At 30.9% G+C, this 72,089-nt stretch overlaps 1 protein-coding gene across 1 annotated transcript; it reads left to right on the top strand.

Moving 5' to 3' along the window:
* Positions 1-51,662: 51,662 nt before the first annotated feature.
* Osi24 (Protein) lies at positions 51,663-66,156 on the top strand. Its single transcript, XM_068769290.1, has 9 exons — positions 51,663-51,758; positions 52,539-52,650; positions 52,699-53,058; positions 53,143-53,262; positions 55,315-55,522; positions 60,738-60,825; positions 63,638-63,737; positions 65,460-65,610; positions 65,946-66,156. Exons 1-9 carry the CDS (start codon positions 51,663-51,665, stop codon positions 66,154-66,156), a joined length of 1,446 nt encoding a protein of 481 aa, XP_068625391.1.
* Positions 66,157-72,089: the final 5,933 nt, after the last annotated feature.

Below are 72,089 nucleotides of genomic sequence, written 5' to 3'. Positions count from 1 at the left end.
AGTTTTAAAAGAATAAAAAGGTATCTTACCTATTTCAACTGTTAAAATAATAATCATAATTGTTTGTAGTTAATTAAATAGAAATAGTAAAAATTGTTATTAATTGTAAATTTATAATTCTAACCGATATACTTCACACATTTTTACTACGGATTTACCATTCGAGTTAGATTTATTCGTAATGAATAGTATTACCTCGGGAATAGTATATCGCTTTTATGCAAAGAAAAATCGCTTTGAAATACACTCAACTCTCGCAACATACATAAAGAAACACACGATTTAGCTTTCAAGTAGTACTGAAACATTCAAACCTTGCTACTTTTGAAACACAAGCATTTTCTTTTAAATGTATTAACCAAAGTTTAAAAAATTTACGAATAAAATTGATTTAAAATTTAAACATCTTAAAATACACTATAAAATAACGATAAGTTTCCAGACTTCTCCTGCCTTCGCGATATAATAATGTTAATAATGTTAAACATTACATACGAATATAATAATGTTAAACATATTGGATTTTTACAATAATATAAAAACTAGTTTCGTTTCCAAGTCAAATATACTTTTTTTTAGTTACATACTATTTTTGAAGAATAATTATATAAGATATACACAAGTTTTATCTAAAAACTGCGTTAATTTTGTTTTTTTAGAATACTATTATATAATTACTAATAATATTTTGAATCCGCAAGAAAGTTATTCAACCGGTTATTTTCGATTTTTTTATTTAAAATTTTGCACACGATAGCGTACACGTACAATAATATATTACATTATTACAATAAAATTAAAATTATTCTTTTCGAAATATTTGCATATAAAATGTGTTGAGAAAAGTCTCTTACGTATATTTTTAAATCGATAAACGCTTTTAATTTGGTTTTTTAAATTGAGACCTTAGATTTATTTAATATTACTTATTAAAATAAACTGAAGCATTCACGTTAGACCGTTTCGTATTGCTGAATACTACAGCCACAATGCAAATTTGAATTCGGATGCCGTTAGTAATATAGTCGCTGCTGCCGCATGTTGGTTGATTTTACGGAACAAATACATGCACCGGTGGTAACTCAACTCCACCCGCATAACGTGTTTGATCACGGACACTCTGGTGGTAACTGACTTCCACCCAGTAAAAGATAAAACTTATTTCTTAAGGGCCATGTATCTTTGTATTCGTTGCAAAATGTAGGACAGTAATTAAAAATATAATCGGTAACAAAAATGTATTTTTTTTTATTAATCTGCGGTAATACTACAGGACCTTTATAACGTTAAATTATAAAGAAATAAAATCAAGTTTTTATATTATTTTTTAGCATATAAAGTGACAAACATCCAAAAGTTTAAATTACTTAAATGTAGTAAAATCGAAAAATACATTTTTTAATTACTATCAAAGTTTTAAAATACGTTTTTATTGGAAAAAAAATCTACATTATTATTAAACCAAAAATAAACTGTTTTTGTATATTAATTCAAAACCATGTAGAATTGAAAAACCATAGTTTAGAAATTCTTCTAAAACTAGAAGTCGTACTAAAACGAGCCTTTATTGAACATCCATCGAAATTATCGATCTAGCTTGTTAAAAATTAGCAACCGCTGTTATTTCAAAATCGTGTAAAATTCATCATTATAATTTATACCACTGCTTTGTAAGCCTGACCTTTATATTTCCAATAAGTCGAGATGTAAATCGTCTGCATCCAGTGCTTTTCGATGACTCGGTCTTCGAAATGTAATGCAATAGTTAAATAGTAAGGAATAAATGAGAAGAAAAATAAAAAAGAACGTCAAAATTAATAATGAAATTAATTGTAATTAAAATGAAAATAAATAAAAGACCGAAATAAATGGAATGGTAAGTATTACTATAAGGATATTGTAAATAAAGATTATTTTATTCTTTTATATATACGACGGAAGGTATTTTTAAATATAAATTAACAATCTATATAATATTTATGTGGGAATATTTAAGTTTATAGTTCATTATTTTGTAATAGATTAGTTAGATTTATTTTTATGAGAGTGGTATCCCTACGACTGTCATAAAACGATGTACGTCGGAGGAGGTCTATGTGCGGATGTGATGAAGAAAATAAAGCATTTTCCGTTGTTAAAGATTGTGTTGTGCCTCAAATTGAACCCCATTCCTACATATATTTTATATACTAATAAATAAAAACCTATTTCCTCCTAAAAAGAAGAACAGGGTAATCTGTCCAAAGGTGGATGACTTGTAAAGTTTTTTTTCTCACGGCTTCTCACTTCTGCCAATAATTGGCGGAGGATTTTTATTATATAAGGTTAATAATGTTTCGTTTCAATTTTTCTTTACATTATTACTTATTCTAACACTTTTTTTCCTTATCTGACTGTTTCTTCACTCTACATTCTTTTGATGCCGCTCCGGTTTTTTAGTATTTAAAAACCTGATTCGTATCCGGTTATCATTTTTCTTCTGCATTCGATTCTCCCTGTCATTCTGCTTTTTTGGTGCCAGTTGCTAGACTTGCTATGTCATACGTTTCGCTTAGTTTATCGCAATTCAATGGTACCTGAAATTATAAAATATGAACTTTTTCTCCGCGTGGCCGTCAGGCTGGCTAACAGGTCCCGTCATTCGGTTAAATCTGCTAAGTTTGTAATACCTTTGTACTGCTCTTTAGCGGTAAAAACCAACGTTGGTAGTCGGTTAAAAAAAGATTCACCTATCGCAGACAATAAACTTTATAAATATGCCCTTTTAGTTTATAGTTCAAATTGTTTTTGTTCATTTCCCCATAATTAAAACAAAAATTTGCATCTCAATATAAACGAACAACGCCAAGGGTATGTCGATAACGACTGCATTTGCATCGATATGCACTCCTCGTCTAATTTGCATAAACTTCATTAAGAAAGTTTGTTCAGCGCCCTTAGCATAATACAAGTGGTTTTAAAATATAGAGCGAAAAGACGTTTTCAACTATACAAAGAGAGTACAGATGTTTACCCTAATAACGAATACCTCTAAATTCATTTATGTACTATTTATAATAAAATAGAATTTTTATGTGTTTTGTTATTAAAAAAGTTGGAAAATTATAAAACAAATAGATGACCATGTTAATCGGTGCAATACGCCGGAACCAGTCCCTTTGAAAATCATTGAGTTAAACGTATGAATGTATTATTATATGACGTATAATTATATGAACGTAGAATGAATGATGACTACAATGCATAGATTGTAAACTGTTAAATCAGTTAATGTTTGACATACTCGGGTAACTTTGAAATAGAATTCTAAAATCATTTTGGATGAGGGCCGAAACGGAGATTTTCTTTACCACAGGGGAATACTCTTGCCCAGTTACTCCATCTAGCGTTTAGCTTTGTGACCTTGCCTGAGCCTTGTCATGTCCAAATCCTAGATTGAAAGAGCCATAGTTACTGTAGAGTTCTAGACTAAACAAGTTCATTGCTCTATCACATCTAACAGCTTTGGCCGTGACAAAAATAACATAAATGCTACTAAAGAAGGTTAATACCTCGTTATCCAATATAAGTAATGCAAGAACTCTCTCGATCTATAATCCCAACCTTTGTTGTCTCTAACTAAAGTTCAAACCGAGGATAATTAGTTGAAAACAGAGCGTCTTAACTTCACAAACGTAATCACAGAGATGTTGGAGAAATTTGCTTATCAATTTACTGTTTAAGGAATTAATTAGAAGGCAGTTCCAGTTCATTTGACGTGTTCAGCGTAGGACTCATAAGGTACCACAGGTACGATTCTTGCCGGTCTTATCGGAAATTTATGGTGAAAGCCTTTACATAGTGTACTGCAGTAGATGAACAGCTTAAATGATGATGATGACAAGACTAATTTTGTGCTAAAATCAGCTGAAAAAAGAAATGTTTATTGTAAGCAATTACGCTAAAATTTTATTCCACTTTAGAAGTTTTATATTATAAATTATTTTTGGAATTAAACAAGAATGTTTTTTTAGGAAAGATAATGTTTTTTGTTTTCACTAATTGGGAACTAATGTTTAATGATTTTTTTATATATTACTTTAAAATTAGCTCAAAAATTATCTCAACTTATTTAAATGTTAAATTTTAATTAAGGTAGTAATTTTTCCGTGTTAAATCACTCAAGGATGTCACAATTGCCTTTCTTACAAGTAATACATTTTATGTATCATATGTATTGTGTTAAAACATCGAGAACTCTCGACTTAAAGCAAATAAATATTATTTATACACAGTTGATTCAAGAGAATACTCTATAATTGCCTTTATAGTTTGCTTGGTTCAGTTTTTTATTTTATTTATAACGAGCTTCAGTACTTCAAAGAAGACGTTGCCTAGTGTACTGTTACTCGAGGAAAATTCTTTGAAAATAAAACATTAGCGAAATAATCCGTTTATTCGCCCACACAATGCTTACTCTATAATAGACGGAATCAGAATGCCAGGCATTTTTTATTAAAGTAAACATTAGTTTTTTTTTCATTTTTATGTGTAGGTGTTATTTATATAATTAAATGATACTGAGTAAACAAATTAACGTTCTGGCGTTATTGTGGATATAGCCTGGAAATTTTTTTATTGCGGTCTTAGGTCGATAAGTTTTTGGCGATGAAGCTTCATGCCATATATTTAAAACTAGTTTAACGAGATCAGACGTGATTGCACAAATATCAGTAATATTCTGCGTGGGAGACATTCTTCACCGCTGATAATGACATCAAACCCTTAACTGAGGTCTTAACTGGAACTGCATTATCATCCTCCCTACAGTACCAACCTCAGCGGTGGCTGTTAGAGAACCCCGGAATCGACCCTCAAAGAGGATTGGGCCCTCTGATTCTCACAGTAAATTTTGGACTTGTTTAGATTGATGTTGGTGCCCGAAGGCTTTAACAATTTCGTCGGTAATGAGTTCACGGAACGAAAGGGTCAAAGAATTTATAAAAATAAAAATGTTTTTGACAGTCGTACTCCAGTTACACTATGACATTCACACGTACCAAACCGTTCTTCCTGTGTAGAGGCGAATAGTGTTGATGTTATGTATGAGGCTTGGGAAGGCAGCGTGGGCCTCTCGGCGGATCTAGGAGGGATTAAGATTCTACACCCGGTTCGCCAACTCTGGTCAGGAAGCAAGCGGCCGCCCCCTAAAACTGATATTGTTTAAGTGTGTAGCGTCTTGTCTTGTTGTGTACAACGCGGTGTCCTGTGCTGAAAGTCGCAGGTGAAGTGGTTGTACAGTAGATTTACAGAACGGAACGATGTATAAATTGTCAATGTGACCTTTTGAAAAAAAAAAATACTCTCTGTTATTTCATGCATAGTTTAATTTTTGGTATCCTTAAAACTTCAAGTATGATCTCTCGTAAAAGCATTGTTATGTGAACCTTCGTAAAAATACCTGTCGAAAATATTCCAGTTCGTTTATCGTATTTTAAAACTCAATTAATCTCTTAAATATCGTCTGTCTGCTGTAAAAATGTAAATGTCGTTCTGTCTGAGGCATGCAATATAATATTATATCTTTACTGTGATCGTACAATTTTACACTAGTTTGTCTGGTAATCGGTCAAGAGCGTTCACCTGTTTGACCCAGAACATTACTCTGGAAACTCGAACGAAATTCGTATTTATTTTTACAATAATTAAGAAGAGCTAGTAATAGGCGTATCATAAAATTATTTAACAGCCAGTCATGACTAAATGTACCTCTTAATAAGGAATACTTTTTTAAATAAATAAATTATGTTTTACATTACATTTTTATTTAACCACTTTAAGCGGATTATTTAGGAAAATTAAAGTTGGCTGATTTTTGGAGGTAAATTATGCATTTTTCTTACAAAAATCAATATTAAAGATTTAAATTATAAAAATATTAGGGTCTTTAAACAATTTACTATAAAAGATGAAGCCTTGAGAATATTTATATATAATCAAATTTAGCCTGCCTAATTATTTGTTCTTTTAGTTACTTTTTAGTTACTCTCAGTATTAAAATAAGAGTAGCTTAAACTAGTTGCATACCAATTTATTAGGTACAATTTAATTTCAAGAAGACCACGGACCGGCAAGCGCAGCTATGGATATGCAAGTCGACAGACTTACAGATATTGTTAAAGTAGTTGGAAGACGCTGATCGCTTCCAACCAGCGCTAATGTAAATCTTAAGGCGAGGCCTTGAGCATCCAATGGTTGAAATGGTGATGACGATATCATCATCGTCATTTTTGTGTAATTTTTGTATTTTATTTGACTAGTATTTAAATTATTCTAGGAGAAAGTGAAACACTGTCGACTTTATCATTCGTAGTAATGGATGCGCAAGCGCGTTGTAAGAAAGAGACGAAGTATTCATCGCCTTAGAAACCACTCGACTGTACATAGCACCCATTTCACTTGTAGGATCAACGTATTCGAACGACAGCAGTGCTCGTCTTGGTTTTCTTTATAATAAATAAAATTAACGAAGTCATTTTGCATGTCCCCACGCGAGTCGCTTATGACTTTTTGTGTGGGTAAAAGTTGTATGGTGGGAGTTGTACGTGTCAAGTCGCGGCCGTGACAGTGGCAAATGAACCACTCTTCGAATTAAATCTCTTTTTGTTACGCTCAAAACAATATAGAAGAAAACATCGAAACAAATCAGTGAGATGTGCCAAACAGTGATGTCGAATGTTTATTAGAATTTCGTGCGTTGCCAGTGAATTGTATCTCGAGTTTGCAGTTGGAAAGAAATTGAAAAAACTCGACTTGCGGATTTCTCTTTCCTCGATACCTATCGGATATTTCGGTGAGAGTCTCGGAATGGGTTCCGGTGGTGTTTTTATGTTGTGAGTAATGCTTTCATATTTCATATATGTTTCATTTATCGTACACACCTATTCATTTAAATCATTAACATTCTTTTACATTGCTATAACGTCAACTAACATATAGTTTCAAATGATGCATTATAATCTAAATTGTGAAAGTGTGTGTATATCGTATTTAAAACTTTTTACATACTCGTATAATAAAATTCGCAGTGAAAGATTTCCTTGAAATTTATTTGAAAAATTAAAAGCTGGTAGCTGACATCAGAGCTGTTTATTACAAATTAAAGCTCATATCAAAAGAATCACAATATAGAAAAGGTAGACATATACACAATTATGAATGCTTTAAAAGGATATAGCTTATTTGCTGTAAATTTATGTTTGGAACCCCGTTACCATAACTAAGAATTTAGAATTTAAATCTACGGATTACTACATATTTAAATTATTATTATTTACTATCTGTCCCTGCAGATTTTGTACTGCCGGAAGAAAAAATAAATAAATACATCATTTTAATATACTTTTTCATTTATCTTCAATTGGATTAAATATAAGAAAGTTTATTTGTAACCGATATGAAAATAAGGACCGATGCAGCTGTGAAAAAATATATTGCAGCGCTTGTACCAACAGACACACGAATTTCAATGTCAATGTGTTTCGTATTTTTTTTTAAATTTCTGCGTAATTTTTTTTACTTAAATTCCTGTACAAAGTGTTAGGATAGAAGACTTAAGATAAATAAAAACGGTAAATATATAGTCAACTCTTGTGAATGAGTATGTGCAAAATAGTTTTTATTTATTAACTGAAAATTTAACCTTAATCACATGTGAGTATTGGTTTTAAACGATTTACGAAAGTTACATATTTATTACTAACAACATAATTGGCACGTAACTTGTCATAAAGAACTCAATGAAACTCAAAGAAGGTAACGACCATCACGCTTGAACTTGGCCGCAGTTTAACGACCGCGGTTTAGAAACGAACATATGGTCTGTTAACCTTTCTACGCACACTTGCCTTGATGTTGGTAATTGCTCACTACTTAAATTACTTTATTTATGTCATTGTTTGTTCGTTGATTCCTTTTTACTAATAACTATAATAATACATCTTTTATTTGTTGAAACACAGGTATATCTCGGTATCAAATTACACATTATATATTGAAATTATAATTATTCATTTACAACGAAAAATCTTTATACGTTGACTTACATTTCAATTATGAATTATTCGTAATACATACACAGAGCGTAATATTTAATAACGGTAATATTTTTAATGTTAATCCGCGAGGCAATATTATAGTAGACATTATTATATTTCGAATTATCAGTATTTCAGTTATACTTTTGTATATATTAATTTGATAAACATTACCAATGGTAGAAGCCAGAATTGTTTTTTTTATTACAAATTACTAGGTTTCTGTTTTCACTCAACCAGAATATTTGAAGGTCATATAAGTCATATTATTAATTAATTCAAAATAACAACCGGCCAATTTAGTTTATGTATAGGATTTGTAACCGCAAGTCATTTTTAAGGTTTCCATTGGTTTTAAGGTTTTTCGTAATTTTGGGGCGCAAAATATGTTCTGCTGTACACGCTGGCGGCCGGACGACGTCTGTCCACCTTTTTCTTTGACTTTAAGGCTCTGAGGGCGCTTAACCTAACATCTCTTTCAAGGTACTAATACTCGAAGGCTACCTAAGAAGTCTCGACTCGGGCCGAGCTCCTAGATCGCGTCGGTGGAAGATGGAATGCTTAGGCTCAAAGTTCCTTTTGCGGGGACTTCGTCTTGGGCTGTCACTTGTCGATAATACCCGTTTAGCATTTCGTCTCTAGGGCGACCGAGAGGGCCGAATCTCGCCTCGGTTAGTAGCTATTATCTGTTAGATAGTTCGGAAAGCAATAGAGCAGGGAGAAGTGGTGGAAGAAACTCCAGCAACGCCTCTGTCTAGAATGACAATACCTTAAGGCTATGTTAGGCACTTTCGTTCTTCTACGAAACTCCTCATCCGGTATTGATAGCTCGTAGAGCAACTTCGGGCTGACTAATGAAACTCAAGATTATAAACGATGAATTTATTTTGAACATATAGTCTTTTAATTATTAATAACAATTTACTAAAGTCAGATTGTGATACACAGTGCAGGTTTCGCTAAACACCACTCATATTGGCGGAAAAATATTTTTACCCACGAAAATATGAACACAGTTCCCCGATTTATGATGCGTGTGTAAAAGTGAAATACGGCTAACGGAATTTGATTCCGTATATCAATCTCTCAGATGTTGGGCGTTAGTCACAGGCGGATACGTTAGTTATAAGATTTAGGAGAGAAATCTTTAGAGAAACGCCAATGTGTGCGGTGCTCAAAGTCTATTGACGTAAAACTTTGCGAGTTTCGATAATATATTCATTTTCTAATTTGTTAGACTATCTTCGGTTGGTTTCTAACCATAATATGATCGTTACTACATCGTTAGGTTTACTATTAAATATATACATATACAAATAACTAACGTTAACGTATGTTATATTATTTTTTTACACTGTTTATTATTTGTATGGACCTATATCGTTGTTTTTTGTTATTTTTTTTTTGCTTATAAATAGAATACCACCTACATGGCTATCAATGTGATTATTGCCTAACACCTACCTGACCTAAGACTATGTTGAGGATAAAGATGATTGAAAATAAGTTGTTCTAATTGAAAAAAAAATTGTTAATACAATCATTAAAAAAATTAGTAATTCCATTGCGTTTCTTGCTAGTTCTATTCAATAGGCGTATTATAAACTAGCATAGATTTAATTTTAAGCTGACATTTATAGATGATTGTTCGTCTTTTGAGAAGGTAACTAGCTCTAAATAATGTCTGTATATTTAATTGATTTCGTTAACTTTTGTTACGTGTCATTCTTTTAAGAAACTCTTTAATATGCAGAAACGTCAAGAAATTTATTTTAGTAAAAATGTCTAAAGAAATTTCTATTTATTTTAGTTTTCTCTTCTATTTTATATAATTAAAATTATACAAGTGAAAATCGAAAAGGAATTTAATGAATATTAATATAATATCATCAATTTGAATTATGTAAATCTGTGCGAATATTGTATAATTTTTTTTTTTAATGTAACTCTGCCAGTCGCTATTGTTTTGAAATTTATGATGCCTTAAAATGAACTTATCACTCTCTACAAAAACACATTTATTTATTTATATACTCCTTTTAACATGCAATAGCGGACTAGCTTGACATATCACACGTATGTACCGCTCATGTTCCTAAGAGGCGATCGTAGTGTACATAAATAAAATTTAAAACATAATATATACACCATGTACTTTTACCGATAATTTAAAAAAAAGACACAATTATTAAGAAGACATAATTCAGATGCATAAATTACCAAAATAACATATAATTCAAGTGCAGACACATCCATTACGTCAAGTTTATTCCAAAGAAGAACGCGCGTACATAGCTGATATACCACAGCACACAGTGAAGAAATTTAAAAACAAAAAAACTACGGAAAGCTAGCAAATGCAATTGATAGTTTAGCTGTATTCCTTGTAATATTATGTACGGAAGCAAGATCAACAGAAAGCAACTTAAGGCCAGCTAAAGTTTCTCTCTGTAATTTATGTAAATACAGTGTTAGTGTGCTAATTCTTCTCACCTTAAGTAGAAATCGAGAATACATACAAACTTAGTTTTAAATACCGGCATAATAACGTAAATTGTGCGAAAAATTGTTTTACCAAAAACTTCAAATTTGTTTAATACTAAAAGATGTGGATTTTTTAAGACATGCATCGAACAAAATATTTAACAGCCGTTCAAAGTCCAACAGGTCTAGTTGGAATCGAGGTCGGCACGTATATCGTAGGGTTCGCCAATACCTGATCATACTAGATAGAAGCGTTGTTGAAGTTTCTTCCGCCATTTCTTCCCCGAGCGCTCTTTCCGAAGAGGTAGTAATGATAGCCTACCAAGTAGAGAACCCTCTCGTTTGCCCTTGAGTCGGAATGCTAAACCCAACTAAAACCTAAGTCCTCCCACAAGGGGACTTCACACTCTTCAGCCTGGTCACACCATGGAACATACAACTGAGCGATCTAAGAGCTCAGCGGTTACCTAACCAGATAAAATTGTAGTATGTATTGACCCTAGTTTAAGCTTCCCAGTGAGCCGTCTAGCTTTGTTACCTTAAGAGGAGTTTTCACTTAAAGGGAAAGCTTGAGGTCAAATATTACGAGCATAGCCGTACACTTACATTGTATCACTTGGTTCTCAAGGAAAAGAATGTTTTCAAAAACGTCACAAATTCTCAAATTTCAGCCGTAGCGTTTAAAACTACCGAGCATACGCGACAATCAAAAGGATAGATTTTGAGATCTCTTATCTCTAGGTTACGTTAGATCGATCTGTTGTGATATATCCTATTTAAAATGTTAAACAAACCTTAAAGCCAATTTCAAATATCTTTGAGGAAAACAAATAAAACATTATATATTCATGAGTTACTAAAATATACTAAATTACAAACACTAACCGAAATATTCTTCCAACCGTATTACAGAACGTTAGTTTTTTTGCTAAATCTTAACTTAACCGTTAACTTAAAAGTAAGTCACATATAAGTAAACTCACAACACTAAATGAAGCTACAGGCATTATTGAAATTTACAATAATACACAGAAAGCTGCGGACTTTAATCTTTAAAATTGATTTTAAAATTAAAGATTTCATTTAAGTTTAAAATGAATTTATTTTTAAATTCTATCAATTTCTTATTCTTCTGTCAATTACACAGGGTATCTGGTGACAGACAGATGGTTTCAAACTTGAATAGTAATATTTGACATATACTTTTAATAATAGCGTTTAACTATAAAAAAATGCGGATTTATTAGAGTATGTGATCCAAATTTCTTCCGTCGAAATGCATAATTGTTCAAACCGAAACCTTGTGTTCTGCGCTATCCGCTGCAGTAAAGTTGTTTCAATTGAGCTTATTTTGTTCAAAGTTTGTTGTTTTGTTCGAATAATGTTATCGTAAACTCTCTTGTTGAGGTAGAGTATAAACTGATCAGTATTTGGGGTAAGCAATGGTATAATTTATAATAAATAAGCAATCTTTATGGTCGTTACATTCATACGAGATATAAAACTGCTTAAATAAACATTATACATGATAATGCAATTTCTTGCAGCATTTTTAAAGTAGCTATACTTTGCTATGTTTATAAAGCAATTAGTATAGCTTAGTGGTTGAGCAAGGCGACTTATGATCGTGGGTCTCGAATTCGACGAAAGAGAAATACATGTAAGCGATATTATTAACATGATAAAACTGTAAATAAATCATTGATTCTTGTTCTGTCAAAAATTATTATCTTGTCGCAGTACATTAAAAAAACGTATTTTAGAATAATCATTTTAATTATTCATTTATATACTAGGTAGTCCATATTACATGTCACATTAAAAATATGATTATATTTAAATTATAACTCTTTATAGTAAATGGTGATATCCTTTGGTAATCGACGCTAAATGTTTAAAAGCTATTGAAAACACCAACCACAGAGCAAATTAAAAACTGGCATCATTTACTTCGCGGTTTGTATGAGAAAATTATACAGTTGTGTTTTGTGTTTTTACTATTTTTCTCTCCATTTTCATTTAATCTATATAAACCTTGCCTAACAAAAATATAAAAAATATACATATATGTCGACCCGTTAAATTTAGCACTTATCAATTATATATAAAAATACACTTATATTTACATTTTATTTTACAAATTTAATTAGTCGTTTATAAAGTATATCAAGGAGCAGACATCTATAAACATATAGAAAGCGTATAACCTTTTCTTTTATTGACTTCTCTACATATTTATATTTCTATTAGAAATCACTAGAGATGATTTTGTCAAAAATCTCGATGCATATAAAACGAGATAATTTGAATATTGTATTTTTGACAAGATAGATTACAATTGTCATTAATTATAGAACTTAAGATTCAGCAGATATATGTTAACCAGCGTAATGAACAACAATAAATATTTAATTCATTTTCCAATACGTTCTTCATTTGTTTAAATACATTTAATACTAAGTAAACGTGTAAATCCTTACTATACACTCCCATATAATGATTCAGAATTATCATATAAAAATTTTGAAAATATATACTAAAAGAACTTGTTACAATATATTAAGAAATGTAAAGGTTTTTTAAGTCATGTGGATATTATTTTGAAAAGAAATATTTAGAAAACTCTACCTATTCTTAAGATTTTTTTACTCAGCGGAGAAACTTATACGACTAAATAATTTAACTTATACCATTCAACAAATATAAAATAAAAACACAAATTAGTAAAATAGTGTAGTTTCTAGTAAGTTCTGATTCCCGCACAATCCATTGTCAATAAAAAATTTCTTATCGTTTTAATTTTTTTTTAAATTGCGAAAAAATAAACTTAAAATTCCACGTCTTTTGAAGGAAACACGGAATTTGCATTTGCACATTTTTTTGTAAATTCTATATTTGTTTTTACATACATAATAAAAATAACATATGTTCTGTTGAAACATTGATTTATGATAATATCACTGAAACACCAAACTAAAGTTGAAACTCGTTAATATTTCAGTTTTGAAACGGTTAAAACTTTTTGGCTATCACAATGCTGCTATGATTTTCGTTTACTTTCTCATATAAATTTACAATAACAAGCTATATTTTTGGGTGGTTAGTACCCCTGTTTTTATGATTATTTATGAAAATACACATTTATAACCTTTATATAACTTGTTATATGAATGAAGTGTGTTTGTGAAAGCCTATACATTTCAAGATTTAGTTTAAAATTTTATTACCTGTGGATAATCTTGCAAAAAATCAAACGGCTAACACCGACATCAAAGATTCTTCGTAAATAAAATTGAACGATATGAAAATAACTAAAAGGTACACATACATGTATATATTTCGTAAGTCACAATACTAACGACTTCAGTAAATATGCCAAGAATTCATTGTATTAATTTTATTCTACCAATACAAAGTAGTAAATATTGTCAAAGTCACCTTTAAAAATGTAAAGAAATAAATTCTTAAATCGTGTGCCAAAGTTCTTACAATTTAACAAGTAAGCACTTGATATAAGCGGCTCCAGGTATAAAAGCTAGCCAAGCGGCTGTCCCACTTGGCACCGGTTCCGAGGGATTAGCATTTTTCCTCCGTTTCCCCATTCCGAAGCTGCGCCTCCGATGTTTGCTACTTTCTACAAATATCGTTAATATGATTCCTCATCGTCCGGCTGTATTCATCGACATGATTAACATAGAATATTATAATATACACATGAAAGTATTACTTCGAAGCTTAAAGAATTATTTATGTATATATTTATTTGAAAAACTACCTGCCGTTAAACATACATAATGCATACATTATACAAAGCAATAGTGTAGTCAAATTTTAGTCAATTAATCACGTCTTCACGTACATAAAATATATATTAGCATCGAAGTATTTTTATTGTAAATTTAAAATCCTTGCCTAAAATTAATACCTATATTTATTTATAACTTTATTATTTCATCAAGATGGCGACTAATGAAAAGGTGTGTTTGTTTAGGATAGTTCAGGGAGGTTCGTGGGGGATTATTGTATGTGAAAGAATAATTATTACTTAAATTTCAATTAATAATCAATATTTGATATTGAGAATAGTGTAAAATTGTGCCTCACTCGTTAACCCACGGGGTGTTTCTGCGCATAAGAAGGAAAGGAACTAAAAACAGTAAATTGACCGCAAAGTACCCACTCCACTTAAAAATGTAATATAGAAATATTACAATAACAATGTAAAAACACAATTATCGGTGTTACCACATACGATTTTATACTACATGTATCATGTATCATGTAACATCTGTATTTTAATAGATAGTTTATCTGTACATACTTATACGAATAAAGAATAAATATGTAACTACGTACGTAAAATGAACTGACTATTTTTAAAATAATTTATTATTATTTAAGATTTTTAAGAAAATAAAATAAATCTTAACTATGAAATAGAATTTTAACAATAAATAATTTTCTAGTAATCAAAAAATGTATCGTATAATCCTAAACTAAATAAAAAGTATTCTCTGATATCATTATATCATCCTATATCATATTTCCTTAAGTATAAATTACAAAATGACACATTTAATTTAAAATATTATATATTGTATATATTTATATCATAAATTTACTTTTTAACTATCATTTGTTAAATACATTTAATTATTCTCACGTTTGTATTCCTATCAATAATATTTGGCGAAATTTAATTTTTTTGATTTCCAACCTCTACATTAGGAGACATTGAAAAATAATGCGGGTTTTGTAAACCTTTTAAAAGTAGAAAAAGATTTGACTCCTCTAATTGACATACATAACTCAAAGACGAAAATATTTGCAATAAAAGAGTTGCTATGTAAATATATTGTATATTTGGAATTTGATAAATTTTACAATTTTATATCATTATCTTCAATAGCATTCGATAAAAATGTTTTATTATATTTAGAAAATTTTCTTCCAAAAAATTATATAAAAAACAACATTGATTTATGAGTTTATTAAAAGCTTATTTAAAAAAATCGTGTAAACGTATTTATGAAGTATAAAATGTGAATACAAAACTATCATCATTTCCATGATTATAATTTGTCGACCTCGGAACGTGAATCCATTTTTTTTAATTTATGCCCACTCCAATTTCTTTTAATTTATTAAATTGACAGATAAACATTCGAAACTAATAATGTGTTGATAGGTCCACAGAGGACAATTGAGAGCATAAAACGGTGCAATTACGCGCTAATGGTTCACTATGGAATGATAACATTTAGGGTTTACTTTTCGACGGCGTTTTAAAGTTATTTATAATGAAATTGTTATATATCTTATACAAACAACAAGGTCAAAGTTTATTACATTTTGCCATCAATATCATAAATTTCATGAAAGACTTCCTTGGTTTATGACCTCTTGTAAGAAGGGAGAACAATGATTTATACATATAACACATATATATTAATATATACATACAACCTGTATAAAATATAAAACAAAACAACACACGTCAAATTGTACTTCTATTCTCTAATTAAACGTACAAATATAAATACCACGTTACATCAGCGATTGGACATATAGACGTATGCAATATAAGTGGCAGGAATACATATGCCAGAATTATAATTTATTTATAAATACTGATAATAAAACAGCGGATTTATAATAAATATTCTATACCTGAAAAAGTTCATTCGTTCACTAATTTTCACGTAATAATATTATGTAACATATATTTGAAAAGGATTGTGTTATAATAACAAAATAATTATTAGATTTAGTAAAATATTATCGGTTTATGTAAATTTTTAAATCAAATGTACTACTAATTAAAAAAAATTACATATGGCACATATACCAAAGCATATTTATTATATATTTATATTCTATTTTATAATTTCATCGTCATATTAGCCCAATGACACCAACTGCAAGGCCTGGGCCTCCCCCAAAGGTATCTATGAGGGGATATTCCATAATCGCCACGTTTGGCAGGCTGGTTCGCGATAGCAGTGTATGGTTATGGTACAGATAGGACCTATGGAAACTTGTTTGTGAGCAGTGGCAATCCAATCGAACAGAATCGAACCCGTGACCTACAATCGCAAGTCTCAGTCCTTTACCGTAGAACTACCACTGCTATTTTGTAATTTATATTTATGGATATAAGATACATTATAGAATACTTTAATTTAAGATTGAGATTATAGAACACAACATTTTAAATTTATAAAAAATATACGTATACTGTTTATGGTTTATATCCTGATTCAATGTTTGGATTTACTTTGATTTATCAAAAAGCATACGGTCTAATGGCATAAAGACTAACTAACTAATAAAAATTAAATATAGCTAAGATTTTATAGTTTCGTTACAGTGATATTACTAAAAAAGCCGTCATAGAAGATTCATGCCTAGCCCAACAAAGAAATTGTTCTACAGACCTAGCCCTATCAATATGTTATTTGTTCTTATATGAAACCTACATTCACGGCCGCAACCCAGATTTCTGACCGCAATCTTCGACTTCATGTTTAATCCATAAATCTGATATCTATTCCCGTTAAACGGAACGTTTGATGTTTTAGCGCGAAAGTTACGTACTTTAGTGTTTTATACTTTAGTTTGTACACAGTCCTATTCAACCACTTTTTCACCGTCATCATTTAAGTCACAGGTCATTCGATTTTGGCATCCCTGTAAATTTCCTTTAGGTCCTAAACCTGGTATTTATATTTATGGTCGTATAAAGTGTTTGTGAATACTCGCCACATTTGAGAGATGGTACTGCCATCGTTCAGGAATATTTTTCCCTTAGCAGGCTCTTACAGCAACTTCGGGAGATCTTCTCCCGAGTGTGGTTTTAAAAGACAATATTGAATAGGTTTCTTATAGTGTGCTATTGTAGATCACGTCATCTCATAATATCAGACGAGACAGAGGTCAAATGCTTGACCTTTAAATAAAAAAATACTACTGATTTACTGATTCATAAATATTAAAAAATTTATATTATGAACTCCGATATAATAATATAAGAATTATTATATAGTAAACATAAGACGCTTATTAAACAAAAACCTACTTTACTTTTAGAGTTGTCATAAAGCGTGGGAACGAATTGTTCTACTACTGTATTAAGGATATGTTGTAACCGCAAAAAAACCGGTCTTTGTTTTGGACTCTCTCTCTCAGATGAAGGTACATTCCTAACACTCGTCACTTTGAATTTAAAGGCGCTATTGTATAGGGAGTTTAATCTGATTCTAGTTTCGATGGAATTTGAATTTTCTGGCATTTTTCCCATGGCGCTCGATAATAAGAGTATAACAATATTTATAACTAAACAGATTACAAAGTATCTATGTTATGTATATACCTTAAAAATCATATTTATTGCACTCATCTTTGTGGCGAATCAAACTATTACAGCCAAGTCAAAATCTGGGACTATGAACACTATCTTATTCGCTAACTTATGTTTGGAACAATTAGATGCTTAGAATCTTAACGATATGTAAACAAAATTAAAAAAAAAAACCATCTAGTTCTCTTTCTAATTCGCAATTAATATATCAATGACCTATTTTATATAAAACAGAACTCTAGCCACTCTACCAAATCTAGAGTCTTGTAAATTTCATTATTGAAAAAATAACATTGAAAATAGTTACCAGGTCTGAGTAGTGTGGTTAATTCCTTATTAATTAACAAATAAAACTTAACGTTATTTGTATTGTTTAAACACAACAAAAGTATTTAGACACAGTATCAATTTCCTCTTTTTATCTCGAGGAGAAATTCTACATGAAACTACATTTCTTCAAGATATGCCAACTTGCCCGGCTAGCGCCCACAGTTTTCTTTTGACACCTTCAATCAAAACTATGGAAACGCTTTCACACGATCGTTTGTCCATGCACGCTTTATGTGATCACGGGTAGAGCGAGAGTTCACGAAGCGTTATAATGCAAGCAGAAAAAACAGGACCTTTTTATATAACAATAATTTTTAATAAGAATCAAATATGAAGCAAACAACAAAAGATACGATTGAGTCGGCAATTCGCTTATCTACCTTTTAAATGGGATGTGATAATCGTTTATTTAAATCTTTTTCGTCTCAGCATTTTAGATTGTCTCCATTCGTAAAATTTTAAATGTATAAAACAACAAAAATATTTTACTTTTATCACCTCTTCTTTTTTATAAAGCTACTAATACAGAGTATATTTGACCGTAGAAAACTATGAGGCCATTTATACTGCATTAAATACTTAGTGGGTTTTCACAGTAATAATCTGATTAATTAATTTTTGGGACTATCACAAATATAATTCCGATGATTCACTTTCAATACAATACAGTTTCGGGAAATCTTTTTGTATTCACCTACAAGCTTAACATCTTCCTGGAAAATCCGGACGATTTAGCGATTCAAGGGATAACTCCCCTGTCGTCAGTATGTTGTTATTTATGCCAACTACAACAAGACTTACAACATTCATCCACTCTCAATAATAACTTTTTATACAATCATCATCATTTCAGTCATAGGACTTCCAATGCTAGAGATCATAGTCCTTCCCCGTCGATTACTAATTTGTACTGGTAAGAAGCGGTCTATTTCAGTGTCTTCAGGTCGGAAGACGTTTATTATTTACTAGCTGTTTAAAGGAACGTGTCTACCCTTCTCTAATCAATTTTCTATAAATACGCGATTTTTCAATGCGGGTACATTTCAATGTTAATACATATAAAATCTCACGTATGCATTTACCATAGTAAACTTAAACGCAACCCGACCAATTAAATTTAGGTTGTGTTTGCCTTTTCTATGTATTGTTAACACAGTAATCAACCAATGCTTTATTTAAGTTCAACTAAAGCTAATCTCTCTCATAGCTGAATACCCGACAGGCCAATGAATACTGACAAATTCATTACGACGAACGCGCACGGTGCGGTGAAAGGCGAAATTCGACAATGAAGCGATGTAATCGGAATGTGGAAGATGAAAGTGAAACCGATGGAGAGTCAAACACGCGACGTTCGTCGTCTATAAAAATGTCAGTAGTTTATGGTGATAAATTATTTTCGTCTCAAGGTATTCAGTATATCACATTCTTTAATATGACATATAAATATAGTTTTGAGATGGAATATTACCAGAGAATACTTATTAATTTATGTATGAAACGTGATCTCTGACTTCAGGCCTCACTGGAGAGCTTACAGTTGCTCAATGAGCCATGGAACTGTGTTTTTTTGACCCTCCCTTTTCTTTGCAGTACAGAAATCTCTTCGTTATTAAGTTATTCCCAGCTTATATTACATATCTTATTTTATACAATATCAATACAGTTTTAACTTAAATAGAGCAAATATTAAAAACGATTGAATATTACTAAATCAGAATTAAAATTATATTGTTTATTATATTTCATTGATAATAGTTACAAACCACTTTCTAGTAAAATCATTGATTTTTATTTTAAGACCACAATATAAAAAATTCCATTATTAACCGTTATTTATGTTTCTTCTTCATTAATTCCATCACAACCTGCTAAGCTATAATAGAATATAGTAGCAAAACTGTACATAGGCTTGAGAATGTGTGTAAAAGTAAACGTTATATTACTTATCGAAGTCAGGGCAAATCGACTCGTATGAAGTAGATTTTGAGGTTAATAAACCTGATCCAATATAAATAAAGACGTACAGAAACCGGTAGATTGTCGACGATGCGTACACTAGACCTTAACTTGTCGCTAAATTAATGGAATAATGAACTTTTAACGAATCGATTTTGATGTAATTAGATATTGGAATCAGGTGTTATATTATTTAATAAGATCAGGCGTTAATTTGCGGAAGTCCATCCTAAGTAACAAAAGGACCAATATTTAGCCACTTCCGCACATGCAGTGGTAGTCGTGCAACAAAGTGCACCGCCTGTCAGCCCGCTGATAAATGCGCATGCGGCAAACAATGCGAATTACACAACTGCCACCGTTAAATCACTCAACACGTATTTCACCCCTCCACGGAGCATCTTCAGGAGTCATGTTACACCGATTAGTGACTCTGTGTTTGGAACTATCAGCGGGCTGGCGGGCAGTGCAATATGTTGCACGACTACCACTGCATGTGCGGAAGTGGCTAAATATTGGTCCTTTTCTTACTTAGTAACACTAATATTTATTCGAAAATCCAGATAAATCCTATTGATAAGTTCATAATAATTTTGTTTCTAATCGTATGTGGTGAAAAGTTTAGGTCAATCAAGAGCGAAGTTTAGCTCATCATTATATCATTATGGAACGTGTTTCTGAAGCAGTTTTGATGTCCGTTTCTTTCAAAATAAATGAACTTTTGAGTAAGGGTAAATTTAAAAAAAAATTGCTCGGTGAAAGTGAACCACAATATATTGCAAGGGATCCTCCTTAAACCTGTTAATGTGATTCGGTACCTTTACAGCTAATCCAAGAAAGAAGTTTCTAAAATATTTTCTTTACGCCTTATGACAGTTCAAAAGCAAAAGTACTGGTCATTAGAGAAATACACATGACTGCTGTTGTATTTGAAAAATACACATGAACATTAGGGTGTAAGAATTGGTCTTCCGCGATCTAATTTATCGAAATAATTATTTATTTATTAAGATTCTACTTAATACCTTTAACCGCTAAAACAAAGTTACAACAATGTAAAATAATGTTAAGTACGCAAACAATTTCAAAGACAGTAAATGTAAAACCAGCCGGATGTGGTGTGTTAACACAAAATATTAAGTAACGCAACCTTACATATATATTTACATAGGTAACGATAAAAAGTTAAAACTTACATCCTCCATTCCAAAATCAAAATCTTTTAAAAATTTGTGATACTTCTTCTCGCGTCATAATCCACATTGCTGAAGGTCTAGATCTTCATTATCCTGGGCCACCTGTTCCGGTCTTGGCTTCGTGGATAGCATGAAGATTGGTGTCTAGATACGAGCGGTCGGTCTAACAACTAAGGACACTATGATCTCTCAAACATTTGTCCTCGATTTTTACAGCAACCAGCCATAACAATTATTTAAAAATTTTTTGCACCTTCAGCTCCCAAATTACGTAGTCAGTTCCTTAATATTATCACTAACACAAAAACATATTATTCAAGAATAAAAATGAATTACATTTTATGCTTTCTATAGAAAAAAATTGTTTTAACATTATTTAAGTAGGTAAGAAATAAATCAATAAATTATGGCGCTCAGATTAAGTTGTGTTTATTTTCTATGATGGATTGGATGCTTAAAGAAAACCAAGTAGTAGTAATTACTTCACATCGTTGTTGTTACTCGCAAACAATTTTGAATCGATTTTAGGTACATTAAAAAATTAAAAATCGACCAAAAATTTTGTATGTCGCACTAATACGAGTTAAAATAAATCCTCAAACATTAGAGCCCAAACGTTAGAACATCAGTTATTTAAGCGATAAAGGCACGAATCGAAGGAAATTATATTAAAAGTACATTACGAAATTATATGTTTAAAATTCTTAATAATATAGGAGATACTATCAATATCTCTTATGTAATATTATGATAAAAAAGTAATGTGAATTTGTGTGCAAAATGTAAATTATTTATTTATTCAGACAAATTAATTTCATCTTCTTCAAAGTTAGATAAAAAGTACTTTTCTAGCCCTTTTTCAGTGCTCGACACAAGCGGAATAATCTTTTTTCGGTACAACCTTCAAAACTCGATTTGATTTTTATCTTCTCAATCGTGTCAATACAGCGTCCTCGCGTTGGCCTTTTGAGTTTGCCGAATAGCCAGAAATTGTACGGAGCCAAATCAAGTGAATACTCTTGTTGTGGAACGATACGAACAGAGTTTTTTCTAAAAAAAATGTGCTACTTTGGCACCTATCTAGACTTTGACGCGTTTGACCAAACCTTTTGACACACAGACGCTTGGTAAATATTAAAAACAATCCTACCAACCAAGGAAAAAAATATCTGCCTTCCTAATGTCTGGGAGTTTAAATGATATATGATATGAAATTTCACTTCACTTTTTCATCACAGAGTATAACATTAATAAAAAAAATGATAAGTAATGAATAACACATTTTATAATTTACATTATATAATTACATTTAGAAGCACAACGAAGATGTGCCTATAAAAATTTGTTAATAGAGAATTCTAGTTGAGCGAGTTTTTAAAATGTATTTACATGTAATTGATGTTTGAATGACTTTATTACATAGCACTTGATTGCGACTGTAATATACCTGCGGGTGCAAACTAAGTTGATAAAAATAAAGATTATTTTCGAGTAATTTCTCATTTATTTATTTTTATATATAAGTAATTAATAATGTTTAATATGAAGACATTTTTATGATTTCATACTCTTTAAAGGTCTTTTCAATGTATCTAACAGATATATATTGTTTTTTTTTTTCATATTAATTTCATGATAATCTATATTATTTTTTCATTGGTGATATAAAGAGAAAAATGTTCATAATAATTAATTATATATTTATAGAATCATAACATAATCTGTATTAAATGACGTACACTTTTCCTTAAATGAATTTCAATGCTATAATTCTTAAATCTTGAAGAATGAAAGTCAAATGGATGTAATACCCGCCAATACTAAGAACCTGGGCTTTCACGAGAAATAAATAAATTCACTTTAAAAATACCTCTTCGGCAAGATAAGCAGGGAATTGGAAAGTTCATTTTAAGTTGGCTCAGTAAGAAACCTGATCTGTGAGCGAAATGCCCCAACGTTGTGAGCCACAGAGCGTTCACTAATGAGTCTGGCCCAGATTCTCGGTCATATGCTATATTCTTGATAGGCTTAACACATTATAGCTTCTAAAGTTGACAGTTGATCATACATGCTCACTGAATAACGCTTCGAAACTAACGGCGCCATGATTAAACTCGAGTAAAACAACCTCAGTCATAAATTCTTCATAGACTACTGAACACGCTTTGAAAATTAAGAACGAATCCCCGTGTCCTTTAGCATTATCATAAAATAATTTCAAAAATTTACCAAAAAAAAAAATCTACTACAGTTTAAAAGATTTTGAAATGATATTACAGCTCGAAAATGAATCACTTTTACTTTATTTCGGCAGTGACAGTCTTAACAAAAATAAAACATACATGGGTTTGTTACACACACTTTTTTGGATAGCCTTCGAACTTTGAACCCTCGTAAATTTGTTTTGAAGATTAAAAGAGTTGAAAGATGTCACGATAGAAGTAGCCAATTTGATTCTCATCTTTAATAAGCTACTCTATTGCATTCTTCTCTTGTCTTACAAGAGTGCTTACTTCGTATATTCAAAAAGTAAAATAAAGTAAAAAATTACTAAAAAAGTGTACTACTACAGGAGGTGTGGAAACCATTGGTTGTATCAACTGATGAGGAAGTTAAAAGCCTTCAAGTTCAATTTAAAGAAACATATACCGAAATTTTCATCGTAGAGATCGTGTCAATTTCATGCATATAATCCAATTAAGAATTTAATTGCAATAAAATATCTATATAATTATTGTAATTTTCAATAAACACTGTATAATAATAACCTTGTTAACCTTGACGAGCTTTATAACTACATGAATAAATATTAAAAATAATACACAAACAGTTTAAACAAAACAAAGCGTTTTAAACGAAAACAATTATGCTAATGACTGTACTTTCCCATATTTACATATTGCCTTGTTTTCTTAATAATACGCAGTAATGACAATGTGTGTTGGCTGTTGTCTACAAAACAAAAAACTCCCACAACATACCGCAGTTCAAATAACAATTAAGGAACAAGATCTCCATAATATTATATATTCTACCTTTTTTTATTTAGTTTACCTCCTTTATTTTGTTCTGTAAATATATTACATTTATAACAGGCTACAGGAACAACTAGTGAACCGACCTGTAATTTATTATGACGTTAAATCGGGTAAAATAAAGAGAAATCAGGATAACGATGTTTTTTTTGACACTGACAAGTTCTGTGTATCCGCTGGCATTTATCGCTTCACTGGGTATAAAATGCCAGAGCAATGATGACGTTTATCACAGGGCTCTTTACAATAATTAAAAATCGATGACAGCTTCCGGAGCCGCAGCTTCTATAATGAAAGCTCTCCGAGTAACTACGTGGTCATAAGGCACATCACACGACCTTTATCACAATTTTAATTGTTCCACTCTCCGTAGAATTTCACACGCATAAACTCAAGAGCGATTCGCAAATAGCCTTACTTGATCCTTCCATAAATAAGCTAGGATACATCTGAAACTTTCGTTGGTCGCAGGTTCAATTCTCGGAACACAATCTAATTTAATTCACACTTTATGCTTTAATTTTATAACTGCTGCCCACGAACAACTTTCCAGAGGATAGGCAGCAGTATCTTCAGCGTACCATAATACCAAACTGCGGTCGCCAACCTTCGTGCCAAGTATGGCAATTATGGTATAGCACCCACATATATCTTTGACAGAAGCCTAGGCCTCGCAGTGGGCGTTTGTGAGCTAGGAGGACAAGTGTTACCTCATCATGATCTGATACAACATCACACGTACCGCTCAATGTTCCTAAGAGGCGATCGCTGTAAACATAAATTAAATTTAAACATATTATATATCATGTACTTTATAAATCTTTATACCAATCATTTAATTAAAAATACACGTAATTAATAGGAGTACATAATTCACACATATAGAATACTAAATAATATAAAATTTGTGTGAAGAATAACATTTTCTTCCAACTGAAATCTATTGTTATGAATATTCCAATAGATTAAGATGGTGTAACTAAAAATAACTTTTTTAACTGGTTTATTTATACTATACAGTAAAAACTTTTATCTCGTAAAACTACAGCAACTTTGAAAATGCTGAAGTAAAGGTTGCGCTAAAGTTGCTACTTTGAAATTGAATTGCACTTAACTATACCATGCGACGCTCGACGACTCGCAAGCAAAATACCGAATCGCTCCTCGCTCCATCTGTTACCGCTCACCCGGAATATAAATGTAATCGGTACATTTATTAACAGCGAAAAAATTTTCGCTTCGTAAAAATGGGGATTCTACACTGCATATTCAAAATTAATTTTAAATGGACTGACAAAATGTTTCCATATTAGTTCATTTATTTTTAATTTGTTTAACTTTTTCTGTTTTTTTTTTAGTATAAAATAATATTAAATGAGAATCATATTAAATATATAAAATATAAACCGGCATTTATTTTTTATCATCGTTTATTTATTTCAAAAGAGTTTACGCAAAAGAGAATTCATAAAGAAAAAAAGCTATTTGTTTTAAAAATATATACCTCTGTTACACTTAAATTTGTATATATTTATGTATCATTATTGCGTCTATTAGAAAGACACCGGATACAGGCCATGTCCAATTCGTCCTTGTGGACATTTATGGTGGAGGCATATGTCCAGCTGTGGACGTCCACGCAGAAATGATTGGAGATGTTAGAATCAATATTTCTCTAAGTAAAATACCACGTTAACGAAACTATTGTACAAAATATCTACTATTTTTATATGTCATGAAATGACGAGGCATGCTGGACGTTGTCAGGCGGTCACTATTAGAAGATGTCAAAAAGCTGTTTAAACATAACTTTAAAAGTTTACTGAGAAAATTATTATGGCGAACATGTGCTCGGCGACGATCTGTTAAATAAAAGTAGCGTTATATGAAGCGAAATAACTTCACACTTTCACTCCGTTGCACGCTAATGCAATTTCCTTTTCTTTTATAATTCCTTCTCACTTCCAACAAGATTTTGTGAAGGCGAAACGTCGATCATTAATACGTAGTTGTGTAGAATTAACCTAGGTGACGTATTTGTAATATTTTTAGTTTTTATTTATTCAAGTGGACATTTATAATGGACACGTATGAAAGTCAGTACAGAATCTTTGAGGTTACGACGAAAATGTATTCTAGACTCTACTAGTTGCTATTTTCAAGATCTTTGAAACATGTAGTATAAATAGAAAAAACGGTACCCTGGGAAACAAATATAGCCAAAGATCATACAATTGAGGTGAATATGTACAATGACCTAGTGAATGAAATAACAAGTAATAAATTCATTATTAATTTGTCTGCTATTGGAGCGAGAAATATAACAGCCAAATCTTTCTATAACCTGCAGAAGGATTTAAGTCTACCAGCAACGAACATACTCATTACTTTAACGGACTTCTAGAGAAGTATTGGTAGGATTATTTAAAATTTGGTTACGTGAAGAGTCTTTCTCTTCAACACGATGGATTCTGTTAATTATTAAGATAAAAAACAATCTTCATTTTATTTGTTATTAATAACAAAAAATTTTAAATATAACAATTACCTCCATTAAAAACCTCTTGAAATATAGCATCGTGGTATGTCACGACTGATAGGAATTAGGAAATCACGAATATTTCATATTAGTATTCATAGAATACTCTGCTTTCCCTATGATTTTTGTCTACATATATGACGATGTTATATAAAGAAGATGGGACTGTCAGTAATTGAAAGTTACCGTATTTATACACGTCTATAGCTTTTTAAACATAGGCTAAACGCTTCTGCGTACTTTTAATAATCAACAATGAGAAAAAACGTTTCATTAATAAAAACCAAAACGTACATGAAGTCCTTGTTGATAATAGAGTAAACTACATACTTTAAGTGAAGTAAGCGAAATAAGAACCCATATAATCAGGAATGTAGACGAGGACAGAAAGGCGACGTGTGAAAGAAGATCAGACCGTAAAGACGGAAAGATTTTGTGAAAGATGTGAGGAAAAGAGGTAAAGAATTTGTGGGGAAAGAAAGGAAAAAGAGCAATAAAAATAAAATGAAAAAAATTACTTACACCCGCATTGTAACGTCCCTGCTCCAAACAAAACAGTAGGAACAAAACAAAATGTAATGACTATTCAAATTTTGTTTTAGTATAGACTGTCTGAAAAGCTTATTAGTACACAAAACAATGTATTTTTATTAATATTTAAGTGTCAGAAGTTTATGTGTAAGAACTCAGAAATATGACAACACAAAGTCTGTCGGGATACAACAATATATAGAATTGATTGTAAGCTAAAAGATTTTTATTTGTTTATTAAGTGGTACCTAAACAGAATATGTCTCTTTGTTGTTGTATATTAACAATCTCTACAAGAAATGTATCAACATTTGAAGAAATATTAAAAGATATTCTTTTACAATAAAAGTTGATGTACATTTAATAATTTAATAATTATTTTGGTACTTTTTATATTCAAAGGACAAAATACTACGAAAAAGTGACGGGAGTAACAAGTTGGAAAGTAAGCAATATTAATAAAACATAATATCTTGGAATTTTTATCGGTTTTTGATGTTCAATACGATACTTTTTCTCCACAATTTTTCTGAGAATGGCCCGAAAGAAATTTTATGCGTGGGAAGTCATAAATGTAATCTAGTATTATTATTCTATAAGGCTGTGGAGGAATATCGAAATTTTTAATAACAATGAAAAGCTCTACCGTATAAACATGAGTCATTGTAACTTAGCCGTAGGACGTAGACGTGCTGATTATAGGCCTCCTCGATAGGCTTCCAATAGGACTGGTTGGAAGGAGCATACGTGCATCGTCTGACGACTATAACTATGTCGTCTTTTCGCCTTACAGACGAGCATCTTTTGCTGCGCTTACTGGTCTGTTCTCTTTACTCCTAGATTTAAAGACCCAAGAGGTCATCTAGTCTACGCGCTATGTAACCCGTCCACTACTATAACTTCCCATTCTTTCGAATCTTTCCACAGACACAGTTGTGGATCGACTCATAGTGAGAAAAGTCTCAACTAACATTAGTTTACTAAACATGAATATATTCAATAAAGTAGAACATTTATGCATCCAAATCGTTTGCTACAAAACAAAACAACTTAAGTTCGTAAAACAAACACTATGAAAGAAGAAAGAACGATTTGCGTAAGAAATATATTCTTTAAAAGCTCTTCAACTCGCGTTCTACAAAAATGACGTAAGAAATACACATTTTGTAACACCGAAACATGGGATTCGGATATGATCCATTTATGTAACTGTCTTTATACGTTAGAATACTTTGATTTGCCTTTTTATATTTTGTACGAAAATATAGGTGAAAAGTTGACGCAAAATCCCTTTGAATATATTTTTTGACATAGTCGAACATAATATGAAAAGATATTTGGTACAGCATCAAAGACAAAAGGCTTTTTTGCTAAATATACTTTTTAATAGTTTTGTTATTATGAACTTAATTTTTTATTTTTTAACTATGTTAAAGTTTTACATGCTTAGTCATATTTAGTGCAAGTAGCTGGTTATAACTTACGGTATAATATGTTTTTGACTATCCAATTTGCTTATAACGTATTTTAATAAATCGATTATTTTTTCTGCATTTGTAAGTACAACTTGGTAAATTTTTGACAACAGCTACCCTATTTAAGTTAATGTTAGAATTTTGACACCCGGTTTCGTCTAAACGGCAAATAAATCTATTTAATTCCAAAAAAATATTGCATAGCGAGCTCAAAAAATTTATAACGATAATCTTGAAAAAGTGGATAAATTATTTACCTTCAGGGACCAGCGTAGCTTTCATCTCAAAACTGTCACAATGTCTCAGTTGATATTACTTCCAACATTTTTCATACGAGACTTGTAAATCCACGAGGAATAGAACAAACGATACCCTGTATTACATCAAGATACTGTAATTCAATTTGTGAGGTAAAACTTCGGGCATAAGGACCTTTTTCCATTGAAATGTACTGTAATATAATTACTTTGTTTGTTCGTAGTATTTCGTTATTCTTTAATATAGCGCTCTTTCCATTATGGTTTTGTATACAAGTGAATGAAATAAATAAAAATAGTGTCCGGTGAAAAATGTAAAAAAGTTAAAGATGCGCTTACACGCGACTACAATCTAAAATGTATTAGATTAATAACTAATAAGTCTGTTTTGAATATATATTTTTAAATCGTTTTCGTAGTTAGCGAATAAAGCCGTGATATATTTGTTCTTTCAGCGACGGTAAGAGCAAGCCGCCCAATGGGTGAGCCGTCAAAATAGTTAAGATCGCGAAAAGTCGCTAGATGTGGGCAGCGCTAGACCGGTCACTGTGACGACTTTTAGGGAAGGCTTTTGTCTTACTTGGTTACTTACAACTGATATGATCATTATGATATCATCATGTCTGTTTTTCCGATGTTCTTATCACCGCGATTCGAAAAATACACTAATATTAAATATGAATCAATCCAAGAGACATAATATATTTTTCATTAATCAACATTGTATAATACTTTCGTATATTAAACTTGATATATATTTAGTTTTAACAATTATATTATTTTATTTGTTTGTTATGGTTATCTTTTATATAATTATTACAGAAGGGCGTACGTAAAACGAATAACAATTATGAAGATTAATTTAAATATTTTACGACTAATTAATAAGATAAAGGAACAAATATTTATTAAGGCATTCTTCCTGTAAAAGCTACGAAAAATTAATTATTATGATTGTATCCCATTTTTATAATCTTGTCCTTCTTACGGCATTTAACTTATTTTTTTATGCGGATCAATACGGATACAAATTTGAAGTCAATATAAAAATTTAATTGGAATTTCATGTATCAACTTCATGTACTTATAATTTATGTTAATTGCTTTTTGTGTAATGCACGAAAATCAATGCAAAGTTCAATACTTGCAGACTTAAGTCATGGCGGCCTCATATCACCATGAATCATTTTCTTCATCATCACCGGTTGAAAACGGCCTGCATCGAGCGTTTTGACACAACAAGTTCGTTTGTCCAACTTTTGGATGGGTGCTCTACGATATAATATCCGGTCCGCTTTCGTCATTTTTTTAATATCAGTTGTAGTTATTACTAGCTTGGTTTACTTCGACTAGTGTAGTTGTCATAATTATTCATTTTTGTCTAAATTTACTACATTACATTAAAAGGCACTATCTTTTTCTATTAAATGAAATCTTCTTTAACCATTGGTATATACAGGTTACTGGGTTTGAGGTAGCGATACTTTGAATATCTGGAAGCCTTAACTTATTTATATTAACAAAGCTTCAGAACTCCCTCGAAACTCTTGGTCTGGGATGTTAAGCAATCCACCGTATTGTACTCCCACGACTTTTCTTTACAGAGCTTACGGATTCCCTTAAGTGACTTAATATGGAAAGAAACTTTTTCGATTGTCACTTTGGGGCCGTTTAAAAATACGTCATCTGAAATTTTACTTATCTTAACACCTTTCCCCCTTCGTAACAATCTCTCGGAACCTCCTGAAAATATTTCTTCACAAATTTCTTTATTAATAATAACGTAACTTAAACAAATATTTATGTAATACTTCTGAAACGAAAAAGTATATGTATCGTTATTGTTCATATGTCTTCCGTGAGAGAATGTATTTTTGAACAACCACTTTTATAAGAACTAAATTTTTTGGATAGACCAATAATTAGATTAACTTTATCTACAACTAGTCATTAGTATTAATAAAAATATTTAATCTGCTTTAATAATTATTATGAATGAATCTATTTATGTGTATATGTAATTATAAATATATAGTACATATGTGTGTGTATATATATATATATATATATTTATATATATATATAAGTATGATTAACTAAATTATTCGATTCTGCGATCTTTTAAAATTCACACTTTGCCTATTCAATATATGGGATAACCATAATACTACACTGCTATCGTCAACCTATCTGCCAAGCGTTGCGGATATTCTATATCCCCTCATGGATATTTTTGGGTGAGGCCTATACCTTGCAGTGGCCGTCTATAGGCTGAAACGTCGATTTACCCACAGCTAATATACAGGCGTCCTAGCCAGGCAAAAGACATTTCCTGCGTCTCTTCAAACAACAAAGATGATTTCTGTTTAATATTTAATGAAAATAATTCTTCGTTAATTGGTAATTATTCTTGCTTTGCTCTGATATCTTTTTAATAATTTAACATCTCGGAAAAGGTTTCATTAATTTCTTAAGGGTTTATCTAAAGGATTATCAATTTGTAATTATCTCAAATGGAATTATATATTTCAACATTGATGTTACATAACTGCTATTTAAAATTATTACTTGCGATCTAGTTTTAATCTAATATATAAAATTCTCGTGTCACGGTATTCGAACTTGAACTCCTCTGAAACGGCTTGACCGATTTTAACCAAATTTTATATGCGTATTCAGTAGGTCTGAGAATCGGCTACTATCTATTTTTCATACCCGATGAGTGATAAGGGTTGTTCACCCTTAAAATTTTTTTTTTATTTTTTTGACGAAATTTTTTGTTTTTATTTTTTTATGATACGACATACAAAAATACATACAACCCTAAATTTTCACCCCTCTACGATCAACCCTTATTTTTTAATTGTAAATTAAAAACATTATTTTTTGCAAAACAACGTTTGCGCGTTCAGCTAGTTTCTTTATAAAATTATAAATTCATTGGAAAAGCTTTTGCTACTGGCATGTTAACTTGTTTTTATCGTCTATAAGCAAAGCATTTGACTTATGTCTGGCCTGTTGTTAAGCGCTGACAAGATGTTCGATGCTATATGCTTGCTTTGAAGAAAGCTATTCGCTCTTTACTTATACATTCCCAAGTTATAGTCAGTTAGAAACATCGACGCCGGCAGGTTGTTACATATATTACCTTGGCTGCTCGCAACATAAAATTAGTATTAAAATGTTTATTGCGCGTTGAAGGAATTTCAACCGTTAATGTAACAACGCACACCTTAGTAATAAAAGTAATTAGTACATTATAATTGTAATTAAAATACTTGAATTAAATTTAAAATAAAATTATCTAATAAACAAGTTAATATATTTGTATATATGTTAACAATTGCAAAGTCAAAATGCGATATGTTAGTATAAAGTGTTTAAAAAAACAATTCGTCTACAATAAAACTTTATATCGGACTCTGGATACAGGCTCTTCCAAATCGGTACTATTTGAAATCTATAAAGAGGCTTATGTTCAGCAGCGAACGTCTTTAGGCTGAAACTATGATGATATTTTATTTACAGTATTTTTATACTACTGTTGTTGCTTAATTCTTCCTTGTTCTTTGTTAATTTTAATTGCTACTCACCTATTTATGTTAATTAGAGATGTTATGTAAAACTTATAATTCTATTACCTTAAGTTTTCAAGTACATTTTTTTCTACAATATTCAAATGCAATAAGAGATACGCAAATTAAATTATAAAAATTAAAATTTACAGCCGTGATTTGTGCAGTGGTAGACCACCGGTAGAGCACTGAGAGTTTCGATCATAGGTCGCGGGTTTGATACCCATGATACAGTGCACTTTATGCATTAATTATATGGGTTTACCACTGCTCACAAACAAGTTTCCAAAAGATGGGTAGAAATGTTCTCTGCGTACGACTAATAATAATATAGTTTTATTACCATTACTGGCATCGTTTAGTGAAAGTAGATCCCATGTTGAACATTTACAGCAATGATGTGAATCACGGAACAAAAGATCGTACTCTGATGTTATACGAACAAAAAGAGAGGAAGCTATGTATCTTCCGGGTATTTGAATACGCATAATTATCCTACAGATGATGATAATGATGATGAACTTGTTCAGATGTATAAAAAGAACGTTTTTCTCGTATCTTTGAGTCAATAATACGGTAATTTCATAAAAAGCAAACATAAATAAATAAACCAAACATAAATAAATGTATTGTATATGTTTTATATAAAATTAAAATAATTATGATGCCTACATTAAAAGGAAATATTTAAAACATAGTAGCCAACAAAACCTAGTTTTTAATTATTATTATTGCTTGAATAGTTAGAAGAATTTAGTGTATATTACATAATAATATTACATTATAAGTATGATTCTACAGCAATGTTAACTTAGATAAATAAAGAGAAATTTTTAAAACCCATAACCATCTACCCGGTTATTTGTATTATCTTAACAGAATAGAACTGCTCCCACGAGAATACTTAATTTACGAATAAAAGGCAAACCAAGAGGAAGCGATTAAATTGTTATATCCTTTTTAATCTATTTCGTACCTGTTTAGATAAGTAATTAACAAAGTCCTAGTTATAAAAATTTTAAGCCTTTAAAATGAGGTTCTGCGTTTTGAAAATACCCTAGATTCAGCACAAATTTCTTGACAGTAAAAGAACTATAAAATAAAAAAAATCAGCGTCTTATTACAACCTACTTACAACATGTACGGTGTGACGTTTATAGTACATATATATATATATATATATATATATATATATATATATAATTATAATATAAGTGTACATATATATGTATATATGTACATATAACTTATTACTACCTAACTTATTACTTATACGTATTTTATGTATATATATATATTTATCATGGAACGCTTAATAACTGGGAAGGAAGTAAAAACCAGATTAATTGGTTGGAATTAGCCATGGACAAAATTGGTTGTCGAAGTCAAACGGACCCCATCCTAACTTTCGTATGAAACATGTTGAAGTAATTTTCTGAATGTTTCATTTTTCTTTGTCGATTGTCAATTCAACCGAGCGGGACGCCTTTGTGCGACGACACATGCCAAACTTGCGCAGGGTAATTGATTGCCAGTGCCGTGCACAGCTATATGTGTGCTTTACGGGAGATATTAGACTTTATATATATATATATATACACAGATGACGAAAATGTGTATAAACGATACTGTGATGCTTGGCTTGAATGATGCGCGATGCCAGTTCATGCTCGCAATCGAGAAGCCAGGTACGCTGCCTCGCCTTTTAAGTCAGGTTTTATTATAATAGGTCTATCCGCATGTCGTAAAGAACATTAAAAGGGTATCGGGTTTGGTTTCAATACAAACCCGAGAAGAGCAGCAACTTGAAGTGGTCTTGCAATTTAAAACATAGAAGGTTGAACATAGGTTTCACCCGTAGATTTCCAATGGGACTCACAAGAAGCGGCCCAATTCCAGCGCGAGATATTAACAAGGTCGTCTCTCCCCACCTTGTGTGTGTATAAATATAACATTGTTTTATTTGATATTAATTTTAGCTGCGAATATAACGTACAAATTCAAAATATTAAATAACGTTTTTAATATCAATATGAATGACCGATAACCATAAAATTCGATAAGTTTTATAAAGATAAATATTTACATAAAAACATAACTTGGATCAATAATAAATTTACCTAAATACAAAAAGTATCGTTAAATATTATATACATATATATTTGTTATCAATGAAAATTTTCTGCATCATCTATTATTTTCGAAACGCTTTAAACAATGTATTTTAATGATGGTGGTTTTAACAAAACGATACTTCATCTCACAAAGGAACCGCAATATTGAATATATTTAAAATCAAATTTCTTGACCTCCGAAACACTCTTTGTTATTGAATCGCGCCATTAATTAAAATTTCAAATGTATTTTTATTAAACAACAAACTAAATACAGATTGTAAAAGTAATAAACGAAATAAACTAAAGATTAATTTTGGTCCCACCGTAAATAGCAAAAGTGTAACAAAACTCTACCATTTATTTCCCACAGAGCACATTTGGGCAGGGACAATAAGTCCATATTACATTGTATTATACAATCGCAGTTGGTTATTCTGTTATTTTATTATTTTAAGTTTTAGGGATGGCGGTTGGTTCAAACTTTTCATATAAACAGACGCGATCCTTTAATTTTAATTTTATATTCTTTATTGTAAACGTTATGAAACATTTAAATAGTTTCACAATAATATACAAAAAAGTATAATGGGCGGTCTTATCACACAAGGCAATCTCATAAGGTAGAAGTACTAATAATGGTTAGTTGAGGTGTACAAAACATATGTAAGCATACATACTTATTTACCTTTACTGGAATTACGCTTTTCAACGCGACGCGTATATAAACATATTTAGATTTATTTATTTGTCACTACGTACAATGCGATTAAAATAAGAATAGGACGGGCTCTCGGCTAACTTCACTCATATAAGTACGGTCAGCATTAAATATATAAAATAAAAAAATAATAATAATTGTTTTTGTTGATTGTTTAATTTGTTCTACAATGAGCAAAAGAGGTAGTGTTTTACATCGGCGAGCTCGAGAGATTATCAGCAATGTTGATAAGTACTTCGAGGAAGAGAAAAAACGTGCCATTATGTTGTTGGACCAGTAAAAACAAGCAAGAATTGTACCAGGGCCAGATGGCAATATTCATATATCGCGTGATGTATTTGGAAGTTTCATTAAGCATTTGGAAACTGTTTCGAAAGGTAACCGAGCGAGTGACTTTAGCCACTGGTATTATTTTTTAACATTGCTTTTTTGCACACTATACCAAGTTCCCGTTGTGACGTCACAACATGGCGCTAGGCCGGTCCTATTCTTATTTTAATCGCATTGTATACTGATCGAAGAGAAAGCCAGTATATAAGTATAAATTAAAATATCTCTATCTAAGTAGTTAAGAATTAAATACACATCATTATACTGCTTGCTTTGTTTAAAAATATGCAATGTATTTATTACCATAAAGTATATTTTATCATGAATCCATGTCAGTATAATAAATATTTCTTTAACCCAGACCCCCCACAAGGTTACGGTGTTAAGTCAATAACGGCACACTCTCACAAAACTCTCACAAATCTCATGACAACACTTGTTAATTGACGGAAGACGTTAAACAAAGACAATATGGAAACGTAAGTCGCAGATAAACATTCACATTTTCCTATTTATAAAAAAATTACAAACACTTTAAATTAATTATTTTGTGTTTATCTTTTTCTAAAAATTAATTGTAGAGAATGTCTGATTAGAAATGAAACAATAAATAATGAATGATTAAGGCAATAAATAGAAAACAATAAATTATTAAATGAAAGCTTATTTTTTAATTCTAATATTATGTTATACAGAATTATAAATTGTTTTTTTATTCATTTATGGTTCAAAATGGAATGAGCGATATTCAGGTGAAATTTTAAATAATACATTTATAATATATATTGAGATTTTTTAAAAGTTATGTTCTTGAAATTAAAATCACTTTCATTTTTGTCTTTATCACTTGTAAATCATCCTTGAATATTGAATTTATATACAAAACGTATGAGACACGTGTGAAATATAACAATCTTTGCATAACAGAATTACCTGATAAGTTTTTATATACAAAATCCTCCATCATTACATAGATACATTCATGTATACGTTTAAATGTACAAGCACATATATGCTTTTAACGGTTGAAGGTAAATTACCAGGATGGACTATGGCGAGGAAAATAAAAGTCCTGGTGTAAACGAAGTTATATGCTACATATATACCGGAACTATTTACACAGACACTATTTACAATGCAATGACAGCGGCCATCTCAACATCATTTCAGCCCACAGATGCCAAAAATATAGATCTCCCCCGAAGATATCTATGGCGGGTATATACCACAAACGCCACGCAGAGGACACCGTTGCCCATCCTTTGGAAACTTATTTATTAGTTGTGGTAATTCAATTAACGCTTATAGTGTGAATTAGATAAGATTGTATCCTAGGAACCAAACGTGCTACGATCGCAAGTTTGTCTTCTATCGCTGGGCTACCATCTCACTGATGACGTCAATATTCATATCGACGCTCGAATTTGAATTCGATTGCGCAAGAATCACTTAACTCGAAAACTTTCGTGGTCGTAGTGGCCAGTAATACAGAGTGATATATCGCCTTATATACATATATACACATACTTACAAACACTATTATATTTACACTTCCATACATAATTTTACTTATGTAATTATTAAATTTCCCTCTTCCTTGTTTGTGAACTACTGTCGCTGCATATCAAACTGCAATTGCAATAAGAATATTAAAAAATAGAAAGCATATTTTCCTATATAAGGCGAACGATATATACAATCTTACGCAATTGGTCAATGAAACAATCTGCGTGATCTGCATGTCTAAATGATTACTGATTTAGAAGGCAAAGACACGGCACAAAGAAAGTGACAATAACGTGGTCGGCGCACGCGACTAAAATGTTTAAATTCATTGACACCGACCATCACTTTTATCGACCGTCTAAATCACAAGCTGACGCGATTTAGTTTTATAACTTTTTTTTTCTAAAGATACTTCAGTGCTAACTACTGTGTAATATGTATAATGAATCAATTTCGGTATTATCCCGACATAGTAAAATCAAGTAAATGCACGAACCTATCAAGAACAATTAGACATCCAATAGTAAACAGAAAATATCATGCGCTATTATGTTTATACCATAGCAGTTAGGGGAATATTTTGATAAATTTAGTCGAATCTGTCTGGCTTCTCCATAGATTTCCAGAAGAACCTATCAGAAGCGTCCTGCATCCAACGGCTCCGCAGTCTTTTCTCTAGAACTTCAAGGCCTCAACGGCTATAAATTCTGAGCCATTTGTGCCTAGCCCACCGCTAGCTATGTCATTAATTTTTGATCATTTACAAATCTCTTCATTTATGATTCAATCTCGTAAGTAAATCCCGTGCATAACTCTCCCAGTGGCTTGTTGAGCGACTGTTGGCTAGCGACCACATTTCATGATTTAAGTCACCACTGATAACTTATATCGGATATTCGTACTATAACACTGAGGTATATTGTACTAGAGAATATTATTTGTGCGTGATGAAAATTAATTTCCCCTTATCAAAAAAAATAAAAACATCATGAATATTTTCCTTAAATTTCTTATAAAGCAAAGTTTCTATCTATAACTTGCACCACTCATTAACTCTGCGAAAGTACGTAATCACAATATATATTCTAAAATAAATCTCGACAATGTAATAACATGTAGATTACGATTCCTTTTTATATCAAGTGAAAGTGTTAATGCATTTTATTGGATTGAAGTTAATGAACTCGCACGTCTATTAGACAAATACTATCACTTTTACAAGAACATTTAGTGATGAAAGACGCTATTATATAGAATATAAATTAAACTGTATTTGCACAGTCATTGCTAAAAAAAATCAATATCTGTCTCTTACCGTCACTGCATTGTTTCTTTGTTTTTCGACGCTCTTTTGTTGTTTTAGTTTTAAAGTCGCATTGATCGATAAATCTCTGTACTAATGCGTCGTTTGGTATAATAGCCATGACATACATATTTTTAATCGGATAGCTCGTGGATATAACAAACTTAGAAAAAATATATTAGACTTGAGTGAAGTCGCACACGCCTGGTCCATTTTTGATTTCTAAGATCTACTCTATAGATTTTTACTAACAAATAGGTTTTGTCGTGACATATCTCTTCGTCATCATCATCATCATCTCAGCTGATAAACGCTTACTGAAAGGTATAGACTTCACTCAAAGATCTTTACAATGACCTGGCTTGCGCTGCCCATATCGAGATACGTCGCATGACTTAGACTATGTCCTCAGTCCTTCTAATGGAGGGCTTACCTATGCAATAATTTCATAAGTTTTGCTTTCAAAGGACATAACTAGTTTCTACAACGCAGAGTCCAGTGCGTTTTACATGTGCATCAATTAATTTTCTTCAACTTTAGTTTGCACTTAAATTGTTACAAAAATGTGATAAAACTCAAAAACTACAGATATAAGTTTTGTTTATTTATTAACTTCACTATACTGTGCATTAAACCCAAATTCGACTTCCGAACATTACTAAACAATTGACGACTACATGTGTTTGATTTAAAATTAAAATAATCTAGATTCATTATGCTGATAATATATTTATTAACACTGTAACGAAAAGGATCATAATGCTTTGTACCCAAATAGTGCTTCCTGTATTAACAAAAAAAAACAAACATGTCTCTTTTTGATGACATAAAAACTGTAAACCCAAAATGCAAATTTAAATTTAATAAATGTAAATAAATATTGTTAGGTTATTTCGTAAAAAAATTGATATTTTATTAAAAAGCACGAATATCAACTAAAAAACATACTGGGTGATTGCTTACAGGTGTAAGGTGAAGTGGTGTAAACAAAGCATAGCTCATAGGCATTCAATTAACATATGGTACACTCTATCCCGTAAACAACGGTTTCTAGAAATTATAAATATATGATAATCATATAGCAAGTATAAGCGTTTCCAAAATTCGGATTATTGCGTATTTAAATTTATTATTTTTTGCTATCCCTACCTACAAAACTTTATGCTAGAAGTTATTGAGCTGGTTTTTCCATTTGGCTCCCGTTTTTTGGACACGCTTCTTTTAAATAACATTTATGACAGTTTTTTGTTTATTTTGCATTCTTTTTCTCTTATCCATCTCAATATCTTCTTATCTCCTTTCTTGCGTCCTTCATAATTTCTTTCACTCTCGCGGCTTTTATTTACATTTCATTTATACATCGCCTCCCATACTTTGCCATATTTCTCCTATTTTGCATTTTTAATTTCCATGTTAGTTAATTTAGTTAGTTATTAGATTGCTGCATCTATTGTATAGAAAAAAAAAATTGTTTCATAGTGATTACTTTTTACCTCTGATCGGAAATAATTATTAGATTTAAAGTTTTTTGCTGATAAATGAGGTTTAAATTCAAATTTTATGTTTTATAAGGTATTCATAAACATTTTATCTCCAGATTAAACGTGATTATATGTGTATTAAAACGTAATGTTCAGGCGTCATAATTTACAATTTTATAACTGTTGAAGCCATAAAAATGTTTTACGTTTATCTGTTATTTTTAAACTTATAATGTTATTATTAATGAGAGCGTAAACTAATTATAAATTTATTTAATTACGTTTTACAGATATTAGTTTTCTGATATGGTTTTAGGTAAATAATTTGTATAAATTGAATTTTTAGCCATTTTAATTATCTTTTGTTTTTTATTTTATTGCCATAACTAAATAGCATTAATTACGTTTAATTTTATCCAAGATGAATGAAAACAAGTAATTAATAATATATACTAGCCATTAACTTTAAAATAAATAACCGTCTTAAAACTTATCAAATCATCATCTTGTCAAATCACCTATCACACAGGTGCCAAAATAAAACTGATCAATTTCTCAGTCTTCGCCAAATTCAAATACAGGTCATTAATATAGATCTCAACGATGACTGAGGGATAATGCTGCAAATCCCGCACCAACGAGCCATTCTACGCAATCTCAAAATTAAATCGTGCCTTTGTACCATTTGCCTTTTCTATGTTTAGTCGTCGGTAGAAGCTCGATACAAGTCACCGGCACTATACAAAATCTTTGGAGGAGGCCTATGTTCTAAAATAGTCGTCCTATGGCTAGAAAGATAATGATGATCAAACACAGATATCTAATAGATTCAGGCGTACTTTGCGGAACTCCATCATAAGTAAGAAAAAGGCCTAATATATAGCTACATCCGCTAGCAGTAGTCGTGCAATGAAGTGCACCGCCCGCCATCCCGCTGATAAATACGCATGCAGCAATGCGAATTACACAACTACCACCGTTAATTCACTCAACACATCTTTCACCCCTCCGAGTAATGTTACACCGATCAGTGCCAAACACCGAGTCATAAATCGGACTCGGTCACGACTACTGCTACATAACGGAAGTAGCTATTTAGTAATATTTTTCTTACTTAAACATAGATAACTTCGAACTAACACTATTATCCGAGAGGTCGAAATCCAATTAGATGGTCGGACTATATTTGATACTTGAAACAAAACTTTAAGCGCTTCGCCGTGCCTAAGAGCGAAATAGATGGACAACAGGACGAAAGTAGATAAAGGTTTTTCCCTGTCCAGGGGATCACGACCCTCAGCGATAATCATACCAATGCGACGGAGAGGAATATTCACACAAATAAATACAAGCGTCTCCTCGGAGAAAGCTTATCGGCCGTAATTTGCATCGTCCGCCCAGTTCGTAGTAGTACGGGTAGTACAGGTTTTCCAAAGATATTTTCTTTCAACCTTAAGAAACATTGGCTTTTATACACATATTGTGCTACAATAGAAAATGACAATGTTTAGTCACACTACAATTTTCGATTAAACTTAATATTTGTAATAAAACATGCTTGTGTGAATATTTAGAAAGACCTGATAATTTTCAATTTAGCTTTCAAGAAAACAGATTATATTTCGTAATAAGCTAAACATAACGGACTAAAAAGGTTAATAAAGAAACACGACTAGAGAGACGTATCTTCTTGTGTTGTTGAATATGTAATTATCGATAAATTTTAAACGAAATTGTCTTTGATACATAATTTACATATAGAACATAAGCGTGGTATTGGTAATATTTTCGCGTAAAATATATGTTTTTAATTCAAACATTCTATCGAAATTTACTTTATTTTTTTAAGGCATGTCAACAACGTAAAACCATACTTTAAATCGCTGTGTTCTCCGAATAATATGATAAGTCCGAAAATATTTTCTGGAGAAACGAAAAACTTAATATTGGTTATATCTCAAAAATTGATACGAACAGGAGTAAAGCTTTGTACTTTTATAATATAATATTTTTAATCTTATTTGTACTTTACCTCGTTTATTAAAAGGAAAAAAATATCTTTGCTCATCTCCGCCATTTTTCAACAAATAATATTAAAAGTTTTTTTTTACTCTCTGTAATTCCACGCGGATGAAGTCGGAGGAAAAATATTATTGTTAAAAAAATAAACATCACATGTTTTTTTATTACATATAACTCGTAAAGGGCAAGTTGTGTTATATACGTCTGATTTCCCGCAATTAACATGGAGAAATTCTTATGGTATATGACAATTCTCCGATGTACATTATTTGAACGTGAGACCATTTCTCTTATGTTGTTTGAGGGAACATTTTCGTAATTACTGTATTGTTTGTTATATATCTCGTTACCGTGAAGCTCTACGTTTTTTATGACTTAATATATGCAGATATATAATTATGTTTATTCTCAACATATTAATATACGCTACTGAAGATATCTTTCCTAACGAAAGCTATTGAAAGCATTTAACGTAAATAATCCGCCTATTTATGAAAATTAAAGTAAGTTAACTACTTTTTTTAATTACTTTTACCTTACTTATAATGACATATGCGTCTGTTCAATATATACACCTCCAGTGGCCTTGCAACTTGCCAGTCTAGTTAGAGTTAGAGAATGCGTAATCCAGCTGCGGTATCCCAGTGGTAAATGACTAAAACTTGTGATCAAGGGTCAGGGGTTAGATTTTAGACATACAATCATACATATAATTTACACTTTGTGCATAATTATAAAGGATTGTCACTACCCACAAACACGTTCCCAGACTATGGTACGATATGGCCTGGCGGTAATGGTATATATCCAGTATATATCTTAAGGGGAGGACTACGCTTTTCTATGAACGTCTGTGCAACGAAATCCTATTTATTTCCGTAATAATACTTTTTGCAAAAGGAGTTGCATAAAAATATTACTGAATATTTTGAATATTAAGTATGCAAACTGACGGTATCGGCCGTATATTGCTTATAGTCATTGTTCATTAATTTTAAAAAACTCCTATGAAACCACTAGATCATGTCACCTCTGCTGAGTTAGTTAGTAATGCTGTGACGTGCTTGCTCTCTGATTTTCGTGATCAATATTTAACAATTCATTCAAATTGCACCTTTATAAACAATCTTTGTAAAAAACTATTAAATATCAGAACCCTGTAAAGCCGAAAAAATATATACCGAACAGATAGGAAATACTGTAACAACTATTTTACGATCTCCGTCACAATATCACATCGAAAAATGTCGTTTTTCGCACCAAACCTCATAAGCCCGAAAGCTATAAATTTTTACTTTCTTTTTATCACGTTAACCTACTTACTTGGTCTATGTTAACATGAAATTATTGGCACCAAGAATGTAAAATATGTATACGTATCATTTTTGTATTCGATTTTCAAATTTTTATGAACTACTACATTTCGTGTAGCGATCATAAACCAATAGATGCGGCGTTCTAAGGCCTCCTACGAGGTGTATCAACAACATAGTCAAAGTTGGAAGTCGCTGAATATAAGGAGGGCAAAACTTGTCTTGTGGCGTTTATTGGGGGAAGCCTATGCATCGCAGTGGATTTCTATAGACTAATAAGATGATGATTATGATGACGACATCATTCATATGCATAATAAGTCTTTATTAGGTGTCTTTAAGAGTGATAAATGTGCAAAGATATGATTGTAAACAACAATAACATAACTTTTTTGTTATAATTTTCCTAATGAAAATTAATTTAAAATTTTATGAAATTATTGTCACGAGATTTACTTTATTTATGAAGATACTTTAACATAATTATTTGTTAACCTAGGGGCGTACCGATCATTCTAATTACGATCCTCATTAAACTTCTTACTTTATAAAATACATTTTAAGAAGTATGTTATAACGAAGATTCACCCTCGCACACTAATCTGAATTTGTCTTTGTTGCTTACGAGTCCCTTAATAGTCTGGTATTTTTAATGAAATGCGCGAAACATTCTCGGACTTTCATGAACAAAATTCATAACACGTTTTAAAAATAAATTGACAGAAAGTTTATTGTTCCATAAACAAATATTAAAAAGATAAGAATCCTTGGCAGTGATGTCGCCTGATTATTTTAATTTCATTTAGGCTATATCTGATAAAGTCTATATGTTTAAATCTGTGTTAAACTTTAAAGGATGTGTTGTTGTGTAGTTTCTTCCTGCTTCCTCTCAACATCTATAAAATCTTGCGAAACAGAGTCAAAAACAAAATTGAATAAAACATAAAAAGATAATTAGATCAATAAAAGTTATCTGTATAAAGACGCGTACAAATAAAAATATATTAACCTATTGTATTTATTCTTTGTATTATTTATATTATATTTTATTTTAAAGAAATCAAATATAATCGTAAGTAACAATAATAATGGTTACGACATAGGTAATGAAAAATGGTCCCTCATTTCGCTCAATGAACCGTAAAAAAGGTCAAAGCAGTAATAAAGGGATACATAAATAAACAACATAGCCACTTAGATTAGCAAGATGATGTGACAGAGGTCACATAGCACTCAGAAAAGATCTTAACTCAGATGGAAAGACAACCATCGTCAGGAGATACTGGATGCAAAAGGTCGCTTCCTACCAGTCCTTTTGTAAATCCAGCAGTAGATCTACAGATGAAATGATGATTATAATAGTGATGAAGCGGCAATATAGAGCTTATTACAAATTATCAAAGTCATTTTTTTTATATGACATTCCATACATGCCCCAAAAACATAATAGATTACATTTAATATATATATATATATATATATATATATATATATATATATAAAAATTAAAAGGAAACTTGTTAAATTTCCTGATCGCACGTGGTAAGAAGGCACTGCGAATATAATTAGTTTTAGTAAATGTAGGTTTTAACACGAAGCGTAACCTCAACCTAAGTTGTTTGTACGAACTCTTATCTTAACAATTACCTTGTACTAGAAACAGAACTTACTTTCTTTAGTAACTAGCCAACATTTAGTTATATTAAAAATTAAATATTGAAGAAAAATAAATAAAAGTATTGATCATACTAATCTCTGACAAATGTGGCGAAGGATATGAGGCGATGTGTAAATGAATGCTGTGAGAATGAAAGAAAATGTGGAAAACGAAAGAAGGAAGAAAGATAATTTATGAAGGATGAAAGAGAAAGCGAAAAAATTAAAATGTAATATGAAGAAAATAAGTATACAAAACAGGACTAGAAAATTGTATAGCTTAAAAATAAAGCGAAAAAATGTAATATTTGAGGAACGAGCGAAATGATAAATGAAAATTATAGAGAATTCTAGAATGAAAGAAAAAGAAAAATAGATCATATAAAAAGAGTAGTAAAGAATTGAAAAAATATGTGAAAAAAGAATGATAATATAAATTCCCTGCCCCGAAATCTGATAGGAGAGTACGAGTGGGCCTCAATAACAAGGGCCATTAAAAAATAATATTATATAATAAATTATACGCTCGCTTTTACTTTTTTTAATGCGTAGTAAATAATTTTTAAAAAATAATTTTCAATAAAGATGCTTTACCACAGCTAAATGCATGTGCTAATGCTTCTAGAAGTAATAGTAATGGCAGTCTGACAACAGAAATTGATTAAGTCAAAGTTCAACCCTAGTGCGTGTCTTGCGTTTTGTCAGTCCGTGAAGCATCAGCTCAAGCGACCTTGCAGAGGTCGATGATCTCTAAATAATATAGATTCCCTTGTAAAAACTGTGTTCAGTGTCTATCAATCACAATTTTTGTTATTTATTTTAGATTAAACCAATAAATAAGAGAACACTTAAATATTGTTACCTTGATTTTTTAATCGGAATATTTTAACTCAAAAATTCTCCTTGTTGGCAGTAAAGTCTGAGGTAACAGCTAATAAAACAAAATTTTCATGAATTTACTTAGTTAAGTACATATACACGTGTTTCATTTTTTTTTCATTTCACACATTGTATTTTTTATTATTGATCACTATATTACACATACACATACATACAGATTTACAATTTTTTTTTCCATTCTCAATTTCCTAGTTACGACATCGAATTACCTTATCTATATTTTTAATATTGTAATTATTCAAGCGTGCCAGCTATTAGTCTAATACATGGATGCACAGACCGCGGCCCACAGATTGAATACTGGTGGCCCGCCGACAGCAAAAATAATACTCCCGTACATTCGAAAAATATTGAATTCTAATTATTATCAATACTTTAATTACCTATACTTCAAGCGGCCGGCCCGCCATCAGTTCAGTCAGTAAGTCTGTGAAACCATGGTCCAATAGAAGGCATTTAGAATGGTGGTATAGCTACTTGTTTCGCCTATCTATATCAATTTATTTCCTATTTATTTAAACACACGTTCTTGTACAAATATTTAACAAAGCATTTTTTTATTTCTCGCTCTTCAATAAACTGTAAATGTTTATCTTTTGAGAATCAAACTCGGAATAAACGATAATAAGACGCGGGACTTTTCATTGCTGTTACCACAGTCTATTAATTACTTACCAATAATATTTACTTAATATCTCTTGTATAATCTCACGAAAAGGGAAGGGTTATTTATACTTGCTCTCTTCCATTAGCCACTTGCCTTCGTAATCATAAACAGATTATAAGGGTGTGCTCTTAAGTGACGTCCGTAATAGAGATATCATCCGAGATTATACTTAAGGCTGTATTTATTAAGAGATCATTAGGCATGATCCTGTTTTATGTAAGGGTCGGTTATATCTCAAAGCTAAAAAGCATTATAGAACTTTCTTATCATGTTCAAGTTGTTTTCTTGACTGCAAGATTATTTGATGTTACATTGAGATATCCTGCGTATAATAATCAAATGACCCGTAGAGTATTAGAAATAAAGATTGGTTTGTTATACCTTTCTCTTGACTTTACAAAATTAATAACTTTTAAAGGCAGCTGTATATAGTAATAAAAGATCTTTCCGTGGTTATAAACTATCATAAAATAAATTTAAGATCTTTGTTAAACAAAAACTTGTAAAAAAAATGTAAGTGTGAAGAGTGATTTTTAAGTGATAATACATAATATAATATAAAAATAAATTGCAACATTTCTATTATGTATTATTATTGGTTGTGTTTGCTACTACTATGTGTTTTGGTATAATGTGAAAATAACCACAAAAAAATCCGAGTTTGCTGTTAGCTCTTTTCAAATCGAGGCAAGCTTGGTATCCAATCGTTACGTTGTGTATCAAATTAGGCCCTTCTGGCATTCTTCTCCTGACATTCACAGGTGGTAAATAGTTCTAGGTTAATTATAATGAATTGAATAAACATAAATGTGAAATTCACTTATTCAACATTGAATGTTTTAACAGAACTCTTATTAATCGTCAACCTATTTGCAAGGTGTTAGTTATATTTATTGAGAAGAAGTTGGAAGAAACTCCACTATTTGGAATAGTTTTGTGATCTATAATTGGATTGAGGCTTTTTTCAGAATAATTCTTACAGATATTTAATAGTAAATATAAATTAAATTTGAAGGTATGATGCAATTATATGTTTCAATAAAAATAAAAACTGGTTATCTATGCTATTTCTTCCATCACTTAACGATAGCCATCTGGCAAAGGACATTCCATTTTTAATGCAACTACATAAATTGTACCTAAATTGCATTGTAGTTCATTACAGTACATTGATTTTGGAGGTTAATTAAATGTAACTAAACTAACTAAATGCCTTAAATGTCAAATTTTATATAGTTACGGTTACTATAAGTGTTTAGTTTTGTTTTTTTTTTTATCAAATCATAGAACAAATTTTATATATTATTCTAGAGAGGCAGAGTCCTTTTCTTCGGGGTACGTTTCTTTTACGTACATTTTTAAATACGTTCGAAAACATTTAGATATTGAAACATTACATGGCCATAACAGATATATACCAAGAACATATATCGTATTAGTTCACTTTGATCTACTTGGTATGTAAGCATTATGACCATCTATTCCCTGAAGGTCTTAGAACGGATCAGACCGGAACCACTATAGACGACTATATGTGTAGACGATATATATATGTGTAACTAATACGAGAAGGCTCTGATAGATGTTATACTAATATTATTATTATATTAAAATCGCAACTAAGTTCTCGTTGTCTGTGAAGAATTTTAAGTTGAAGAACGCCTTTTTGGGGGAGCTCTTTTTAATACTAGTTTCTATAGGTGATCGCTATAAAGGGTCTCAACTGGGTGATGAGATGAGTGTTTTAATACCTTCATCATTAGTGCCTCCCCCATAGATTTCTAATCGCCCAATGTCACTTACAAATCTGCTGTACTAGGTTGGTTACTTTAATTAGTCTACAGAGACTTTGTCTATAAAGATAGAAGTGAGATGCGACGTTTCAGCGATATAACTTTAAAAGTTTACTTTTATAACTCTCCAAACATATACCAGATAAATAATTTTAAGAAATATTGTATAAAATTTAGTTATAGTCATTATTATATTTAAAGTCAAAAAATATCTATATACATAGTAAATACAGTTACCTATAAAAAATCGGATAATATAAAAGGCTGCTACGAGACTCGCAGCTGAGTGAATAAAGATCCGTATCAAATAGCAACAAACCTTTTCCTGTCTGCGTTCAGTAAAAGCTTGAACACTAACAATACAAATTAGAATTAATAAAAAAAAACAGATTTCTGTTTATCGCTGTATATTTATTATCTGTGATACGTTAGATACAGAGAATAATATTTATTTCACCTCACAACAACAGTAATTAGTACTTATCGGTACTGTCATATTTTTTTTAATATTCTTTATTGTACACACTGGAAAACATATATTATAAATAGTTTTATTGGTTTTATAATAATAAATAAAAAGTACAATGGGCGATTTTATCACCCGAGGCAATTGCTTTCAGATAACCATAGTATGGAAACATTAGAAGTATAAATAATGTGTACGTAAGTTCAACACAGTCGTAAAAGTATTGGAGAAAGTTTGAACACAAAGACAAAAACTCCTCACTAGCCAATTATCCGTACACGAGGTGTTTATAATGTGAAATTGGAAAGTGCTGATACTGCATTAGCTTGATGAGTTCACTATCCTAGCTTTCAAAGCTTTATATTAAAGACTACATAAATAATTACATTCATGCAGGGTTAAGGCCTAAAATTAAACTATATTAACAACGTGTTTAAAACTTATACCCATATCGCAACGATTAAACCATGAATAATTAAAAGGTGGGAGAGTAAACTAGCGGCTCGCAAGCTGTATGCGACTTTATAAAGAATTTTTGGCTTTGATTATTTGTCGGATTAATTTATATTAACAACGAGGTTATGTAAATAATTTTATATTCTCTTCCCCTCATCTTCTACTCTAAAATTCGCGAAACTAATTGACGAACAATTATATGAAAAAATTAATTGAAAATGTTGTTACCGATTATTTGCCGAATGTTAAAAAATTAGCACAAGAAATGAAATAAATATGTTTAATTATAGGCATTCAAATTCTATACACATATTTTGATAGATGATAAAATGAGAAGCCTTATAAAATATAATATAAATGAAAATATAATAATAAAATGTAAAGGCTTATAAAAAAAATTAAATATAATATAAATGCATATGTAATAATTGCTTGACAAAATTCAAATTTTAAAAATTGGATTGAACTATCAAGAAGCTTAGACATCCTTGCTAAGTATATTATTATTTCTTTATTACTATTTATTACCTCTTTTACTTCCTTCCGAAATTATATAACATAAAATAAAATTGATCAAAATTTTATTTCAATCAACACAACTTTACATTTAGAATATTCTCCATGGATATGATCATAAAATATTTTTCAATACCTACTTATTTTTTATTAATTTTATTTAATATTATTTATTGTACACGTTGAGATACATTTAATAAGTTTTACAATAATATACAAAAAAGTACAATGGGCGGTCTTATCACACAAGGCAATCTCTTACAGACAACCATAGTATGGATAAGGTAAAAATACTAAAATGGGTAGTTTACGTGTACAAAAAATACATATTTAAAAACAAATGAACATAAACATACATAGACATACATATATAACATATATACTTATAATAAATAAGGTTTAATACATATTATAAATATAATACAATAATAAATATATACAATATATATCGCCAGATCAGTCAAGCGACGCAAAGGCGACCGCATACATTAACGTCGCAGATAGAAAGAATTACTCCCCTGTAACTTATGGGGTCGATAAGAACCGATCGTAAAAGTTAAAAGCAGTTTTCTAAAAATATGGGAACATTAACAATGTCATAAACATGTTTTTTTTAGTCTGAAGTAATTGCGGGTCGTTGGCACTGAGTGTTCGAAAAATAACCTTCTAGAATTACGTAGAAATACTATTTTTAAACATTAATTCTTATCAAGCAAATTAACAACTCGTATAGATATTCTTATCTATAAGCAAAGCTAAGCTTGACGAGTATGAAAATAAGTTCCAATTTTCAGAATATTTAGAAACTCTGCAGGCTCAGACAAGACGAAATACTTGTTGACTAACCTGTAAATAAAGAGATAAATAGACGAATGAATATAAGAGACATAGCCCTAAAAATTGTAAAATCGTAGTGGCAGTTGGCAGAACACATATCGCACAGAACAAATAACCATTGCAGCTTCAAGTTTCTGAACAGTAGACCGAAGCGAAGCGACGAACGTCCATCCAGACTTTCTTAAAGTTATCGGAAGACTGAACCCAGGCCGCTTCCAACCGTTCCTATTAGAACAGGTAGAGGCCTAAATCGAACAATAGTCGCCCTATGACTAAACATTCGTGAACTACAAAAGTTTTTCTTTGTTACGACTTTACCACTCCTAACTTGATCTGTGATAATGAACGGTTATCCATATTGAATACAGTGTTTCGAAAATACAAAAACGCGCCATTTTTAATCATCAATACGTAAAATTACCACAAATTAAAATATTTTCTTTTTTATTTTGAAGAAAGATGTGTGACGCAAGACGTTCTTGTTAACTTTCGAAGAACCTAAAGTAGGCGATAATTTACCAATAATATGATTCTCTTTCATGATGTTAAGGTATGAGATCGTATCGTCTTATTAGCCCAAATACCATGAAATGTATAGAAAATTTTCCTGCAACAACTCCGTATTTAATAACGTACAATTAATGACAGTTAAGATACAATACGTATATTATGCGAAACTTAAAGTCACTGAATCTTCTAATCTCATTACCAAGTTCAGAGGCTATGACAATAATTTTAAATTAGCATAACTCTTCTAAGTCAGATATGACGTCAAGCTATAGTTCTTGCCTCATAATAGAAGCCATTGAAAGCCTCAGCTGGAGGCTCTCTGTAGGTGGCATGCTCGACTCGTTACGCTGGGTAAGCATTCAGACTTTTACGACATCGTCACTACTACCTGTGAATGACCGAATGACATTGAACTTGTAATTATGCTTTATATTATTTTGAATTAATTATTCTGTTCCTTAAACTATCGTCATTGTCATTATCATCATCAGTTCTATTGTAGGACGTCTACTGCCAAACAAAAGCTTCACAGATTTAAAATAAGATCAATTGGATGCTTGCTGTATCCTGTGTTTTCTAATCACTAACAAAATCTATCCATTTTCACACTCCAGGCTGACACTGAACACACAGAAACAGTTATGTCTTTTAATAAACAACTTGGATATTTTTTTAATCGTAAAAATATTAAATAATTAGCATCAAAATGATTCCTGTTTTGATCAATATCACATTTGCAAAAATAATTAAATTAAAAATGTAAAGAACATTAATGCTCGTCAATAATGTAATCATCCTACGTAACATAATTACATTCGGTAAGCTCTTTGAACAATAACAGGGTGCTACTGTTCCAAAAAAAAATAATTATCACGACAGACCTACAAATAAAAATTTTAATTAATCTCATTATTAATTTTTATTTATTTATTGTTTCAGATTTCAACATCTTAGGAGTCTTTAAATGAAAAGAAATCAGTTTACCGGTGATGAAGTTTGAAATTAAATTTATTAACAATGAACGTAATAAATAGAAGATTTTTCGGCGGAAAACTTAGCGCACAGAGTAGATGGAGACTTACGGACAAAAGTATTATAGTCATATCATTAATATTTCTTTTTATTGCTAAGAGTAATTGTGAAAATTCATTCAAACAATCAAATCATGATGAAACCGAAACCAAAAGCAATGTGAACAATTTAGAAAATAACGTAGATATAAATAAATGCCATAATTGTGATAGTAGTAAAATTGAATCAAACGAAGAACAAAGTGACCTAACAAATCAAGAAAATTTAACAGACGAAAACAAACTAAAAAAACATAAATCTGAAGGATTTGTAGATCAAGTAATAAACACTATTAATACTTTTACAAAAAAATATATCAACGTTAACGAAACTGAAAAACATTTAGAAAAGGAATTTGAAAAAGTTTTAGACGATGTTTTAAGCAAAGATCGCTTTGAAATTGTCGAAGGTGTTGAAATACAACCTTTAGATAATAATAAAGAAAAAGTTGATTCAAATGTAGAAGGGAGAGCATTATTTAGCACGTACACCTACGAATACAGACTATTTCAAAAGATAAAGAATTTTGTCGAAACTCATATTCTTTCCATCAACCTGCCTCGATTGATTGGATTTAGAAGTAAATATTTATTTTTTATTTAACACGACATTTTCAATGAGTTTTGGTATGTCAATTATAAATAAACTATTTTTACAATTCCAGCTTTCGGTGTAAAGAAGTTCTTTTTACCGCTGCTAATTGGTATGCAAGTATTTAAAAGCATACTATTAGCAATGTTCCTACCCAGCATCTTGGGAAGTTTCGGCAAGATTCTCGGAAAAGGTGAGTGAAAGTTACATATAAACTTTTTCTTGATTAAGTAGTCAGAATTGGTTTTAATATCCTGTTATGACTCACAGATAAATAATTATAAAATGCAGTGACTCGTGTAAGAATTAAAGACATTTAACGGTCACAGTTTAAAAAGTATGTATACATGTTTGACTTTGTAATTTTTACCTATATTCAGAATTACTTAAAAAAATATAAATAACTACTTGATATTATTAATAAACTTTATTACTAGGCATTGCTTGTCTCGTAGAGTGATGTAGTAAAAAATAATATTTTGTATTGGTGTGGTTTATTTAATAATGCAATATAATCCTTATATATCTAAATGATCCAAGATAGCAACAAAATTAGCACATGTGCTAGTTGTTTATTGAGTTGAAATCTGTCTAATAGAATTAAAAATGTAAATTACGAGAAAGTAGTAAGAAGAATATTAATATTTTAAAAATATTTTTCCGTGCTCTACTGAAAAGTCTTCTTGTTTTTACCACAATAATGTAAATCACTGTCTTTAGTAAACATATTTAATGCAGTTACATTAATTTATTTTATTTTATTCATTAATAGGCTAAATATAACGGAAAAAGCTAAAGTATGAAATCAGTTTCTTTTTGTTAAATAAATCAGTAATGATTTTACGATGCATCCTTAATAATATGTATAATGGTAGAAATGTACATTATACTATATTTTGTAATAAAATTTAATATACATTTCACAAAGAATTTAAATTTAAATAATATGTTTTTATCGCGTTATTAAAAACCTGCTTATTATTAATATAAAAAGCATATATTAGAGGCGATAATAATTTTAGCGGTTATAAGAAAGAGTGTAGTGAGAATGGGCCTCAGAAAACACTATTGATGATAATAAAAAAAAATTTACTTCGAGGAACATATGTTTTTTTTTTAACTTACAAAAGGAGGAATGTATTTTATGTATTGAAAATTATATTGTTAAAATTACGTAAGAACTTCAAAAGCATTCTTCCAAACAATATTGACGTTTTTTAAAACACACTTGCAATCTTAAGCAATTGAAGCCTCTCGAACACCTTAAATACTTAGCTTTGATTCAGCAAATGTTTTTAAAGAGCTACAGAAAAATTTTGTGATGCTATTTTAAAAAAAATCACAAGACGACAAATCTAGGCTTCATAGTGACCACTGAATGTCACTTCTTTTCGATATAACTTTTCTTGGTAACGACTATCATAGTCGTACCAGATAAGTTCCCAAGAAAAGTAAAAAGAAAACAAAACAAACTGTATGCAGTTTAAAAAGAGTATGTGAAAATCCTTTGAATGCAGTCAGACCTTCACAGCGAGTATCTTCTTGTAATTGTATTTTGTAATTTTAAATGATTTTATTTAGTTCGACCGGTACAGAGTTTATTTGTTTATTTGAGTCTAAATTAGAAATTAATTTTTAAGCACCTTCCCGTTGTCAGATTGATCTGAAATTTGAATGACAATACAATATAATAAAATCAATAACATTATAAATCTAAGATGGCCGCCGATACAAAAAGGCGGATTACATATTTTTCCTTAACCCCTTCAATATGGGTATCAAATGAAAGGGCTACACTAGTAAAACTCGATGATTATGTCAAATTTAAAAATTCAAGATGGACGCCGTTCAAATATGGCGGACTAAGTACATATTTTTCCACAAACACCACAATATGGGTATCAAAAAACCGTTTCACTTAAAAGTTTTTTAAATGTATTTATAATAAGACTGTTTTAAGATTCTATTGTTATCAGTCATCACGCACGTAAACATTTCTTTTAGGCTTTATGTAATTTGAGTGACATTGTCATGTAAATAAGAAAAATAAAAAGGAACCTGACTAATCTTTACCAGAAATTTGCTTAAGTTACATTTTCAGCACAGCTAACAGCGAGTCCTTTCCGGTCCGGCTGATCCTTTGCTCCATTAAACCTGATTAAGGAATTAACCCCGTTACAACTGAGTGAACTTAATTTCAATGGGCCCTTTGTTTAAACAGATTTTAATATTTCTGCTGTTTTAGGCATCTCTCAAATATCCGCCGCATCGAGCCAGGCGAGTTACCCGCCCGCAAACGGGGACGACCAGAGCGCCTATAATAATGACAATAAGGACTTCATGGGCTACGACACGAACCAAGCAGGAAGTTATTCGTACCCGCAAGAAAGTCTTTACGAGGCAATGGCCGAAGCTAACGATGTAAACGATATGTCTAACGTCGATATGTCTAGGTAAATACAATTGCATCTACCTTTTTTAGGAATAACTTTGTAAATAGATTCTAAGTTCATTAAAGATGTTTCGTACTAAATTTAATAATAGGTCTCATAGTAAGTATCAATTTGAAGATTTCTATAGACACTCCGATTCAATTTTCAACGCCGAAGCTAATTATCTATTTGAATAACTTATTTAAACTTTGGTTACTGCCAATTTTTAGTATATAGCTAATTTGTTGTCAATAATTTGCGGTTCACCCTATCCAAAAATCAATGGTTTCAGAAATTGCAAATTACGTAATAATTATATATGTCTATGCTAAAAAAATTTAAAATGCATCCCTGAAGACATTATACTGGTCGAAGTTATTGGCCTGTTGCATTCCAATTGTAAAATAATGTGTCATATTTCATAGTGGTCACTTTATGTGATCGGAAATAGGTGCATAAGCTTTAAAGTTTCTTGCTGATTAATAAACAATACTTTTAACCCTTTAAAGTTAAATCTAATCAGTCTGTGTTACATTACCACAAAGACTTCTATTTAGGTTTTTATAATTAACATTGAATAAAAAACAAAAGAAGACATAAAATGTCGCCAATGGGAATAAATAGAAGGGGACAAACCTTTTTTTGAAGCGGCACTAGGAGTCGAGAGCATATTCATACATGCATTCAAGTTTATCACTAATTAGGTTATTTATGAAGTAACACTAGTTTTTGTTTAGTGCTGTTTTAATTATTAATAAATTTTATTTAAGCACGCTATCTACACAATAATATGTTTACATAAGTTGTACATAAATTTGCAAAAACTTAATTACTTTTGCCTATTTTACGCAAACATAGTCTTGGCCATAATTATGGTAGCAAAAGTCTTAAACTGTAGTTTAAAGTACTGAAATAAATCAATAAAAGGATATATATAGCGGCTCTACAAGAAATAAATTAAACTACATTTATTCTATACTAAATGGAATATCAAAAAGATAATAAAAGACAGAAGACTGTTGTATACATACACATTTTTTATTTTAAGTAAATAATTCTACATAAATAATTTGCGAGTATATTGATAAAAATGTTTAATGCCATAGCAAATTTATAATGAACAAGACATAATGGAACACCACTGGTTTTTTTTATCAAATCTTCTTCTCTTAAATTTTTTTGCTAATACACCAAAATAATTAACATTTTGTGCATAAATTATAAAAGATTGTCACTGCTCACAAATTAATTTCCAGAGGATGGGGAGCAACGTTCTCTGCGTATCATAACACTTTTACCATTACATTTGCTAACCCGCCATCCAAATGTGCCGATTATGTCATATTCCCATTACAGATATTTTTAAAGGAGGCCTATGCCTTACAGTCGGCATCTATGAGCTGAAACGACAGTGACACCAAAATGTAAAGACACCAAAATAACATGTAAAGAGAATGGCTATGTATATTACAAAAGTATTTTGTTGTAAAGTTATTTTATTAAAATTATAGTTAAAGTAGGAGACGGTATATTAAAGTTTAAAAATGATAGACTTGTATAAACTACGAAGCTGTTAAGAAAATTATTTTTTTATTATGTTTTTTTTTTGGTGTGGGTCGTCGATTCAACTTGTAAATACACCATGATCGCCATGCTTGGTAGGAGGGTTGGCGATCGCTATATGGTATTTTGGTACATAGAGGACGCTGCTGATGTAGGTGTTCAGGGACTTTTACAGGGACATAGTAAATTTGATTGCAGAACTGGGTTACATAACTAGCTCAGCTTTTATGTCTATTTTAAAAAAAATATATAAACCATTTTTAATTATTTCAGGCAAGAATAAATGATTATAATATATATGCTACAGCTCAACTTAAAATATTTATTTGTAGAGTCCTTATTTTATTCATTATTTTTATCTATTTTTACTGTAAATTTTATTCTATTTCTAGTTAATTTCTTATTCAGAGAGCAGTCGGTTATTTTATGTATTATATTTTAGTTTATCTACGCTATTTAGAAGTTTGATTGACATGTTAAATAAGTAAAATACTCAAATAATAACATTCAATTAAGAAACTGCGAATTCAATTTCAATAAGGCTGTGGTTACACTGATAGCAATAAGTTATATAAATTCATGCAGTTCTTCTTTGTAAGCCACAAAAATTAAATTTTTGTGGTTTACATTTCAAAAATCAGTGTTTTTAATGGCGTTTTATTGGGGCCCCTCGTCCCCTTACTATTTTTAGGACAGGTCCTTTATTTAAATTTTTTTCTACGTATACTTTTTTATTTGCACACTAATCTTTTATCCTTCACAATTTATTTCATTCCTTATTTCATTCTTTACATTTTCCGACACACTGTCCCATTTTCGTACATTCTTTCCATGCATTTTTTTATTTTTCATCATGTTAGGTTTTTTAATTCCTTTTTTTTTTAATATTTAGTGTTACATTAATTTTGGTACTTTAAAATCAGTTTTAAGTGATAATAATAAGGACCTTTTCAGGGTGATTAAATTAAAAGGTATTTTTTATTATATCTTTTCTTTTTAGTGTTGTGAAGATGAGACAAATACAGGGTAACATGAGACACTTCATGAAATTCTTTCGATGGTCACTTTGTAACTTTGTAGTATTTGTCGTCATTCCATTTGAGAAACACCTATGCTGGAAATGCGAAGTATCACATACATAATAATACTATTACACTATAATACAATTAATATTATTCCTAAAAAGTCCAGTATCTTTTCAAAAAACATTCTCGAATATCATGGAGTGAATCCCAAATGTAAAAGGATTAATGATAAAAAATATACATAAAATGTGCCACTGGACTGACACACATGTATACTAGAATTTTATTAGATTCCAATATCTCCCCTATTCGCAAATTTCATCAAATCATCTCCGCGCACAATAAAATCGTTCAACGAAAGGCAATCGATGTGAAACGTAGGGCCAATTTCGGTTTTACCCAAAACGGTTTTCACAATTCGGCATTCATTATTTAATTTTCATTTAAAAGATAAGAGAAAATAATTAACTTTCGCAATTCATTTGAAAATATTAATTTAATGTCATTCCTTCCACTAGAATCGTTATTTTTACTGCACAGGTTATGAACCCCTGGATTTACGCGTAGTTAACTTCGTCTTTATACTAAGCCGCCTATTCATATCTTAGACCTCGTTAAGCGCAGCATGATGTTTGGTGTCAAGACTGGACTTTCACCTTCGACTTACCACCTAGTCGCCAATAGTTGTTCTAAGTATATATGTCTTTTCTGACTATGTAAGCTAAAAAACTATAAAATTTAGACGGCACCACCAACAAAACAACCAATGACAGTTCACGGAAAACGCACCACCTTCAGCCACAGATCTCGTAATTATCTATATAATCTCAATCGACTTTCAAGGTTCTCGTTTCTGATTAGTAGCTAAATATAAACAAGATAGAAATGCTACTGAGTTTTTTTATTGAATAAATATATATTTGAATTGCTATTGTTACAAAGAATGAACATTTTAGATTTATTGAAATAAAAAAACTGTATTAATCATTCTGCAAAATTATATCATCAAGTTGTGCACAAGCTACAAAATTTACCTTTTTGGTACCTGCCTTAACGAGTGAATTTATAATTAATACGGTGATCCGATTATTCGTATTCCATTTTTAAAATACTAGATAGAATCATCATCATCATCCCTGTCGTTTGTCGTCCACAGCGGGGCGCTATACCTCTCGTCTTCTGATGATCTTAACAAATTCGTGTGCCCATCTAATGGGTGGACATCTTACGTTGTCAGAGTCGTAGTCTGTATTCTTCACTCCAGAAACTTTGGTAGATCATAGTATCATCATCTAATGAGAACCTATTCCTTTCTGATGATAAAAAAATTGTTAAGTTAATCTTTGTAAAAGCCTTTTCTCTTTTGTTTACTTTTTTACTAACCAAAAATAAATAATTTTGGAACCCAACACATATCTATTTTCTTTGAACTAATGATCACTTGTAACAATATTGTAGCATGATTAAAGTAATCCGTACGTAAATGCATAACATGTAGACATCGGCAACGAAATAAAATTAGGTATTCTAAATATATTTATACATTTTTGTATCTAGTATATTTTTGTATCCATAAATCGTTTCACTCAGGCAAATCAGAGAGTTTTTATTACTATATAAGATCGGGAATCTCGTCTATTGATTTATCTGCAAATGTCAAAGCAAATAAAATGGGAGATAGGAAATTGTAGCTCTTTAAGTATCAAGATAGAACTTCCGCACGCGGCGAGCCAATGTAGCGGAATATTTACATTGCGGAAATCTAAGAGTAGAATATATTTATTTGTTATACTATTTTGTCAATGAATAAATATAAGAAACTATCTGTCTCTATTTCGATAGAAAAATAGATAAATAAAGCGTAGTTTAGAATGATTACTTTATTTATATTAATTACTTTATAAAGATGGTTTAAAAATTTAATTTTAGATTTCGTACATAGCAACATTTAAGTATTAAGTGCATTATATTTTCGGTAATGTACTGTAACAAAGAAAATAAACGTTTTGATTTACTTTGTGGTTCATGTGAGAAAAAAAAACTTTGTTTTAGCTATTTATTTACATTTTTTTTTCTTTACGAGAACTTTCCTCTTGCGTTAATGAAAATATGAATAAAATAGTTATTTAGATTAGTAGAGTTCAACTCACACACTTTAGCTTTACTTTAGCATCACATTTGGCATATTTTTTTTTAATTTATATAGATCAAAAATATCATTTCAACCGCAGAATGTCTACTGCCAGACTTATGTCGCCGCCATAGATATTAATTATATCCGTTAGAAGCGATATGTCTCCAATATTAGAGATAGCCTTAAGAAGGTCGTCTATCCTCCTTAAAATTGAACACCCTATGCTGCACTTGCCGATCCGTGGTCTCCAATCCAGAACCTTAAAGCCTTAGCACATACTGTTCTTCGCGTTATGTTGCCTGTTCTTGAAGCTGCTAGAGTTTACAAAAAAAATTACGTTGAAATATCAGTAAAATATTAATGTAATAAAAAAATATAAAAATCACTTACGAATGATTTTGATAGTAAAAGATAGCATTGTACATATTTTCTATCACCTTTTATGTTTTAGGTAAATTTTTATTTTTTTAAATATATCCCTTATATTAATTAAACTTTATGACGCATTTTACAGATTCGGTGCGGGCGGACAGAAGGTGTCGTATCTGCCGACCAAAAATGGATACTACAAAAATCAAATGACTAACACCAACAATTATAAGGTATATTCCATTAAAGTTACAAATAATTAGTGAGACATTCTCATAGGTGCCCTTAAAATGTGTGTATTTTTTCCGGTTTCAAATTCATTGCTCTTACCACTGGATTATCGATACTTGTTATAATTTTCAAAATAAAATACGACTTAGTTTTTTGTGGAATCTTCTCAAATAAGGACGCATTTAACCCGATAAAGCCTTAAATGTCGATTGCCAATCAATATTCAACGACAAAAAATAATTTAAACAATTATCAACTACTTTGTATTAGTTCGATTTTGAGTCTTCGAGAGAATAAAAACGTAAGGTCAGCTTTAGCTGTGTAATTTATTACATTTATTTATATTTACGAATCGATAGTGCAAATTACGTTAAAGCAAGGTCTAATTTACACCGACCTTAATTTGTTCTCATAGAACCTGAGTCCGCTGAAGCGGGAAGGTCATAAAGTTGGCAATACGCTGTCACAAAGGAACCGCGGTTCATTACTGTCGGCTATGGGTTACTCAAACATACCGCCTAGGGAACGGTACACTCCATTTAACCATAAATTATACACCGCAACAAAGCTAAGCGATTTCTCTTTATGCGTATTCGATTCGTGTAATGACGTTTAATGAAATCATTGCCTATTGCGTATTCCATTTATTTATTATCAAAGGCAATTTTTTATTACCTTGGTTCCCATATATTTTAACCTTAATACTAACGAGCGCCGGAAAGTGACGTTAATAAAATCATGTATCGATTTTTTACAACGTGATAATGCAATATTACGTTCTATGTATTTACAACATATATAAAGTATTTTTTTAACAACTTTATCAATTTACGTTTACGTATTGACTCCATGATCCAAGTATATCCTGAACTGTGTAATTAGCCTTCTATTTATAGAATAAATCTATTAATATATAAAATATTAATAACAAATTTGATTATTTTTATGAAATAATTGTTGTAGTATTTCACGATTGAACTAAATAAACAAAAAAGCAAAGCGTGTATATCGTAATAGCGGTACAACAATAGATACAGACTTTGGTACATTGCAGTTAAATGTAAGTAACGTTCGCGGTTGGCAAGATGTGTCGTCCTGTCGGTTGGCTGAGGGCTTCTCCTTTGTACACAACTGCTAGAGAAACTGTTATTCGAACATCCATTCCTTTGCAATAGCGAATGGGATAGAGTATGGCCTTGTTCACGATCGTTTATGCAATGATTTTGCTAAACTCTGGTATTTATTCGTCCTCCATAATAATTTATGTAATAAACAAACAGAAAACCAATACCACATACACAAATATTTAAGTCATACTATATAACAGGGGTGGCAAACCTGCGGCTTCTTAGCCTCTGGGCTCTTTGAACGATTGTTTTTGGCTCGGATTGATTGTAGAAGTATTTCAATATTTATACATATTATCATAGTTCCAGGCAAATCGAACCATAGTACTCATTTGGATAATTTTTAAATACTGACTATTATTAACTAACTGACATTTGATATAATTACTGAGTGTTGTCGTCGCCATATATCAAATTAGAAATAATTATCTCTGTCAATTTTTAATATCTAAATTCAATAAATGTATTTTGTACTTCAGTACATACATTTTTAAAATACATATTTAATTGTGGTTCGCGAAAATTTTCATATTTCGAAAACATGACGCCGACTATCAATGAACTTGGCCACCTCTACCATAATAGTTAATACAATATCCTTACGACACATATAAGTCGAAATTGTGAAAAGAAACATCGCATTGTATGTACGGCTATGTATAATATGCTATGCGATATTTGTAACCAAAATTATTATAAAGAGAGGGAAAACATATTGTTGCCGTCCCTTTAAAAGTACAATAAGGGTCTAAATAGTCACTACGGACCCACACGGCAACTGAAGTGCTAACCTTCAAAAATCTGATAAAAAATAATACTTCGCAAGAAATAGGATTTAATATTATTCGCTGATATGCTATTTTAATTTATTGATACTCCGATATTCCATAAGAGCGAACAGTTTTCTTGAAATAAACGGGATATAAAATGTACTACGAAATAAAAGACACCAGACAAATTTCAAAGAAAATCTTGCGGTATTTTCTTAAATCAATAAATTTCACCAGACACTTCGCCCCACTTGCGACTGTCTGACACTATTGCAACATTGTACGCGATCGCTTTTATCTAAATTCCTACATTTTTACATTTTATATTAGCTTAAATTTAAACCTTATTTAAAACTAAACTTTTTAAAATATGGTCCTAATTCAATGACTAGTTTTAACCTTATCCGTGATAGTTAAGGGATATGTTAGATCCCCTGAATCGTCATCATCATTTCAACCATAGGATATCCACTACTGTTTTTTTTTTATTTCTTATGGCCCCGTATTGAGGACCTATTGTACTCCCTATCTTATTATAGGACAGGGTCTGATATTCTTTAATGATTTTTTCACTTTCTTTTCTTACTATTTCTGTACTTTTCTATCATTCTTCTTATAATCTATCCATCCTCTCCTTTCATTTCACAATTTTCTACCATCCTTTTTTGTACTTATTTCTGTTCATTCGCTCGCTTCTTCACTTCCTTCGCCTCGTTCCTTAAATATCACAGATCCCATTTCTTAATCTTAAATTAAAATATTTAATTACTTTTAAAGCTTATTGTGAAATTAAATAACACAAACGGAAACTCAAAATCTATATACATAAAATCTAGACTCATCAAATGTAAGTAAATTTATTAAGAAACGTACTAACGAACACAAAAATTTAAATAAAAACATTCCTTTGTTTTCAGATATTCCAGAAGATTCCATCGTCGTCAGTGATCCTGAGTAATTACGATCCGTTTTACTCACCACTGCTTTCCCGACTTGACGGCATCTTCGCTAGATTAGGTGAGATATTTAAACTCTTATTACTTACGCGTTAGAAGCTATTTTCATTAAGATTATTAAAATTTTCTGGTCCAACACCTACAGGTATATACTGTAAGCTACCAAACGACAATCCTTTGCGAATAGGCCGACTTGAAATTTGTTACAAGAAACTTTACGACGGCTATTTATACTAAATAGATTGAACCCCGGATTCCAATTCTTATTAAAATAGTTCACAACACATTGCTCTTAACTACTGCTTACGATGATATTGTTCTATTAAACGTTTATTACAAATTTACGTAATAAACGTCTTTCGTTTCTTATACATACATGTTTAAAAACTTTAAAGGAGTGAATGTATAGCTAATTTGCTGTCTATTAATATATGGTACATCCTATCCAGAAGTTAAAGGTTACAGAAATATTAAAAAACGTAATAGTAGTATAGGAAAAAACTAGTTTTAGAAATTCCAATTGCTACATATTAAAATGAAATATTTCTTTACTACATCTCTCTGCAGACTTTGTATTACGAAAACTTATTGACTGTTCGTATTACTATAGAAAAGATGCACATACGAAAAGGATCACTTTATATGGGATGTGTATATATATATGTACACATACACCATATATCTGTATTAGCCCCTTTACATCTTTTACACCAATAATACTAATGATCATCACGTATAGCTCTCAACAGCTCTTTATTCTTTATCACCATATCATAGCTTAAGCCAAGCCTCTGAAGTTTGTATAAAGAGAACCTTACCGTGTTAAGGAGTTCAAACAAAAGCTACTTGTATCTATGTTATAATAAAGTATGAAAGTATGAGATTAAAAACTTTAAACGAACTCTTCCAACTTTTAACTACCGGAAGAAAGGAGCTTTGTCTGCTTTGCTGGAAAATATCTAGTATTAAAGAAGAGACGGTTTAACACAAAGTGCTTGTAGATCTTTGATATCAAATTATATTAAAGGTTACTAAATAGTTGAGATATATTTATTTTAGATAATATAAAAGTTACAGTAGCATAAAATGAAATTTCTGTATCTATAAATATTCTCACAAGTATACGCAATTTGGCGAAAATTATTTATATCAAAATAGTTTCTAAATTTATAATTATAACAGTTTTGTTTATATGCCACCTTCAGATCATACACGACATATATTACACAACGTATACTATATGCTTTATATAATTGAAATAATATCACATATACATACTCAGTGCACTCGCTGAGACTTGCAATCGAAGGTTACGGGTTCAATTCTCAAGTCTTAAATAAAATTTACACTTTATGCGTTAATTATATAGGATTGCTACTGCTCAAACAGAAGTTTCTAGAGAATGGACAACTGGGTTCTCTGCATAACATAATACCACATTTTGATCATCAATCTGTCTGCTAGAGGTGACGATTATGGTATATCCCCCATAGATATCTCGGGAGAAGGCTTACGCCATGCGGCGGACTTCTATGGGCAGGTGTATGCATAAACATAATTTTGCGTAATGAATACGTCAATAACTAAAGAATAATGCAGAGATGCATTCGTGCAAAAAAACAATTATATTGCCAGCTCAGCATAGTACTGTTCTGAGAAAAAAAAATTAACGTCGCGCTGGTTTGTGGCAGTGACCACTAAAAATGTCCCAACTTGTGTGATATATAACTTGATATGAATTTTTTTATTAGGTCATTAATTTCTGTACAATGATTGATCGCAGGTCTAGCGCCATCAGAGAACGCCATTGACGACGGGCAGGGAATGAGCGACGCAAAACTGGAAGCGTGTCGTGAGCAGCTGATATGTCTCATGTACGCAAGTCCAGCCAAGTATGCGCCATACAGCAACCTCGTGTCTGCGCAGTTGAGCAGGTATGATAATACCTAAGTTAATAAAAAATGCTAAACCAAAAAATTTAAGTCAGCTCAACGAATTCGGCTAAGTTATTTTATCGTAATTTAGTTAAACTTTATGGAACAACAGTTGAAACACAACTTTACTGTTCTTTACAAACGTTGTAGTGCTTTTAATCGCTGTTTCTTGGTAGTATATCCATACTTCTTTATTTCTATGACTATGGTTGCGATGACTTACGTCTAATTTTTGAATTTAACTATTGGATCAGTAGAACAAATCTACGAAATAGAAACTTCTAGATTTGTTGTCATATAATTTTTTTGTTCATACCTTACGTTGTTCCTAATAGGGAATTGAACGAGCTTCGTAGGCCGGTATCTGACAACCCAGAGATATTGCGGTTCTTCCGATACATGCGTGCAGCACGTCGGGGTCAAGAAGGCATGGACTGCGTCAGCGCTCATCCAGCCTGCGCTACTAGCGCCACCCCATCCCACACGATGATCGCAGCGTACCACGACATCAATAAACTCGTTACCGCAAGGAAAATAAGAAAATAATTGGTAACATTTTTTTTTAATTTATCAATTTTCTATATTAAGGCTTTAATAAGTAAATATACATACATCTTACTTAACAATGTGAGGAGACTGAGAATATTGATAAACACAGATTTGCAGATAAATTCTACTATTAATAAAAATATATTTAAATGATAATACAGCTTATAAATTAGGTAATTGCACTCAATACTGAATATTATTAACAAAAAGTTTCGATAGTTTATTGTAGGCTTTTCCCAGATCAGCTATGAGTTATGCCATAATGGGTAAGCACAATTTGAATCTGTTTTCAATCCAAATGATCTTGTTCGTGGGCATTCTTCTTATGACAAACTTATGTAATCACTATTAGTTATGCTAACTGGTATATAATATAAATAAATGAATAAACGAATCTTCGCCTGACACATCATTTGCGCTTGTCATACTGATTTACTAGATAGTACGTCGTATCTCAGTACTGCATTAGCCTTCGTAATGTTCATTCCTTAAATATAAAGCCACCTTTTGTAGAAACGTATTGACTGCAATATATTACGCAGGTACATATATACGTATATATTTAAATAAAGATATTTGACTCTAACATATATCGATTCTCACACATTTCCTTTCCACTTTTGCTAGCCACGAATATTGATAAGTTATAAAGTTTGGGTCTGCCGGAAATCGAATTCGCGGCGGACAACTGTATGTGGCAAATTAATCTCTGCGGTACGACTTCAATAGATCAGTTATTGGGTTACCAAATATTTCAGATCCGATCATATCGTTGCCTAAGTACCTCTGAATAGTCTTAGATTATAACTAAAATCATACAAATCGAAAGTATCATTTAATAATATTGAGTAAACAATTAAAATTGATTTGCATAAATCTGACTGACATAAATTAATGTGTACATTTTTAAAATCATAATGTCATGGCAATTATATATATTTTGGTATGATTGTATTAGTGCCTGTTTATTTTTACGTGAACGAATATTCTGTGATCCTTTAAATCGTAGCGGACGCTAAACAAAATTTACATAATATCTATTACTTAGGCGTCCCCCAAAGATATCAATGAGTTGATTTACCATAATTGCTACGCTTAGCAAACAGGTAGTGAGAGAACGCTGCTACCTATCCTCTGGAATATTGTTAGTGAGCAGTGACGATCCTATATAATTAATGCACAAAGTGTTTATTGTATATGAGACTGTATTCCGAAAATCGAACCCGCGACCTACGATCGGAAGTATCAGTCCTCTACCGTTGGGTTACCACTGCTCAATATACGAAGCATTCAATCTAGAATGTCCTCAATGTCACATCACTGAGATTCAAATCTATCAAAGCCGATACAATTAATAGCACTGCCAAGTGCTACAAATATTACGAGTAAAAAAGAAATTTATTTGATGCGTTTTGCTAAATACATTAGATGCTTCGGGGATATCTACTACTTTTTATTTTGGATTTAGATTATATTTTTACTATATTTTTTAAATCAAACCATTAAGAATAATAGTGACCAGTATCATTAATGGTAGTTTTTATTTTGATTACCTAAGATTTCTACCTAAGAAACCTTTTTATGGGCAATGTATACGTTTTTACAATAGGATCCCAGAAAAAGTTCATAAAGCTCCCATAGCCATATTTTAAAATAAATGTCAAAGAACGTGTTTGTGAACTTTATATCCAAATTTACTTCAAAAAAGAAAGCACACCCTGGGAAGTATATGTACTTCAAGCTATTTAAATAATTATTAAATATTTAATTTTACATTAGTTTAAATAATATGAAGTTAACCTGAGTTCCTTTTGCTTGTTCTTCTCAAGTCCGTAGCATTTATAATCCGAACAAGTGGGTTCTCTCACACTCACCTTGTTTCAACCTTTAGAGGCGTAGTGAACACGACAGATACTTATTTATAAGCATATTGATATACATTTACTTAGTTTAGATAAGTGAATGGTATTTATTTTTGTTGTAAAAAAGTAATACACGTATATGTGCTTAAATGAAATTTTAATCGTTATTTAATAGAAAATTCAAAATTACATTAAGTTCATATTTAAATACATCAACAAATAATTAAGTATTTTAAAATCCCTTAATAATCGCAATGTATTTTATAAGCATACTACATAGTCAGCCAATTCGATTTAAAAACTTTCTAAAATGTTATTTATTTATTTTTCAGAATTTCACAAGCAAGGTTTGTCCAGGACACAGTTTAACAGCCTCTAACAAAATTCAAAAACAATTATTGTATTAATGCTCAGAAAGCTCTTTCATAAATCGTAATAAAAAATGCGCCCGTCTTTGATAATGTTTGGCATCTTAAAAGCTTCACTTAAAGTTTTTTGTTATTAATTCAAATATTTAATTGTTTCTTAAAGTTAAGCTTTGTCTGTCAACATTTAAGTACTGTTCTTATTAAAAACTTCACTATCTGTTTTAATTAAACGCTGTATATACAATTAATTTGACAACGGGACTTAATTTTCGTTTTTCGCGTTAAAATATACATTTACCCAGAGACAATTCATTATAAACTTTAATTAATGTTTCGTAATATTTATTATCCAAATATAACATTTGCTAAGATATGTAATGTAAATATTAAATTAAGTGTTTAAAATAAATTAAAGATACCATTAATACTAGATTAAATAATTTAATTATTAACTCAAAATGTAATTTAGTTGTGTGAATGTAATTTATTGTGTGTTTGTCGTCGATTTATTTAAGAAAATATTATTAATTCTTCTAAGAAATTAATGTATTGTATGTTTATAAAATATTGTAATAAATAATACGTATAATTGTAATTTTGTAATATAATCAATATACAATTCAGATTTCGAATGACATTGTTCAATAATTGCAAATCGTCGGGCCTTAAGGTTTTGAAGTAGATACCACGCTTGCTGGTTGCAAGTGCTGCTTAGGACATTTAGGTCCAAGGTGAACCGATAACGACTATACATCGGAAGACGCTGGATGCAAGTCGCTTTCAATTGGTTTTCTGGGGAACTTCTGGGGTAGGCCTATGTCTAGCAATGTATGTCTTCCGGTTGTAATGGTGATAATAAAGCACTATTACATATAAACTATTACCTGAAAAACTTCTGTAAATAATGTTTCGATAACATCTACATTTAGTTTTGAATTTTATTATATTTATTGAATATTAATATTTTTAACGTTTTGTGTACTATCTTTGGTTACTCTGCATTTATCATTTATTTATTTATTTATTTCTCATGGAAACCAACCCATGGAACAAGGAGGCTTTTGCTCATTTTCATTTGATATTCTAATTAAGTCATATATCGGCCTGTGTGAAGGCTTTATCAAACATGAATACAGAAATATCAAATGAATGTGAGATTGAATGTGTTTAGGGGAATACAGTATATATATAATAAGTTATTAATTGAACATTTATAATAAAACGAGTGTTAATCGAATTGTAACCTTTTATTTATGTTAGCTTTTTTAGTCATAGAATAAGAAAATAATATATTGTGTTTTGTAACGGTGAACAGCGTTTTCATTTTTATATTATACTCGTAATAATTTAATACCACTGTACTGCCGAAGCAGTAACGTACTTTCTTCTGCTTTAGATACACACATTTCTACTCTGGAATCCTCCTGTTTGGTTTCAAGCCCACTTATAGCGGCTGCCTCAGTCCAGCGCTACGCTGACCCTAGGTCCGCCACGATGTTAGTTTCTCCTTAGGTGATCAAATCGAATTATAACTAAATTTAGGATTAAACTTGAAACTCGATTGTTCTGCATGCTTTTATTCAATGGCGTTATAAAAACTGTACCCGCAAAGTACTTCTAAATAAGTGACTCGATCTCCAGTAAAATTATAAAGCTAAAACGATATGTATGATGTAATGATAATATGACCTTCTTAAAAATTAGAACATGAAAGGTAGCATTCATTGCGATAATTATTTATAACGTTTTCATTAAAATAGACGTATTTAATAGAATGCATCCAATGTATTACATAAAAACTTTTTTACACAGCATGATAGAAGAAATAATTAACGTATTATTTTAAATATTACACTATTTTACGAGATGAAAAATTTTAAATATAATTTATTTTGCTTTACAAAGGCGCTAAATATATCAATCTTTATATTTTTGTCTTGATTATATAATTATATTAAATTACGATTACGCAAATATATTAAATTATAAGACAAATTTTCAAAAATTTTGTAACTGAAGATGTTACATTTGCGTGTATTATAAATGGTTATGATTTTGAGCTATGGTATTAATGTTGGCGAATCTAAGGAAAAATACAAGGACCTCGTGCCGCCCCTATTAAGTTACCTATAAAATTTTTAACCTTTGCGATGCAATGATAATACAGATTGAATATTTTACATATCTTTAGGATTATTAAATCTTATGACAAGCTAGTTTCACGATGTTTTTATTCATTTTCTTTAAATAGTATCAATGAAATATGTTCGGTCTCCAGAATCGAATCCATAAGCCACGATCATAAATCGTAATTACTAACATTGCTGCATGGATCTCTGTTATCGTGTTTGTTTCAAAATAATTCTTATAATCCATATAATTGTGTACATATTATTACTTGTTTTCCATTATTCAAGTAGCGTTGACAAAATGTGTACATTAAGGTATTATCAAATTTAAAAATTCGCAAAATAAGCAGTTGACGCAACTTCCTCTTCTTCTTTCTCTGGCCTTCCTGGCTTTTGCAGCTTCCTAAAACATAGCAGACTTCGGGACCAAATGCCCTGTGTCTAAAGTAAACTAAGAGGAACCTATTTTGCCAGGTCAACGCGGCCAACCTCAGTAGACTTGAACTGCAGAACAGAAGCGGTCTGCCTTTGCTACCACAGCAAAATCCAAGCTGCGATTTCAGATAAAACAAAAACAAAACAAATGCTTATTCTTTCTGATAGGCTTTGCTTAGCACCTTGAAAAAAGCTAAGACTAATATAACAAATATTTAAATACGTATTTATATATAGACTACGGGCATGTTTGGGATGATGATTCCATTGGATAAAACCTAGCCAGCAACTGGATAGTTATATGAGTGTCGGTATTGCGATACACTGCTCTCTTTAGTTCTCTGTTCAGCTGGGCAGCTGTGGGAGATAATAAATCTACACGGCCAGCTCCAGCTGGACCCTTCTCAAACCGCTAGACTGTACTTATAAGCACTCGCTGCACAAGAAAGTCTGTTCCCAGCGTCGGGTGAACCAAATGTGCCAAGTGAAATGTTTTTTTTTACTACCTTCGTTTGGGTAAAAATTAAATGTTTAGCATTCACGAATAAGTAAAGCTACATAAAACCTTAAAAATATTTCGAAGTAACATTTTGAATAGTGGTTATCACTGAAGAAAGGGACAAGTCGTGCTTTATTTAAATTGATAACAGCTGTCGACCGCAGGATATTTACCCTCTGGTGACAGCGGCTTAATTTGAAAGAACACGAGTGTTCAGTATTCAACATAACTTGCGGAAGGCCCAAACTGAATTTCATGAATACAATCTTCCTGAAATTAAGGGCGGCATACGAAATGAGTTTACAAACACCGGATGAAAAATGTATTTTAGACATGAATATTTTGCAGGAAAAAATTAGGTAATCTTTTTCAGTATGAATATCGACTTATTAAACACAGGTATTTAGTTGTATAATTCCCTAGTGTTTAATATTTATAATTTCTTTACAATACAAATATTTTTTATAGATTCACAAAATGAAATGTTTCTACTCCAAGTAAAATCCCATGGTCGTCTTAAAAGATGATCAACTACTGTATTTATAATTAAACCTGTTGAATTGCATGTTTCGCGTTTAAACGTGTTATTTACTTTAAAATAACCATCATGACATGAGGCGTTCAAATTTAAACCAAA

The sequence above is a fragment of the Battus philenor genome, unplaced genomic scaffold, assembly GCF_028537555.1.
Source record: "Battus philenor isolate CCGP_79_NKW_IND1 unplaced genomic scaffold, ilBatPhil1.0.hap1 SCAF_28, whole genome shotgun sequence".
Lineage (NCBI taxonomy): Eukaryota > Metazoa > Arthropoda > Insecta > Lepidoptera > Papilionidae > Battus > Battus philenor.
The sequence above is the reverse complement of the archived record's forward strand: the minus strand, read 5'-3'. Positions and strand labels throughout refer to the sequence as shown.

Coding starts and splice junctions, on each gene's coding strand:
- Osi24 (XM_068769290.1), top strand. CDS start 51,663: ATGACGTCAAGCTATAGTTCTTGCCTCATAATAGAAGCCATTGAAAGC. Junction 60,826..63,637: donor CTAACACCAACAATTATAAG/GTATATTCCATT, acceptor CTTTGTTTTCAG/ATATTCCAGAAGATTCCATC. Junction 65,611..65,945: donor GTGTCTGCGCAGTTGAGCAG/GTATGATAATAC, acceptor TGTTCCTAATAG/GGAATTGAACGAGCTTCGTA.